We start from the raw sequence: 72,089 nt of genomic DNA, 5'->3' as shown, positions 1-72,089 counted from the left end.
CTTTTTAAACAATTTTGAATCTATTTCTTTTTTAATTTGGAGGTTTTTGCTGATCCATGAATGCAGTGCGAGCAGAACTTTTCATAAATTATTTTTTTTCCTGCAAGAGTTTGTGGTGTTTTGAGTCACGGATGGATAATTGATCAGTCGATCCAATCAGAGCTGACCAGATCAGAGTGATGGGTGAGAGGAGCAGCTGCTGCAGAGGCAGACTTTTAGACCCAGCGTAATGATCAGTTATGTTTCACTTTCACTGCGCCTGATGTTCTGCTGCTCCATCTGTGGCCAGAATAGTCTCTGCACTGTGAGAGTGTGAAACAATGAATAACCAAATGATATATATGTATATATATATATATATATATATATATATATATTTCAACAGTGCTTCTTAGGAATGGACCAGCTCCAAAAATAGAAAATCAAAACATGGAGGCATATGTTTTAATCAAGGCAGGCTGCCACAAATAAATGGATGTATGGGTAACCCTGATTATGTTTAATCAGAAACAGCCCTGAGATTATTATAGCCAAAGCCACGAGACTCTATTTAAATAAAAAGTTACTTTATCATTGTAAAACACACTTTAATTAAAGTTAGCAAAAACTGAATCGTCTTGGTTCGTCTTTTCACTGTTCCAATAATCACCAACTCTGGTTTGGTTAAAATAAACCCTGAAGTCACCCAGTTAGATATGAAAATATGTTGGCTCTATATGCTACAGTTACTGTTTTCTGGAGTCCGGTGACTTACGTAGGTGATAGGCTAATTTTGGTTAAACAAAAAAAGAATTTTTCTCTTTAACAAAAAGTTCTGTCTCTATAGGGGTCCTAAGAGGAAACGTGATTGTGTTCATCCCTGTGTGTTTGTGTGTGTCTGTGTGTTTGTAGGCATGTAGGCATGTAGGTGGGGCAAAGGGATGGAAGCAAGGAGATGATACAGCGCAATGACTGACTGCCTATTTGACAAACAGGTGGGATGCTGAGTGCTGTTCAACTGCTCCCAATGTGGAGTGACCTAGTGCCCTCGAAAAGATTCTCACGACTCCAAGCCCACTCAGAACCCTGGATTAAAAACATAAACAAAGCACTTAGAGGTATAGACTGCACACAAATCTCCTTGAACCTGCCTACACAATACATGTACACTACCGGCTTTATACAACCACAATCCCTACACCCTCTGCTGATTCAGTCAGTGTGATGATCTGTTGTGTTAATCCAAAGAATATCTGGAGGATTGCTGTGATGGAAAAGTCAGTATCTTTGGCTCTGGTGGAAATCAAAACCCTCACTAGAGTACAATTCTCTCCAGAGGCAGCAGGATTAATGATGTGGCTGTATATTATGCAGCAGACAGAGAAGTAATGTATTTTAAGCTAATTTTAAAATAGCATTAAAGCAGAAAATGGAGGCTAGTTTCAAACTTACCCACTGAACTCAAAAAGCAAATGCATGTAGATATGCATTTTCAGAATTATCAGCTGTTGTGCAGGTCCCCACAGCCACATTGTGCATGGAAAACACACTTTTGTCACGAGCAGAAACACACAGATGCACACATGCAGGTGAGTGGAATTATTAACACTTCAACTACAGTATGGTGATGGAAAGTCACTGATTAATTTCTGTTGATTGCAGTCATTTATAACATGATTGCCAACAAATGTCCCAGAGCTCCTTCAGCTAAAAAGGCATATGTGTGTTACAGATAAAGCAGTAAAGAAATCAGTTTAAGTTTGTTCTGCATACTAAAAAGCCTATGTGATTTAATACAGCATGCAGGAGGAAGAGACAAAATGAGCAGGGCAGGCATGCAGAGGGAAAAAAGGACTTTCACTCAGATAAGGAACACAGCATGAGCACATTTTAATGCTAATGTCCCTTATTACCACACATCCACCACACTTTCTCCACTGAGATGGGAACCACTGATTTCGCACAAAAGCAGAGATCGTTGGACAAACAAACTCATCACAGGTCTTTTGTATGCTGGTGCAATTATCCGCACGACTGATAATGTAAAATCACAGGTTTGTAGCTTTATATACGAGCCCTGGTTATAATGAAAGCATCAGTATTGAAGGTTAAAGCTGTATATCACACAAAAACTCAAAGGACCTAAAGTAAATACCAGGACCCAGGTGAGAACACTCCGCTCCATACATGTTTGATGATACAGTTTTCCCCAGTGCTATCTTTAGTATATGATGAAACTGTATGTAAGCCCTCGCATCTGACAGCTGTTACAAAGGAAGTTGGATGCTGGGAGACATATCAGCCAGGTCTCACTCAGAGGTTGTCAAATACTGGCAATTTGTCACACCCCTCAGGGTCTGATACTGACACACAGGGCTCCCTTTAGCATCTCTATAGCTGCGTTTCCACCCACCACTAAACCCATACGGACATGTACCTACACAGTGGATCTGTTTCATGTTTCCACCACAGGCACTACTCTTAAGTGTAGGCAGGGTTGTTACCAGATAGTAATAGCTCCATCTAGCTCACCTCTAAGATCTCTTTACCAAACATGTCTGCACCTCACTGATCTTCCACGGAAAGGGGATGCACGACATTTTCATAATGAAAAGAGCAGGCTGGAGTGTTTAGAGCAGGGGTGTAGTGCTGCCAGACCCCTGCCACTTTTTTCCAAGTGAGGAAATAGAATATTCACAGTTTGTGTTACCTGGTTGAAATTCATATTCGTTTTTTTAAAGCAGTAGAGTGTATGTCATGCAAGAGTGGTAAAAATAAATGGAATGGTTAGAGTTACCATATTAAGATTTATTGATTGATTCACGAGGTCAACTCATGCATTTAGTAACATGCAAAAAAACATTCCACCTTAAAAGTTGCCAGTAGCGATGGTAGCCTTTGAACACCACAGTGTATTTAAGTATGTTTTTCTCAGTCTATAGCTAGCTAACTGTTAACTAGTAAAGATGAAGAGGCGGCATTTTATACTTATAGTGGACTAATTTATGTGAACTTGCCAGCATAGTCACAGTAGTCACAGTCCACTGCCATCCTTGCCAAGCAAGAGTGTTGTTTCTCTATTGACCAATCAACGTACTGCAGTGTTTCTAGCTCCACCCTTTAGCATCGGATCACTGTGCTCGCTATCTCAACAGATGGGCGAAGAAAAGCAGGATGGAATAAAATTATTCTATTGGTACCATCCACAACTTTAACAATGTAAATGCACAAATAACTGTTTTGATGTGTAAGGAACTCTACTAAACTAGACTGCTTTGTGGACACAAGGGTTATGAGACACATGAGACAGGATTTCAGCTAACTCCAATGTAAACCAATCTGCGGCACTATAAGACAATAACATAGTATGAAGAGAAGACCATGTAGGGAGGTGATCAGGGTGGTGAACAGGTTAAACAAACACAGGATTTTCAACCGGGAGACTGTTGTTTGTGTCCTGTGTGAAACTAAAAGTCAGTGTTGACTTATTTTAATGTAACATTCCATATGTCACATGCATACATCACATACTTATGTCACATTACATCTTAGCATAATCCTGTAACAAATGTCTGTATCTTAAGCCAAACCATGATCTTTTTTGTAAACCAAAAAAAGTAGTTTATATTACTTTTCACAACAGAATTTCTCTGATATTTTTCCAAACTAATGAGTGCAGAACAGCAGACTTGTGTGTCTATTCTCATTTCTGTCATCTTTGTATGTTAATAGAGTGTGTAGGAGTGTGAAAGTGTGTTTGTTCTGCATATTGACAGTAAGTCCTGGGCAGTAATCAATGCCACCATGCTTGTTTTTTGTCCTCTTTCACCTCTCTCACTCTCTTTCAGTCTCGCTTTGGCTGATACCTGTTACAGTCACCATAGAAACCCTGTGCAAGCCTGTTAAACTGACAAATGGGTTAATGAAGAGAAGCACAGTGAACAGTCTGCCGTGGGTTATTGCAGTAATAGAATCAGATAACAACAACAAACATAAACAGAATGCAGAGCTGTTGCTCAGCTGAATCTCTGTGCTGCAGTTTTATATCTTGCCTCAAAACTGAGAAATAGTGAATCATTTTTCTATGGGTGCTAAGTTTAAAGCCTAGTGACTTTGGTGATCTCTTGACATTACAAACACCATCGGCAGGTTGATCATTTTGGGTTTCATTAAATTACCAGCTATAAGGAAGCAAAAACCATCTTCACAACAACACATAGCTGCAAATAAAAAGAACAGAACAAAAGAAGAAACGCATTGCAAGTGACAACAGAAACTGTCTCCATGAGACACTTAGATGTGATGCACACGACTGAAGTTAATCTGGCATTAGCCTTTTGCTTATTATTAGCCAACCAATTCTAATAATCTGACAAAATACACACAATTGTGGGTGTCTTAGGTTAATTCCAGCCATGTGTATCACTTTTTAGTGTCCTCTGGAGACAGTTTCCATTGTCATGCTACTTGCAGTCCGTTTCGGTATTTAGTTGTTTTCTGTATTTACAGCTACTGTATGTGATGTCAAATGTTTTCTTATTTTGTTGTGCATTTACAGGGCCATCATAGAACTGCTATGCATTTTTAAACCCTAAAAGCATGGTTCTCAGACTCTTTATGACTTTTGTGATCCAGTGACATTTCCTCTAGCGCCATCATCCGGTCAAAATTTCTGTCATTTTGTGAAGTTCCCATCAGCCCCAGCTGCACTTGGTGTGCTAATTAGTAAATAATTGCATGCAAACATATTAAAGAGCCCGATCTTTTCCCAGAGTGCGAGAACACTGGTGCCACTTCAAAGACTCTGGGGGCACAGTTTAGCATCTCTTTGGCATCTCTGTGAGACACACAGGGCCATCAACTGTGGGTCCAACAAATGCCAGACAGTATACCTGCGATACATCATTATGTTACCCATTGTGGTTGATGTTCCTGTAAACAAAATTCACATGGACTCACAAGTTTTAGTATTTTTCTGTATCTGTTTGTTTGTTTTGAAGTTTTTGTACCCTGCCATCCTGCCGGATTTTGGCAGACAGGGAGGTGAGGGCATCAAAGTAAATTTTTCTGTCTCCGTGGCTTCAGCTAAGCCTGATTGACTTGCCTGCCCTATCTTGCCCTAGGTCATCCTCTCCACTGCTCTGCCAGTTGAGTGCACATGAAGAATAACAGTGGCTGAATGTGAAATTCAATAAAACAGTTTGACATCAATCCATCTTGTTCTGGTATACTAGTAAAAACATCAGTTCACAAACAGATTCGACTCCATATGGCATATGAACCCCTGCTTTCTGGGTCATTTCCTGGAGTTGGGGTTGGAATCATGGGGCACTCGGATGCCACCAGTTAATACTGCAAACATTAAGTTGCAAGCCTTTATGCTTTATGGTTTTTCTCCGGTATTTCTTTAAAGTGCCTGTCAGTGACAATGTTGTTGTGTACACTGTGAGATGTTACTGCCTGTGACAAGTCGGCTCCACGGTTTATTGCCAATATATCTGTTGTGGCACTTATGAGAAGGAGCATAGAAGCCAGTGGGCTCTTTCCTTTTTCTGTAAGATTTCCATGTCCTACTGTGGTGCCTGTTTTGCCTTTTCCAGGGGGGAAACAGAACAGTACATACTGTGCCTGCATACCTGTTCCCACTCTACTTAAGAGAGGAAGGATTTACACATCTAGCCATATGTTAACTTCTCCACATGTCATTGAGGTTATGGAATCATTAACCGGAACTGTAGTAGCTTGGAAAAATACAACACAATCACATGTATCTGTCATGTTAGAGTTAATATGATCCTGTTTCTGCCCATCCCTTCTTTTGTAGCTGCTTATCAGCAACAGGAATGCCTTTAAAAATAATATACAGAAATCAGCTGTTTTAAGGACAGTGTGGCCAAAATGTGAGAAATTGAGAAATTAAAATAGGACTAAACACGAGCACACAAGCTTAAACACTCACACATCATCTTTCACTGTCAGTCTGCATGTCCTGAAACATCAATCAAGCATAAAAATCAAATGTCAGACGAACAGAATGTCTTGTGACCATGGGTTGAAAGGAAAAAAAGAAAAACACTGAGGGTTTTGGGCTTTGACAGCAGCGTCCCTTCATCGGTTGAGTGTGTATGTTTATGTGTGTCAATGCATGTGTGTGAGGTGATGACCTATAGTTCTTAGGTCTTAATCCATCTGGAAAGCTCTTCAGGGCTTCTGCAAAGAGAGGGCAGGCTTGATTGATCACGTCTCCAACATTTCTGTTCGGAGGGAGGTCAGAATAACCTCGATCAGCCTCCTAGGACCTCTTCAGCCTCATTGACCCTGCTGCTGCACAGCTTCAAGCTGGGCATGTACCTTAGGTTGTTGTGTTTGTGTTGTTCAGGAGGGTTATACTGACATTGGGGTTTCTCTTTCTGTCTGAACACCTGTTTATGCAGCCATGACATTTAACTAAAACTCCATTTTGACCTAATGTTTAATTCACCGTGATTTAATCTGCATCTAATTTAAAGTCAGAGGATATTTTGTTGTTTGTTTTGTTTCCCTACAGGCTTTGCTTACTGATATGAAGAATTGAGGAATTCTGAAATCTATTGGTCTTAAACTACTATTACAATATGAATCTTTACTATATCAGTCAGTTCAATATGTCAATGTAAACTGAGTGATGGGGTCAGAATGAACCAAGCAGTCAAGCAGCAATCTACCAAGACTGAATGGTTAACTTAATGCCTAAGTGCTTCACTGCAAGTTTCACAATGGCCATCAGATATAATGGGTTGCATTGGGACCCAACTGCAGCACACAGGAAGCCAGTAACAGTTGGCTAAGTGTTGAATGTCACAACTCAGCAGGTACAGGGCAAGGCACGGCAGGTAGACAGCACACAATACAGTTTAACACTCAAGCCAAGTCTCACCACAAAGTCTCTAACGGCCTGGCTGGTCTGGCAGGCTGAACAGGGCCAGGAAGCATGTGAGTGGGCAGTGACATTAGCCAGCACACAGTTCAGAAAAAGAGAGGGATGACTTGTAGCTCTGTATAATCAAACATAGATCAGAACCTTGTGTCGGGTGCTCATGCAGAACAGGAAACATGAGGATACACAGGAAGGCACTCCAGAAATGTAGAAAACGAGGAAGAAAATATTAAAAACCCTTTATCGTCATGACTAAATCATTAAAAGAGCCAACATATTTCGACCAATACAGATCTTCATCAGGGCTTTGAAAACATATTACAAAGGTATGGCCCCAACTATAAAGTAGCAGGAACTGATAGACATCCACACACATCTTATCACATAGACTGAGAGAAATGTTGAAGCCTATAGAGAACAGAGACAAATCACATGTGCACATCACCATGTGAAGTCTATATCCGCATTAAGATCAGGATACTTTAAAGCATGTATGATGGATCCAAAAAGCTACCCTTTGTTTGAGTTTCTGTATTCTGATGTTTTTTTTTGACGAAGTGAATCATGCTCAAATGACTGTGCTTTGTTAAAAGCCTGCTTAACCACCGTGGGTTTGTAAGCTCTGTTTAAAAACCTATTGAACATAGCCTCAGCCTGAAGATCTTTTTGCATGAAGTACTCTTCCTAAAAGGAGCGGTATGTAACTCGCCCCCTTAGAAATAGGCAGGTCCAAAAAATGAATGCTATTCTGAGAGTAATCAATAGAGTTTCATAATGTTACTAATGGAGTTTATTTATTCATGAAAATCCAAAAGTTGAGTCTCATTATAGTATAGTGACCATACAAGGTAATACAATGATGGAAAGGGGGCTTGGACAGAAACTGTATGGGTTCATGTATAGGGTCGCGTCTGATTTTTTGGGCAATCAGAGCTCTAACACACTCACTTAAAAGAGCCATGAACTTTGCACCACAATTCTCATCAGTTTTCTAGTGGAAACGTCTCCTTTCAGTCAATAAACATGGAAAGATTTCTTGATTTGTACTTCGGCTTGTTATATTCAACACATTCTCACTCCTGGCTCATCAAATAGTGACACTTAGGGCTCTAGTTTCCCGGCGCAGCGCAGGGTGGCTCAGGGTGGTGAACCCCGTGCAGAGCTAGTTTCGAGCAGCGCAACCCAAGGCGTGCTCAGTTTGGTAGTTTGGCAGACCGAGGTGCGCTGAGATGGGTGTGGTGGCGCAGCAGGGGGAGGTGTCGACAGCGCTAAAAGCTCGCCAGCTGAAACCAGGTCTACTGTCAGCGCAGGGGGAGCGCAGCCGGTGTAGCGGAAGTTTGGCTGACCAGCGGACAGTGCGCACACAAAACCTCACAGGCAGGTTTCCAGAATATCAGGCACATAAACGATGCAATAAATAGCCACAAAAACCACTATTCAATGCAACTATCTGCAATCAGCACATAAATGTATCTCTATATCGACTGTCCCGTCACATCTGATGTCAGATCAAAGGGGATTGGCACCGTTTGGCACGTTTGGCACGCGTAATGGAAACCCAACCTGATTTGATTAACACAGCTGCAAACTAATGAGTTCACATCCCTCTCAGCCAACCACAAACAGCCACAGCATCAGATAGGGAGTATATATTCAGCATCTGTCATCTTAGAAAAGTCAAAAGAAAAGAAACAGAGTGAGACTGCGAGAGAGAAAGAGAGAGCGCGCGCGCACGAGAGAAACGCAACATTGATTTACAATTGTGGTGACCTCCTCCCAGGCTACCTTTGCATCATCAGCCCGTGGAGGTCTGCTCGCAGTTCCGTATATTCGGACACTGCGAGCTTGGACCTCCCGGACCAAAACATCAGTTTCCTCCTGGGAGAAGTTTGGCCGTCTGACGCTGCTGCTCTCTTCTGCCATGGCGAATTGAGTAAACTCTCATTACGCCTTCGCGCGGCGCATTTAAGGGCGAGGAGAGGGGCTCATTTGATTGGTGTGATGTGTGTAAAACCCACTCCACGCCTTCTCTTTCCGACTTGCGCAGGTAGGAGGGACGGAGGTGGGAAAGAGGAGTAGCTGCGCCAGGCACACGGTGTGCCAAACTTGCAAAATCCGCCTGGCCACACCCAGTTGGCGAAGTGCAGGTGCGCGTCGCCCCCGCCTCGCCCGGTCTGCGAAACTAGAGCCCTTAGTCAGTGGCCCTCAGTGTCAAACTATGATGCTTTAGGTACCCCTCCCGCATCAATTTTGGATGCTCAGGGATTTGCTGGTAAATACTTACAGTCTCTTTTCAAAATAAAGGTAGAAAGGTAGAAACTTCTTTTCAGGTTTACTCCCTCAGCTTTAGTCAACAAAAGCCCATGGTAAGGTTTAGAAAAAACATCATGGTTTTGCTTAAAATAAGTACTGATGTTACCAACATAATGTAATGTCACATGACATACTAGCATAGCATGCTACACATACTAGCATGCTACTCAACTGACTTGTGCTTTCATTCGGGACACAGACAGGGCTTTCTGGGTGAAAGTCCAGACTTTAAATGCCACTGCCTGGTGCACCTCATACCCTAACCCTAACCCACTAAAGAGTGCCTCTATGCGTCAGTGTCTGACACCACAGCCACTGACCCCAGCGTCAGTATTTGACAAGTTGGAAGTGACACTGGACTGTTATATTAGCTGTCAATTAAACACTGCAGTGATTGATAAGCAGGTTAGTAGTTTGACCAGAAGGTCAAGTTCAAGGTTTTATTTGTCAAATGCACAAGAATTACAGACAGTCAGTATTGGCACTGAAATGTTTGGGCTTCAAGGGCTCTCAATATGTGGAGATGTGGGTGAGCTCTCAGTATGGCAGCCATCCACAGTGCCGTCTTCCATCTGCCATAGATGTTGGCTATCAAGTGTGTGCATATTTTTCTAAAATGTATTCATTTAATTTTTGGTTAAATTACTTATTGTTGTGTTGTGTCACATATGGGCTCCCACTCTCATTTCTGTCTTCTGGACAATGCTGCCAAAACCACAAGAAAAACAGACAAATATGTAAAAAATCTGATATGGTGTGATTATTTTTCTTATCCAAATACAGTTTGGCTGAAAAGATGTTGTGTGTGTCTTGTTCTCTCTGTGGGTGTTGAATGTGACTCATGAACTGTCACAGGATGTGAATGAAATCCAAATGCATCACTCTGCTCAATGACCTATTTAGCTACATGTACAGATTTATTACAAAAAAACAACATGGGGTGAATATATCTGGTGTCATGATCTGAACAGGTCACTGGCCAGACGATGTTGTGTAAGTATATGTGGTGGCAGATTTGCTGAATGCAATGGCCGACTGCCACAAATCAATACATGGTCTAGTAGACAGACGTGTGTATATGTGTGCAGGTGTGCATTAGCATTCTGTGTGTGTGTGTGGTATCTATGCATAAATAAAAGGCCTATTGTTTGTTTGAATCATGTATGTGTCTGTTGTTGTGTGTGTGCGTCTGTTTCTGTGGAACATAGAACATGGCAAACATTTGTCCAAAAATAGTGCGTATGAATGAAATCAGACTGTTTGCTAATCATGAAAACACTTCACAGACACACATCTTCCTCCTGCTGAAGCAATGTCAACAGAAACAAGATGTCCGGTTGAGGTGTGAAGTATGTGTGTGTGTGTGTTTTTTGCGCGTGTGTGTGGGTGTGTGTGTGTGTGTGTGTGTGTGTGTGTGTGCACTTGAATGTGTGTCTGCGTTTCTGTGTATCTGCACGTGCCATGTGCAAGTGCATGCATGCGCTGCGTGTGTTTGCCTTGTGTTTGTGTTCGCAAGGAACATTTTGTCTGGCATGCTGTCTTTGTTCTCTTCCCAGTGTCTCTTGCATCAGACGGTTTTCTGTTTGTCCAGAATACCAAATGTGTGCGAGCATCAAATGTGTTTTTTATTTCACAAGGACTGGAAAATGGCTTTTCGGAGTGCATGGTGTGTGTGATGTTAATAATAACCTGCACTATCACTGTTTATGATTAACATTTTATTAACACATTTGCTGGTTTCCTGCTGTGTAGTGTGACGTGAGAAAATTGTAGAAATGAGGAAGAAATTCAGTTGAATGTTCAGAAGGAAATTGCATTTATTGGCACTTTAAAAACATATTTTTGTGGGGTGTTTCATCATATACATGTATGTGTGTATCACATATTAAATAACCTTACAAGCTGATCAACTAGATAAAGGTCACATATCAGGAGTCAAAAATCCATCCTGAAATCAACTTTTGTTTTTTTAAACAGATTAGAAATCATCAATCCCTAATAACATATTACTGCAAATGAATAATTCTACTTTCTTCCTTAATGACTCAAATGCCACTTGTCGCCCTGATAACTAAAAGTAATATAATGGCAGAAGTGCAGTCACCTGTGTAAGTCTTGCTACAGTTTTTATGCCTCCACACTGATGACAGCTGTGGACAGAGGCACTATGTCTTTTGGTTGTCCGTCTGCCATCCTGTTCTCGTGAACGCGATATTTCAAGAATGCCCGGAGGGAATTTCTTTAAATTAGGCACAAACGTCCATCTTGACTCAATGATGAACTGATTCTATTTAGGTGGTCAAAGTTCACTTTGACCTAAAAAAAAATGTTTTAGCTGTAACTCAGGAATTCACCAATCTCACACAAATATCTAGGTGATGACATTTTATATCAACAAGGTCAAAGGTCAGTTTCACTGTGACATCACAATGCTCTGCAAAAACACTTTTTTGGTCACTACTCAATGTCATAACTCAGGTACAGAAGGGTGACATTTGGTGGGATGCTCAATTAGTGACACTAATTTTGGGTGTCCACCTTGATACTGTGGTGATTATACAGATCTTCTGTGCTGCTGAGTTTAAGATGAGTGTGAAGCATTAACTATTTAGAATCTGTAGCTTATTTGCAGCATCATCCATATTTGAAGCGTTGTCAACTGCCAAGGCTACATGCGAGTCTGAACAGACTTGTTTGTAAACTGTAATTGCAACTTAACAGGTTTGCAGAGCCATACAGCCCCGAGGCAGTAATTCTATTATTATATTCAGTTATCTTTTATGTGATGGCTGTGTTTATTTACCGGTTGTGGAGAATAAACAGTTTAAACCTTTGACTAAGGACAATTTAGTACATTAATAAGAACCATTTTATTACAGGTGTTAAGATTGAAATCAAATGCCATCTCTGAAAAACCCAGATGGGATTTGTTTTCTGCTGTTTCATAACCTCCATCCTTCTCTAATTAGTTGCTTTTCATTTGCAGAAATTAGATGATCCGATCAGAACGCGCCACAAGAACTAATTACCACATACAGATATACTTCATTGTGCATAAAATACATCAAAACAAGAGGTGATTATGTGGGAAATGAATGCTGAGATGGGATGAGAAAAGTCGCACTGCCTGCTACTGACTTATAAATGTCTTTTACCATACAAGCCTTTCCGATGGTACACCAAGAGTGAGTCATCTAGATGGAAAGAGGAAATGAAAGTTTGATCACAGAAAGTCTCTGAAGTTTTTTTTTTTTCCTTTTACTGTGAATATCGAATCATTTCAGAACGGCCTTTAAATTGGCTCTGTCATCTTAGGAGGAAGATCCCCTTTGAAGAATAGGCCACCTCCATTTAAGGTTCCTTTCTCTTCAAATGGGACCATATGATTGTCCTTTTTTACCCTTATCAGAAACCACATTAGCTCCACTCGCCAAACGACTCCACCTCTACTTCCTCCTTCACCCCCTGTTGTGCTTGGAAGCACTAAGATCTAATAAACATGGTAATCTCTTAATCAATACAAAAGAGCCAGATATGCTCCCATAGCTTTCAAGCAATTACTAGAATAAGTGAAGATGCAGAGCGGGCCGGTGTTTTGGTGGTCAGGGTTGCCAGGTGTTGCATAAATCCCTAGGTTACATAATTTCACACACACACACACACACACACATACAGTGGCAAGAAACTGAAGCAGTGGAACATATTATAAAAGCTGCTGGGGTCTCAGAGTAACAAGGACCATCTGGGCGTTTTTCACTGAACCATGTCAATCAGACACTAGTTTTGCCTCTAGTGCTTTGACCCCTCCGTTCATGCAGAGAATGGATGGTGGGTGGTGAGACCTGATGAGTGAAGAGAAATGCTGAGAATGAGCACAAATTACCAAGAATTTTTCCCTTTCTTCTTTGAGCTGCAAAGTGAGATAAATGGGAGGGTGATATAAATGGAGAACAGACGAGGTGACTTTTTGACACGAGCTAATCAGCAGCCCATCGATGCGAGACCTGGAGGTGACTGCAATCCTTTAGAGATGCTGTGTTATGTAACACATATGATAGATTAAGCTTTTCGATTCAAAAAGGCTCGATATAAGTCTGGCTCAGCATGCCATCTCATCAACCTGGTACTACTACTGATATATGGTAAAACAGTGACCATTTGTTAGCTCTGTTTAATGTGTTTGTATGCGGTTACACAGAAAGATAGATATTGATTACAGATTTCTCAGAATGATTCAATAAACTCTGCATATTTTATAGATGGAATGCAGAAAATGGCAAGACCTTCAAAACAGCAAAGGACACAGTCAATTTTTAGACTAATAATTGGTTTGCATGCACTAATGAAAAACTGCGGGTGCAACCATTTTTAGACAGTCTCTCTATGTTACCACTTTATTTGGGCTTTGATCTAAAAAATGAACCAGTTTTCTTTGATGATATGAATAAGAGCACCAGTGGAACAGTGAATCACTGAGTCCATGCTAACAGATGCCAGTGGGGTTCCTGTAACAGCTTTGGAGTCAATTTTGTACTCTAACTGAACATTGCAACTGGAGTTTTTATTTAAGGAATAACAGATAATGTACATGATTACCTAACTGCCCATCCACCGCCTACATGTCTATCTCCCAGAAGATGAAAGCAGTCCAGTATTTAATCAAACACTTGTTTTCTTTACCCTCAATCCTTGTCCTTGTACCATTCTTTTGCTTGTTTTCTTTCAGGGTTTAGTTATATAAGCAGGTATTCAGCAACAATCAATACTTTCCAAACAAACTCTCTCAAAGATTGACTGAACAGCAGTTAGTGCTCTTGACAATGGGGCTTGATTGAAACAAGTACTCACCCGCTGCCAACCTCAATCTTTGAAAATACTTCAAATAGAGATAATGAGAGGGTTTCAGTTTACACTCATATTTCGGTCCTGTTATTCTGACACAAACACTGCAATATCAAGGGTCTTAACAAGCTATTGATTTCTACTAGTTTCTACTAGTGGCGCAGCCAGTAGGCAATTTGAGGGGAATGAGATCCCCTCGTTAACAAAACAATTAAAATACATCCCTGTTAACGTTCTTATTCATAGGTCATCAAATTCTGATGCTTGTCAAGCACCTGGGTGTGTGATACTAGCATTCTATGATTTAATGTAACATCTTAATCGCCCATTACCACAGCAGCTACAGCCCACACATTTAATGGTGTGATGAAGTCAAGTGCGGTGTATTTGACGGAGCTGGCAGTTCAGTGTGCTGAGATGCCACCAAAACATTGAAAGTATAGCCATACTACATGCCTGTGGCGTCTGGTGGCATTTTACGCAACTGAATGCTTCCATTCCAAGTCACCACATATTGACACTTTGTCAGTGGCCTTTCACATCCTCCTGTATCTGCTGTTGATGTGCTGCAACCAATGCCTGGACATCAGCAAAAGCACATGGTTAGGTTCAGAAAAAAACATCATGGTTTGGTTCTACATTCATACGGGAAGGGAACACTGGGCTCCTGGGTGAAAGTCTGGGGTTGGTTGCACCCATCCAACACCCCTCCAACTTACCCCATAGGGGTTTTCCAGCTTCTTATATTATGCCGTTTCCCACAGCGTTTCAACCTGTCGCCATCCAGCGGTGTATCATACGGCCGCAACAGGTGCCGTTGAACTGACACTGCCCATCTGCATATCATACTGCTGCAACAGATGCTATCCAGCTGACCGGCAGCATATCACAACACTGTGGAAGGTTACGTCCAACTGCGTTACAAATTGATGCTGATCAGCGGTGCATAGTACCGCTGTGAAAGGTGGCTTTTGGCATCAGGTGTCTGACACTGAAATCGCTGATGAAGTGGAAGTTTTTGACAACTTCGGAATGAGAAAGGGCTGTCCATTCACATGATGAATGTCAAATGGTTCTTAGTCAGATCCATCCCTTGCTCCTCCACAGCTTCACCTTTTCGTCCACATATGGTCACTTCTGGCTCCAAAATAAAAAAAAGACTGTGACGTCCAAAATGCCAAACTTGAGGCAAACCAACTGGTGATGTCACGATGGTTATTTCCACTTCTTTTCATACAGTCAATGGTTTGCGATATCTGTTGCTTTAGTTGCTGTGATTCCTGTTTGTACATGCTCATACAAAGGTTTATGGTGATCACAAAGACACACAAATGTAAAAATAGCCTCAAGTGTCAAACTCTGCAAATACATCATTCTGCACAGTGAAGGTCAAACATCCAGGAATATATCTGTATGTGGTGGATGCAGTTAAACGAAATACTCCCTTCCACACACACACACACACACACACACACACACACACACACACACACACACACACACACACACACACACACACAGAACTAAACAAACATGCCTGGCTGTTATCTGTGAGCTGTATGAATGCACCAGCGTTGAATGTCCTTGAATGAAGAAAGTCAAAAGGGTTACATGTGCAATGTAGAGAAATACACATACGCCTTACAGTGTCAGCTATCTGTAGCATCACGTTAGTGCTGTTGGGAAATTCTCGTCCTTTTATTCAAGGTTTCAGTCAATGGTTTTGTTTCACCATATAGCTTTCTACACAGCTTATTGGAAGGAACATGGACAAGAATGTGTACTGTCACATATGGGCTCAAGGCCTTGGGCATCAAATGACTTAGGTGCCATATGCCATCCTTATTTGTATCTACATTGATGCAATCAGAAATGATGTAGATGGGGAGGGAAAAAAATGGAAATTATGGAAAGATCAAAGGAAGACACACTCATAAAGCTTTCAAGATTAGTCCGTCAAAGAAATGGAAAAAACTGACAGCCCATATTTCATCTTTGCTGTCACACCTAGAAGTAAGACTTAATAAACAGAGTGTGTTTTCAAGCTTCTCAGCATTAGCCGTGATATTTTGGTATCTTATTATGGCACTCAGAAGACTTCACACTGTGTTTGTTGTGATGCTCTATACAGACGGCATCTTCAGACAAACTTCTTTCCTTCTTTCCTGTGACCTGTCAACACATCTGTGTAAAATGTAAAATATATAAATATACACTCAAAACTGGACTTAGATACAAATACTGTGATATATACTGTAAATACTGTAGTTGTTATTGTGTTACATTTATTTACAGCTAACTGCAAAGACCATTAGGGCATGATGAAATACCTCATCCCCACCTCATTCACACTGAGGACACTTAACACTTACAGACTGTTTTTCTGTGTTTAACTACCTCACTCTCTCTCACTCTCCTGGACTACCTTGTCTCTGTCATACAGAGTTTTTTCCCTGTTCATTATTTTGTGCAATAATATTATGGTGAAATAATTAACTGTGCAATAATACATAATGTGTATTTTTCTATAATTCATAGTGTGTATATTCTGTATTTTTTGAAGCTGACTCTGAGGGATGCGCACAAGAATTCCAATGTACCTGTAGTGTCCCGTTGTACCTGTGCAAATGGCAAAGGGTTTTTTTTGGGGAGTTTTTCCTTATCCGCTGCGAGGGTCTTAAGGACAGAGGGATGTCGTATGCTGTAAAGCCCTGGGAGGCAAATTGTGATTTGTGATATGGGGCTTTAGAAATAAAATTGATTGATTGAATTGAAATTAATCTAATCTAATCTAATCCAATCTAATTTTATGTAATCTAATCTAATCTAATCTAATCTAATCTAATCTAATCTAATCTAATCTATTCTATTCTAATCTAATCTAATCTAATCTATTCTGATCTGATCTGATCTGATCTGATCTGATCTGATCTGATCTGATCTAAACTGATCTAATCTATATTATAATGATATATTATAAAATACGATGCTTTGTCGCAGATAAAAGAATCTTCTAACAGTATATAAACCAGTTAAAATTTGAAACATTAAAGTACTGCTTACATATTAATGCATCAATAATAATAATAGTAATAATAATAGCTAGACTCAGGTGATAATTTAGATTCTTTTTTGTAATTTTGTAGATTCTTTTCATATTGTAATTGTATACATTGCTATTATAAATATAGATTATAGTAATGTAATACTGACAGGGGCTATTCTGCAACATATTTATGTGTGTGTATGTATATATATATATATATATATATATATATAGTTTAAATTTTTAATTTAGTTGCTAGAGATTTTGTTTGTTGTTTTTTCTAGCATGTGATATTGCTGCTTTTACTTAAAGAAATGATGTGATGTTGATCTTATGCTGAACTAAACGAAAGACACAATACTGCAGGCTGTGAACAAATGTCTCATCTGTGTGTCTCATGGTTGTAAAATACATTGGTTCACTTTATACTATACATAAAGTGTGTGTGAGCAGGCGAATCTTCCTATGGGCAATACAGGCAGCCATCTAGGAAGGCAAAAGCCATCCAGAGCAAAGCACCAAAACAAGATGACAATGAAATTTGCAAATTTGCTAATGCCATATTCTCTTATTGTTTGTTATTAATTATTTTATTTTAATTTGGGAGCTAATTTGTATATTTGTGTTGATTTCTTATTGGGTGAATAGGCTAAAGGGGGCGTGCCAAGGGTGCACAGTGTGCTAGGTTCGGCACTGTCTGCATGATCTAAAAATGATTAAAAGAGTTGCATAGTAAATGTCAATGTGTATACAGACAGAAAGAAAACAGACAGAGGTCTGTGCCATGACTTTCACCAGCAACGCTGATCCTTGTGTACATCAGCTCTTAAGGCAATTAATCCCAAGCCATCTCCCATTTACCGTAATGTTAGGTAACAGGCTATCAGTGCCTCACATAAATCTCCTCTGTTTGTTGACAGAATCTGGCTTTTATCTCCTCTTTCCATTCCTCCACCCCTCTGTCTTCTCCATCCCTCCCTCCTCCCCGTCCCATCTATCCATCCTGGCTCGCTGCCTGTCGGTCACTCAGTTTCTTATCTTGTTTCTTTTGATCTTCGCGCCCCTCCGTCTGCTCTTGTGTATGATACAACCATCTGCGGCCACTCACCTGACCAACGGCCACCAGGCTGTCAGGGTGATAATGTAAACCTCTCGGAGAGGAGATAACAGCCAACTGGGATAATTGGCCAGGCGCGCACACACACACACACACACACACACACACATACACACACAAATGAAGCCAGGGGCACACAGTGAGATACCTCTCAGTTACCATGGGAACTTGACCTGAAGCCCCTGTATACACACACACACGCACACACACACGCACACACACACATCTCAGTGAATAGACAACACCCCCCACTGTGTACTTTGCCCAGATGAGGTGCTCGCTGGAGAAGCAAACTTCAAACAATGACAGATGATGTAACAAGGCAGCGAGGCCACTTGCAGAAACAAGATGTTTCCTTAATGTAGGTAACAGAGAGGATCCTACTGGTCTGCTAAACACCAACATAAACATGTAAAGAGATTACAAGTAATCTACACATAAAAAAATTTGGCACTGAAAAATACAGTTACAGATAAATATGTTAATTCAATTTGTGAATTTTAGGAGAAATTAGTCCGGCAGTATTCTTTATTGTAACATACTGAACAGTTTTAACACCAGTGTTTGTTGCACAAGGTTTTCTGAGTTCACTCATCAGTAACTTGATCCCTTTAAACCCTGCAACCCCCCATCAACATGACAAGCAATGTGGAATCATTATTTGTCTGACTGTTAAGTGTGTAGCTTGTTCCCTCTTGTGGTAAGAAGTGCATGCTACAGGCACAGAGAGAGAGACACTGATGCAGTTTGTTGTTTCATTAATGACTGAAAACCAAGAAGCTCTGATGTGCAGAAGAAAATGTTTATTTAATACAATAGCTGACACAACAGTCTCACCTGAAGGTCCATTCGGTGGCTGTTGTGGAGCTTTTGATCATATCACATGATCTTCATCAGCACAGGGAGTTTGTGCACTTGTAAAGCTGATAAAGTTGATAATCTGCAGTTCAGTGACAACTAAGTGAACACAATCTACATGAGGACCAGATAATATCACCAAAAGCTCAAGAAAAGCTACTGAATGGAACTTGAGGTAAAAAATTGTTTTTATTACCCGTTGTTTGTAAAGTCAACAATGAACTTAAATGAGGCTCAGCTAGATAAGTATAGTTTCATTTTGACTTTATAGAACAACTTAAAGCTTCCTAAATTACATTCATGCTGCATATATGATCAAACAAAGAGATCTGGAAAATAGCACAGAAAGTGCAAATCATGGATACATTACATACAAGTTATTATGAAGCAGTTATGGTAAAACTTTACATTCCAACAATGCTGTGGTTAACGTTGGTTAAGTTTAGGCACAAAAACCACTTATGATTTGGAAAGCATCATGCTTCGGCTTAAAGTATTTGGACTTAGTGACACTATCCCTGTTGGAAAAATAGCAACAGGTCGCACAAAACACCCACATTTGGTACCTAAAAATCTGCTGGAAACACAGCAATGACTCACTAGGTCACAACTGGTTTTATTGTTTGTTTGTCAGTGTTTTGCAGTGGTCTGCAGCTTGACAGGTGTCTCGTCTAGGTGATAGGCCATCTACCTCCTAATGATTAAGTCTACTAAGTCACTTTAGAAGCCTTTATCTGACACATAAGAAATATGCAAATGCAACATATTCATGGTCTGCAGAAACATTTGTGTCAACATTTTCATCAGGCAACTGAGTTGAGGTGTGATAGTCTACCTACTCATAGTACCCACCAGTGGTCTAAGGGTAGTCATGAGGGGCCTAAGTGCATGTCACTATGACGTTACTATGATGTTGTGTCTAAACTAGCTACCATATATCCCAGCATCTTGTTACATGATCAAATAAAGACTTTACACTGGACAACATCAACGTATACATTACCCAGCAGTCATCTTTCTATCAACTGTATATGACAAAAATACCAAAAGAAAATAAGAAAGGATTTATTTAATTGAGTAGTGTTTAATATATATGTAGTCTATTTTTAGTTTTTATGGTTTATGTAGAATAAGCACATTTTGCTATAGATTGATTCTTGGCCTTTTTGAGGGCATAAATAGCAAATGGCACTACTTTTAGTTTAACATGACCCCACCCCTTGGGCCCCAATGCAAAGGCATTGCTTGCACTGTCTATAGTTACACCCCTGGGACCTTCAGTGGAGGTACTGGCTCGTAGACAGACACACAAGAAAGATGGGAAAGCCGCACATTCCCAATTCAGTCTTTTACTACAAGTTCTAAAGATTGCCTTTTTTCATCTTAGGATGCAAAGTTAGTCATTTACATACATTCATTGGCAGGCACATTTGTCCAAAGCATTGTATAAATGAGGTACAATCTAAGCCACAGTAAATCAAGGAGAATCCATCATCACATTATGACATAAATAAAAGAAATGATCTCGTGTCTGTTATTGTGAGAGAGAAAACAACCACAAATCATTTCATGTATAAATGTTTTTTTCTAATTTCTTTTTAAAGACTCCTTTTTCAAAGGCTACAGCAGTTATTAATTACTAGGATTTTTTTGTTTGAACACGTAAATCACAAATATAAAACCATTCAGTAAAAACAACACAAAAGCAGGTTCCTAACAGCGTTTATCTTGACAGGCTTCAAAAGTCGGAATTACATTGTCATTCAGTCTGTTAAAACATGTTTTGTGATCATTTATGTAAATTGATTTTAAATTGGAGTGCCAAATATTTGGTAGGCTTAAGTTTAATTTATCTCCTTTAGTCATTCGTCAGTGGTAAAATTTCACAAAAACATCAGCATCAACATTTCTCAGAGACAACAACATTTACTATTTGAAGTTCTCAGCGTATCTGGACTGGTGTTCGTGTGTTTGTGAATGTGTGTATCCATTTGCGCAGTACTAGTCAAGGTGACCTCATTGTAGTCATTCACCCAGTGGGCTCTCAGCTGCAGCAACGTTTGCTAAAAGTTCAGCCTGCCCCTGCGTGGCTCCGATTTAGTGACACCATTAGCAGAGAGTCATTCTGACTTGAAAAGGCTCTCAAATGTCCTGTCTGAAGAGGGTGCACTGAGGCGTTTAAAAGCCAGAGTTTCAGCCTTGGAGCTGGGTTTGTCCTCCAGCTTTGAGCTATAGCTGCAAAGACAGACGGCTAGTCGAAGATGGGAAACGGGACAAATGATCTCTATCTGTCTTATTACTCATTTGCCACACCCAGACTCTGACTCCTGGTAAGATTTAAAATAAAAAGAAACAAAATATACAATCTTATCAAATTTTGTGTGGAAGCTAGACATGATGTGTTGGTTTGAGATATCCATCTCTGAGACTTCATATTGAGTAGCATGGAATATCACATGTGGTGGTGCTCAGAGCATTCATTCATTTCCTTAGCCACTTATCCTGTGGCAGTGGTGCTGGTCGCAGGGGTGCTGGAGCCTATCCTAGCTGACATTTGGCGAGAGGCAGGGAACACCCTGGACAGAATGCCAGACTATCCAATGGTTAACACAGAGACAGACAACCATTCACACTCACATTCACACCTACGGGCAATTTAGAGTCACCAGTTAACCGAACGTGCGTGTCTTTGGACTGTGGGAGGAAACCGGAGTACCATGTGAGGAACTCCCTACCCCGAACCAGGAACCCTCTAGCTGGCAGGCAACAACGCTAACCACTGAACCACCATGCCACTTAGAACATTGAACACTGATATTTAAATGAAACTGTGTCCCCATGACTCTGGATCATCCACAGACCTCACTATGGACAATTTGCATTAGAACACTACAAACCTTTTACCTCCATTGCAAAGGCTTATCAGAAATCTGACATTACGTCAGTCAAGTCAGTTTAAAGCAACCCTTGCCCTCCCTTAACTGTTAGTTGTGCAGCAGCCATCATACTGACCACAGCCAGTACACCAGAGGGCAGCATCTATCCACGAACCACAGACAGAGATGTTGCATGACTGAGAGTTCCTGTGTCCAGCTATTTGATATTTCGCACATAAAGGCTTCTGTGTGTCTGAGGGGAATTCATCTTTTGAGGTCTGCATTCTGCTCAAGATGGACAGTTTTTTTCTTTTCATGGGCGCTCTTGCGTAAAGCGTACATTCGCACAGCAGTCACACACATAAACAACCGTCCTGTAGTGGACACACCTGTCAAAACACAGTTTCATCTCACTCTCTCAGGAGTAAATACATACGCCTGAAAATAATCTGTGGCTATAAGGTGTACATCTTAAAGCTAAACTGAACCAGTAGCCGAAAGGACTCCTCGAACATTTGCAGTTATATGAGAGTGTGAGTGTGTGTGTGTGTGTGTGTGTGTGTGTGTGTGTATATATATATATATATATATATATATATGTGTGTGTGTATTTGAAGATAATGAAACCAATACCCTCTGCTTCCTCATCCGTGACTCCCTATCGAAACAAAACAACAAAGGTATTTTTTTTTTTTACAGTGTAATGATTATTGGTCTCTCAGCAGGCTGTCATTTCTTTGTTCACTTCATTCAAAAGCTAAAAAGAAGAAGAATAAACCTCTGGACTGTGCATGATGACTCACTTAACTGAGAGTGCCGTTACCCTGGATTAAAAAACACACAAACCTCAGTACCTCATTGTTTCTAATCAGCGTTAATCACTGCCTCCTCCTGATTTCTTATCACACTCTGTTATTTCAGTGTGACAGTCAGCAAGATTGGAATAAACAAAAATGTCCACATAGGTCCCTGTGACCCAGCTCCATTCTTGCCCTGCCGTGTGTATCCTGGTGCTCTGGCTCTGGATTCTCGTTTCTGAACCAAAGTGCTCGCAATGTATCTACCAGATTCGGTGCTCTTCAAGGAACAGTTGTAGGGCACATTTGAACTTTTCTGCTCCAGGTAACTATGGATAGTCAGCCAGCCCCCTTCTTCCACTTGTTTAGTAGTGTAGTGCTTCACATGTGAGAGACTGTGGGAGTCGTGAAACCAGAGCACATCACCGTCTGGGTGAACATTTCTGAAAGTACAGGCGGGGCCGTCATCAGTGAAGGAGCCCTCAACGTTCCCATAGCACTCTGAGGGGAAGACCACAAGAAAAGTTGGGAAATTAACTTCAGTAATGCACTTCATGCCCATAACATTAGAGACACTTAATGTTCCCATTTAGCATGTGAAACCATCATAAAACCAACCTTACCTCACTGATTTCCATTATCAAATCTATAACAATCACAAGGGAGCAGTAGTGGAAACTACATTTACTCAAATACTGCGGTGCAATTGCAAATGTACATTAAGAACAATACGTTTCTACTACTACTACAGTTTTTCTTACTCCTCTACATTTTTTGGACAATTTTAGCAATTTGTCACTTTGCATTTTTTAGATTTTACACACAAAATGCATCATGAATTGATAAAACATGATGCTTATTTCAATAGATTACAATGCCCAACGGTATATAAGGTCATTCACATTAGCACATCCAACATTTTAATTAGGCACTTTAGCAATTTACAAGGATTTGATTTATTAGTTGTGAACAATGTCTTTATCGGCTAACAATTCATTCATTAATGCTCCATAGATTAGCAGTAATACATAAGAAAAGACAACTTTTGGGTTGCCAAGTTGTAAAAAATCAATTTTCCTGGTGTTCATTTTCCATCAGCATAAGTGGCTTTGTCATTATAGCTTGTGAGATATTTAATTTAATCAGGAAAGATTCTCTAATTGGCTGGTTCACCCACTTATATTTCTGCAAAAGAGCTACAGACCAAATTGAGTTATTAACAACTAATGCACACCCATTGGCTCATTCTTATAAGCCACCAGGCCTACAGTTAAAAGTTGTATGAAGTCATTAATGAACAGTTCTTCAGCAATAATCCACCAAAGTAAGTCCATAATTTGTGTAACAATTAATTTTGGTTCAGATGCTGTGCAGCTCTTCTGGGTAAAGGAATATTCCACTGGTGGCCTTCCTTATCCTGGTGGAATATAAACACCAGCCAACCCCTGACAACTCAAAGGTCGTTTTTATAGACTGGTTATTATGGTTGTATAAAACATTAATAAGTTACCTATTAACCAATGGTAAAACATATAGTTGTAAATAACCAACACCTTAAAAAGGTTTGTCTTGTTAGACAGTGGTATGGTTCTTACACCATTAACTAAAGTGGTGCATCAGAACTAATAATCTTATGCTATGTGATATTATAACACTGTGGCCGGTCTGCTTTATCAGAGCTTTTGCTTTTTATATCTAAACACATCTGGCTGTTAACAATTCTGTTATTATGTAAATGGTACATGTAAAAATGTGAACACTAATTTGAATTTAACTTGTAATGGAGTATTTTCACACACAGGTATTGCTACTTTTTATTAAAGGTAACGATGGCTACATCTTTAGCTATTAGAAAAAGTAGAGACATTTGAATTACTTCCCGTCTGCTGGGTAGCTTGTGAATTCATCAACAAAGTTTTATCTATGGAAATACATCATAATTGATTTGTTGATTATATTTTGTATTATTAATCTGAATCTGCAAAGTAACTAGTTACTATCACAATCAAATAAATGTAGTGAAGTAAAAACTACAATATTTGCCTCTGGATTTTAGTGAGGTAGAAGTATAAAGTAGCAGAAAATGGAAATACTTAAGTAAAGTGCAAGTACTTCAAAACTGGATTTAAGAAAAGTAAAGTAAATGTATTTAGTTACTTTTCACCACTAGTAGTGAAATGGATCGGATATTTATGAGTGGGCCCCCCTTTTCCTTGTGTCATGTACTCGCACATGCATGCTGGTGAGGCTACACATGTGCTTGCCGATTATTATTGTACTCATTGTCAGGTGCTGGAAATGTTTCAAGAAACGCAATAACGAGCCAACAAATAGCACATATTCAGAGCATGGCACAACACGGCTTTACTCAACTTGACCAACTCTTTTTTGGTTTTCCATTAGCAAAATTTGTGGGTAGTATCTGGTACTTTTTTTGGTACCACCTCCATCAAGGTGCCAAGTGAGCTGAGAGGTGGAGTTTAAACACTGCAGAACACTGATTGGTCAGAGAATTGTCGCTAGAACCATTTTTAAAAACTGGCAGCCCACAAAACTACACTGTACACTGCATAGGCTACACCATACAACTAACAAAATGCAGACGTTTCTCAATTTGGTTGCTGATGAAAGGATCCAACGAATGTCACATTGGAGATGATGTTAAGGCAATGTCATGTGACATCACTGTGATGATCAGCTGAGAATCCTGCATACTCTGAGGGGGTGCTACCTTGATGTGAAAAACTATATAGAGAAAAGGACCTGGTAGCAAAAATTAGGTTTAGTCAAGTCAAGTTGAGCCAAACTGAACCATGCAGTGAAAACGTGTGTGAACAATGAAAAAGAAGACTAGTAAGTAAGCATAGATGTTAAAGTTCTAGTAAGTTGGGGGATCTATTGGCAGAAATTAAACATAATATTCATTACTCTGTTTAGATTAGTGTATTATTACCTAAAACTATGTTGCACTGCCATGTCACTACAGTAGCCCAGAATGTACAAGCCAAACACTGACTCTAGAGAAGGCTTTTGGCTTTTTTGCGTTACGTGAGGCCACCGTAGTTTCTTTACACATGGGCTTAGCAGAAGAGTATTCAGTTGGTTGCTATCTGACACCTCACCACCAGGTGCCACCAAATCTTACACACTGTTCCTTTAAGCAATACAGTATTTAAAATACCTAAGATGTCAGCTTTTCAGATGTTTTATGATGACATAAATGCACTCAGCAGGTTTGTTAGACCTCAAGGGTACACACAATGCACTCTGGTGACTAACACTGAATATAAATCCTTTTGTTTGTTTACTAGATAACTCCACAGGGCACCTTTGAGTAAAGAATCTGAATACTTATAAACTACAAAAAGAAGCTGAGCAGGTTTTACATTCATGACAGCAGTTTTACAAATAGTGTTAGGACATATCACTGTTTGTGGAAATAAGAATAGATGTGGACACTGACCTTGTAACATCACATCTGTATAGCGATGTGAAGCTCCCCCGTTGGACTGTAGTTTGCACATGTAGGGCTTTGAGCTATCCAGTGGCTGCACTCTCTTAAAGATGAGGGACAGTTGTCCATGTCTATACTCACAATGGAAGTCACTTAGATTGTGTGTGTGGGTTGAGATTATTCCTTTATCGTCCACAGAACACAAAGACATTTTATTTTGGGACCACTTCATGTGTTTGATTGATAGATCGTTTTGAGATGAGGACACGTTGCAGTGTAGGGTAACCTGTTGGTTACACTCTGCAGTTATCACAGGAGTGACGCTTAGTTTCACCAAATCTGTAGACAAATATAGACATACTAAACTGAGATTTAAGAGCTTCTTGTTGATTCAGCACAATCCCATTGTTTCACTTCACATTATTAGAACATTACACACTGATCTTCCTTATAACTTTTGAAGGAAAATGCTAGAGATTTTCAATTTTGAAGATTCAACACATTGTGACAGACTTTTACTTCAATACAGAACAAAAGAGTTTCAAACAGCTTTACACACCTTGTGTTGTAAGAGTGAATGCAGTTAGAAGCCAGAGAAGTGTGTGCAATGCTGTGTACTCCATTGTCGTCATAATTTCACTGTAACATGAAGAACAATCAAGTTAAAACAGATCTCAATAGATACACACAAGTTGAATCTTTGATCTCAGCAGGCTAATTTTCCTAGTTCTCTATTTGAGTAGAACTGACCTTAAGATGATTGGCGCTTCTCCTCAGCTCCTCTTGAGTAGTCTGTGATTCCTTATGGTGCTTCTGTGCGTGAATGCCGTCCCTCAGACTTGTTCCTAAATAAAGAACGTTAATGATTACAGATTTATCAAAGGGAATTACCAGGAAGGCTTATCTCTGTGGAGGGTGTGTGCTGGAACCTGAATAAAAGGAGAAAGGGAAGGGAAGTGTTGTGTGTGTGTGTCTGTGTGTCTGAGTAAGAGAGAGAAAGCGTGTGAGAGCGGGAGCAAGTGAAAGAAAAAGTAACAGACGGACGGAGAGTGAAGGCCTATTCATGAAGCAGTAAAAGCTGCCACAAGTATAGACTTGTATGACGGCCTTTCATATAGATTTTTTCCCATGAGGTCAATGTGATTATCTGATATTGTTCAAACTCTGTGGCAATAGCCACAGGGGAAAACGCTTTAATCTATTATGTTCCAAAGAGTCACTCTCAGTTAAGGACTTTGGTCATTAGACATTTTATCGGAAGTGGCCATATTATCATGGAATAGTGAGCTAATTGTCGGTAATACACACACATACACACAAACACACACATGCTGGTCAAAACATCATTTGTTTCAAGACAAAGCAAGTGGCCTGGAAGTGACCCAAAGACTGTGTATTAAGAAAACACTGACCCATGCTTGTGACCTTCACACATAATGCATTATATTCATATCTCTGTTTACATCGGTTCATAACAAATAGAGGTGAAGTGTTGTTCCTGTTGTCTTTATTAATTTTCTGGACAAAGTGCAGCTGTTTTGCAGACAATTAGATGAGTCAGTGTCTGTTGGTGACATCAGAGTTTAATTTTGGAGAACAGGGAGGATGCGCAATGTGCCCTAGGTGACGGGAAAGCTGTATTTTTGCATAAAAATCTTGCTAAATGCAGCTTTAACATCCGTAAACAGATCGTCTACTTATATGTGTTTATCAAAAGATAATGCTACCTCTTTCTTTTATCTTATTATCATGAAGAAATACCAGGAAGAGACCAAAGTCAGCTCTGAATGGATCCTACTAACAACTGTTGTCAGCTGCTTATGCCTCCCTGGTGCAGAACTGCATCATTGTCCAAAAACACATAAAAGAGCCATCCCATTATATTAAGTGACAATGTATTTTATTTTGAAACTGTACTCTGCTATGTTTTCCATCTCTACAGAGTATCTCAATTTCAGCCAGACCTCACAAAGGGTGCTATAGGGACTTTGTGTTCACACTGCTTTACCAGTTTGACGAGCCGAGGGAAGACAACATTTTCTTTTCTTTTTTTTTTTTTGGGATTAGGAAATGGAGTCACAACTTGGGAAATGCAATAGTTTATTTTACTTTAATTTTTTAATTTTTATTTTTTTAAACTGTGAAGTGATGCCAGCATCATCCTTTAAAAACAGTCTCATATGCATCTGCACAACAAATTCTCAGCTTATAATAAGCATTGATTTTCAATGGCACTCATTTAGATGCTCACAGTATAAGTGTTAATTAGAGAGCTGTTTGTCCAATGTGTGACAGAGACTGAATAACTGCTAGTCATTTACTTAATTGAGCGCTGGGAGACAGGGAGCAACAGGGAGCAGAGCAGTGTCTGCCAAAGAAATCTCAAACTTACGGCAGGGGAAATTTAAGCTTTGTTCAACTGCAAAAATGAGTATCGGTGTGTATCAAGAACCCATTCAAGGGTTGATTTGTTTACCGTTTGTCCTGTGTAAACCTTTTCTAATTAGTCGGTTCCAATCTCAAAACAATGGAAGATAATTTCATTGTAGTTACTTTTCTTGGATCGTACATAGCTGTGATTATTCACAGGTACATCAGAAACAAGAATGAATGTAAAAGAAGATCACGGAAGTTGCAGGGACATCATCATTGCAAAAACTGCTGAGTATGTTCAACACATGCAAATTTGAATGCACCAAAATGCAGAAACTCTGTACTTACAGCCCAATTAGAGGGATCTGGATGCAAGTACAGAATTAAAGTTACCAAATGGGTTCTGCATCTTGGTGTCCACGTTCAGATAGGCAACAGCGTGCAAAAATACAGCATCGACATTTAATCCAATGAGGCCACTAAGCAGAGGACGTGGGCAAAAAACGCAGGGTCGTCTGGCCTCGATGGCTCGAGGCTACATTAGCTGCTACTAGTAAAGCACGCCCAAAACTCTAACTGAACTGTGGGCAATCTAGTTACGTTAAGGGTAATGTAGGCACCAGGTTTTTGACTAGGAAGAAGCATGTGTGGAATAAAAAGCAACAATATCTCTGCTTCTGCTACAAGGATTTTAAACCGTCTTTGTAAACTGTTCATCATGAGTTGGAGTAGTGTCAAGAGACAAAGTCAGATACTTCTTGTCACACTGCTCTTGTCTTCAGTTCTTGGACACCACAGTCATTATTTACAAACTCACAAAAAGGGGCTCACTCTACATACCTTGTTTTGGCAGAATACATGGAGTTGTCCGCCATAGCAGTTTTGTAGTGCTCTGAACCCCTTCACCAGCTTTCTTGCATTTTACTGAAATGGAAAAAAAATATGATCTCTTACTCAATGGTTTTGTGTGATTACATTACAGATGCATGTTTTATGCATAATGTAGTGAATTCTTACTCCTGCCACAGCTTTGGTAGTTACAACTCACATACACAACAAAAAACCTTAATGCTGACTCTTGATCATCATTTCAAAGGGACAGTTCGCCCTAAAACAAAATACATATATTGTTCCTCTCACCTGTAGTTTTATTCGTCAGTGCAGTTTGTTTCTGTGTTTGTTTTCAAGTGTTGGAGACATCAGCCGTAATGATATCTGCCTTGTCTTCAATATGATAGAACTAGATGGCACTCAGCTTGTGGTGCTCAAACTGCCAAAAAGTACATTTGAAAAACTCAACAGTAATGTTTCTTCCCAGAAATCATGACCCAGTTACTCGAGATAATCCACAGACCTTTCTTGTACAGTAGGAACTACTTTACACCCACCAACTGAACCACCATGCAGAAGGAAGTGTGCATCTGCTCATCAAAAAGAGGCTTTTCCAAGTTACAGCATGAGATGTAAACATTAATGGTGTCCTCCTCCCCTGAGCTGTAACATTAGCTAGCTCAGTGGTGCTAAGTGAGCTAGCAGTAGATGCTTCCTTTTGTGCAGTGATACAGTTGGCGGGTGTAGTTTGGTAGAAAGGAAATAGTTCCTACACGAAACTGCTCACAACAAGGTCTGTGGATTATCTTGAGTAAATGGGTCAAATGGAAATGGAAATAGACATTGCTGTTGAATCTTTCAAATGTATTTTTAGTGCTTCGACCACCACAAGTCGAGTGCCATCAGTTTCATTATATTGAGGAGAAGGCAGACATCTCTACAGCCGATATCTGCAACACTCTGCAACTCACACCAAAATAATCTACATTAATGATTAACACTACAGGTAAAAGAAAAAATATGCATTTTGTATTTTGGGGTGAACTGTCCCTTTAACAGTGATTTAAACAACTTAAGTGGCAGATTCATCTAATCAGCATGAAGCCAAGCAGACAAACTGACTACTTTAAGAAGTAGCTGACTTCTCTGTCGATGTCATTGACCTGACACTCTCCAGTGAGCCCGTGTCTGCTGCCTGCTGCAGCGTCTGTACTGAGGCACTGCCCTTTGCCCTGGCTGCAGATTTCTGTGTTTTTGTGAGGACACACCATTGTAGCTCACTCGACACTTTTTATTAGTCCTGTATATATTATCTGATGGATAATTTATGGGGCATTCTACCGATTCTGTGCAAAGTGCTGTCCCTTACCAAAAAAAACAACAAAAATTATATAATTGAGTATTCAGACATAGATATTTACAAAGATTATGTTATGACCTATTTAAACCCAGGACATTAAATGAAAAAGTGATAAGCTAAATATATCACCATTTATAGGGTACTTTCTATTGGGAAGTAGCTGTCCCCAACCCTGACCTCTAAAATTCAATTCATGTAAATAACACTTAAAAAATTTTTCATATTTTTTTCAAAAGTGTGATTTAAAACATCTTTGTGATTAAGTTTAAACACAAGTTGAAAGATTCAGATGTATTGTGGGATTAATTTTTAAATAAAGAAACTATGCAAAAAAAAATAGTGTCCCTTGTTTTCATGTCACTACCGAAACACAACTCTATTCTGTTCTACTCTGCTCTACTTTGCTCTACTTTGCTCTACTATACTATATTGTGCTCTACTATACTCTTCTCTACTCTACTATGCTCTGCTCTACTTTATACTCTGCTCTGTTCTACTTTGCTCTACTCTACTCTATTCTACTCTGCTCTACTCTACTCTGCTCTGCTCTGCTCTGCTCTCTCAAAAATTAAATTGTTTTATTGACCACACTTTGTAATATTCCCACCATAAGGCATACATTTGAGGGAATATGATGCAACCTTACAAACAGAATAATGGTCACTACCGAAACAGGACAGTCACTACCGAAACAGTGCAGTCACTACCGAAACACTGGGTGTTTTGTAAAAAAAAAAGTATATTGAGTTATCAACTAAAGTATTATGATGCTAATCGGTTACATTTATGTTCTGTTTCATCAATTATTAACTCTGAAATCAATCTGATCAGCGTTATGCATTTTACAAAGAAAGATTGCATTTAGATTTTGAAGAATTCTATAATTTGAACTTCGAAATTTGTTAAAATATTAATTTTTATAGATTTAATTGTGAAAACCTTCAGTCAAAATTTGTAAAAATTTAAATCTTTAGACAAGGGAAGGAACAAGCATAACAGGTTGATATATATTTTTTGTATAATATAATACTATATGTTTCGGTAGTGACAAATTTTGGGAGAGGAAAAACATTGAAAATACAATATAAAAATTTACAGTCATTTTACTAGATATGTGACTTTACATATGTTACAATATATACAGGGACAAAGTTTTGGAAATAAAACATACAAAATTTCAAGTGCCATAAGGAAATGTAGATCTGACCTTTCTCTGCATATCTTCTTATATGGTCATTGTAGATGTTTTGTCCCATGCAGTAATGTTCAGTACTGGACTGACGAAATAGGGAGGCTTGTGATAAAAGTAAGAAGTTGGCATCCAGTTCTCCACATTTGCTGTGCTTTTTTTTATGGACCCTGACCTATATCAACCAGTGCTTCTGACTAGAAATATTACCTGCTCCCCTGGTTTGCTGTGGTTTGCAGGTAATGGGCTCACTGAAATGAAATGCAGCCATCATTCATGGTGTTAATTCCATTAATACCCTGTCTGTAATCTGTCCTTAGCTATGTGTGCACACATACACACGTTATACTTTAATTCACCGTCTGATATTACAGGGAATAACCATGATGTCAAACTCTCGGGCCTTCCCTGCACTGCATGACAGCAGCGTCGCAGCTTAGTTACACGGCATGTCGAGTTTTATCCCGTACTTAATTGCTGTGGGGACCAGATTATCCATAACGCTGAGTCTGATCTGTTGCTTTAACGTGATTTGCAGTAGGTTTGGTACACCGCTGAAGTTGTTCAGCATCTGGTAAATAAAGTTTGACAGTAATTCTGAGCTCAAGATTGTGTTTGAGTCGCACTCTGGACGTGCTGCTATAGTGATTAATCAGGCTGATTTTTATGCAGTAATGTGAAAACTTTACATATCCAAGTCTGGGGACTGGTGAAGTTGAAGGATTACATACTTTTTTTAGGGACTGAAAAATTGTCACGCTCATAGAAACTTTTTTTCCCACAGCGCCTGGATAATGTCACAGATGCAATATCAAAACAAAGAATGATTTATGTGACCTTTTCTGGATGTCACCTCTGTTGTGGCTCCAAAAATCTTTCAGTGATTGGAAACCAATGTTCTGATTACCACCAATACAAAAGAAGAGGGATTATGCAGCTCAGTGCATACATGAGTTTTACAGAATAACTCCAAATGTGAGGTTTTCAAATGGCAGGAATGGAAACTTGTTTAAGATTACTGCATTACATGAGCTGTTGATCTTCCGTTGCATCAGAGTCTTGAAGATGCTGCTACAAGTAGCACTCATAATTCCTGTGTATCTAATTCCTGTTGAAGACTTTAGCTGTTAAAACCCCCCCAAAGCCTCACTAAAGCTCAGCCTCAATGAGATTTAAGGCATCTAAGCCATGCTGGCACTTAACTCGAAAAGTTCTACAAGAATCGCAGTTACAATATGTTGTATATTGCAGCAAGTTGCCATTTAAAATGCAACTTGCTCGAAGTTTTATGTTGGAACAAACATATTTGGTTCTGTTTTAAATCAGTTTTAAAAAGTTATGGACATTTGAAGTGTACTTTAGATTCACTTATTCAGATACATGTATCTAACACGATAATAACTTAACTTAAAGGGACAGTTCACCCCCCAATCAGACATACACAGCCTCTTACCTCTTGTGCTATTTATCAGTCTACATTGTTTTGGTGTGAGTTGCCAAGTGTTATATTGGCCTTAGAGATGTCTGCTTTCTCTCCAATATAATAAAACCAGATGCATGCTTCCTTTTGTGCAGTGATATGGTTAGCAGGTGTAGTTTGGTTGAAATAAATAGTTCCTATGTGAAACTGCTCTTAGCAAGGTCTGTGGATTATCTTGAGTAACTGGGTCATGATTTCTGTATTTTCTGGCACTTTGAGCACTACAAGACAAGTGCCATCTAGTTCCATCATATTCAAGAGAAGGCAGACATCTCTTCGACCGACATCTTCAATACTCTGGAAAAATATGTATTTCTGATTTTGCGGTAACTTTCCTTTAAAAGCTCCTGAAAGGAGAGCACATGCGGTAGCTTTCTGGGTTTTCTTGAGCAGGAGGTGAATCACCAAACCAAACAAAGAGAACAATGCTTTTATAAACATTGGGCAGCGTGGTGTGAGAGACATGACTTTGCCTCAAGCTACCATACTGCAACAGTCAGTGGTTGTTTAGGTTTGTCACAGGCTGTTTGGGCTGGGTTGGGAACCATTGCTATTGTTCTGGGCCTTAAAAAGCCCACTGATACATACTTTATGATACTGGGCAAATAAAGTTGACATTCTGTCCCAGGTTTACTTTTCAAGGGCAACAGTAAGGAGTTCAATTTATTCAAATCCCTGCTCCTATGAGATGAATCAGTGCTGAGATAACTTATTCTTCCTCTTTAGACATTCTCAGAATTCTTATCTGGGTCAGCCGTACAGTATTCTTTCTCTTTGTTTACTAATGAGCAGCGCTTTTTTTAAGCTTGCCAAAAACAGTCACAAATCTAAAACTATTTTGGTTGCTAGTACGGCAAACTAAGATTTATGAGCGGTTTATGAAGCAATAACATCTCACCATAAGTGTATGGTATGAGATATACAGTATTCATGGGGAATTTGGACCACATGACAGGACGCTGAATCACAAGCGATATCACTTTGAAAAGATACAGTATTATTTGGGTCAAGATGATAGCCAGTTACCTTTGTTTTTCCACACTCTTTCTGCCACACCTTCAGCTCACTTGAGCTTTTGCTTTTCATTCCTTTCCTCATTGTTTGTGCAACAATTTGAAATGTATTACTCCGTCTATCCAGTCAAACCTCGGAGAGCAGTTCCAATGTGTGTAGCGAGAGGAAAGCTTGCCGAGCAGGTCTATTAAACACTTTCTCAACTAAGCATTAATCCACATTACACCCTCACCCCCTCAGTCTGTCTACGTGCCCTCCCCTCTCAGCATCTTTGACTGCTGATTCCAGCCATCGGCAGCATGCTTGTAGTGCTTAGTACAGCCATTAGTGGTGACTGGTGACATCCAGAAAATGGCAGGGTGCAATCAATGCTACCCTCTCCTCCTGTGAGAGCCTTAAGTGAGAGGGGCGCAGGAGAACAGGAGCAAAGCTTTAAATTGTACAGAATTTGTTTTGCCAGTGAAGAAACAAAACTGTTTGAGCAAAATAGGAGTTTCTTTGTTGGAGTGGCTGCGCGCAGGTAGCAAGTAACTCGCCACTCAAATAAAATTGAGCCAATTTTACCAAACACAGGAGCAAGATCTCTGCAGGGCAATGATTGTAGGTTTTAGTTGTACTGTGTCTTTTTTACGGACAAAAGTTTGAAGGGACTGGAAACATACACCACTCTCAGTCCTGTCACACTGAGTTCATACATGCTGTGTAAAGCTGGCTTATTAATTGAAAGTGTGAGGTGTGGCTTTCATATGGGACTTTCTTTCAACGTCTGGGAGTGTTTTTCCTTTTCTTTTCCTTTTCCCTTTCTGCTTTTCATTTTTACCATGAATATGACCATTCAGTGGGTATGTGTACATGCACACTAACATTCCACTATTAATCAAAATTTGACAGTATTCAAAATTTGACACAGGTCATGTAAACGGCATAATTTGTCTGGATATTCTGAATGTAGCATTTTATGATTAAGTCATGTGGGAAATGCTGGTTTTAATAGCACTCCTCAGACATGTATACAGCACATTTAATACATGTGTCTCAATTGGGGTTTTTACCTCAGTTTGCCACACAAAGCCTCTTGCCTGTTTACAGTCAGCTCTGTGTGTTGTCATGGATTTGTTGTACACAAACCAACCGGCTGGCTATCAACAGCTTTTTGGAAATTCTCAAATATTGTATCGCCAGCCTTGTCTAGAAGGTGGTCGAAGGAATTAAAGAGGGATTCTGTGTTTGCTCGATCATACAAGTCCACCCCTTGTGGAAAACTTTGATAAAATCCTGGCAAAAGCAACAGCAGTTCCATTTGGAATAATTTGAAATAAGAGCAAAAAACAAAATATTTTATGCATGGTCAGTGTAGTGCATAATTTGGTTCAATATTGATTTTCTAATCAAGTATTAAAGACACTGTGAGGAAATGTTGGGGACTTCTAGCTGAAGGCACGGACCTGTATGCTTGAATTAGCAATGCCTTTTTTGGCTTCTTGTTATATTTTTCTCATAACAATATCAATATAAGAGCAAGATTAAAATGTTTTTTTTTTTTTTTTAAACATGACTTTTTTCCTGCCAGATTCACATTTAAATATCTGCTAATCACTCAGCCTTTTATAGCCTTGGCTTGCTATTGACTTGGTAGTAAAAGAGACATCACATTAAAAGAACTAACAAATTAGCCTAAAGAAAAAGTGCTTGCAACCAATGATTATTAAATGATAAGCCAATGTATTTAAAATGCACTACGTCGGCCCTATTCTTCAGCTAGAGAATTTCTAAAGTGCGGTACTGAGGCCATATAGTGAAAAACCTCAACTGAGATTATCCACATAACATCTCTATTCAAAAGCATTTTGCAGTTCCCTAAAATTGTTACCTTTGTGTCACCATTTTTCCCCCAAAACATGTAGTTTTACAAAGCTAGTAGAGTTTGTCCAGCATCCTGATCTGTAATGACACACTGATGCACAGCTCCACAATATATAGATATGCAAGTTGTTGAGGTTATATAGTGGAATATCAATTGGCCGTTACAGAAACAACTTCATGCTTCCAACTAGACATAACCATGGTTCTCAATAGTTCTTCCATTATAGTCCAAACTGTCATGATCTAAACACATTTCAACTCAGGCAAACATCTGTGAGATCATTAGCGAACCTTTGAAGATGCTACTTTCCACTGAAAAATGTGTAAACTGTGGCAGGAAGATACACCTGGGACTGTCAAGGTGACAGACACATCCTGACAGCAACATATGCAGATACACACGCATGCTGACAATCACTCAAAGCTTGGAACACTTAAACATAAAATCAGATACTCAAAGAAGAGAATATTATCCATTGGCACTCCCAGAAAGTCTTCATAGGGGTGATTAGATGGAGCCACTGAAAATCTTGATGTGGCACCCCAAAACCAAAAGCCTAACTTGAGGAATTCTGTTAAGCTAGTGAAGTATTTAGGATTGTTGAAAACTATGTCAATATGAGAGTTAAGGAATCACATACTGATATAGTTTAACTTCTTATTTTACACTTAATGTTACTAATTATCTGATGTGCGTAGACCTATACTGGTACAGTTAACATTTTGAGTTCCACAACAAACCTGTTTTAATGTGTTATGTATATAGATATATACATGTGTTAGGCAATTCATTGTTCTTTAAATAGGCTGGTTGTCCTTTTCCTTAAAAGAAAAATCCAATATTTTGCACCTTGAGCCCAATTTCTGGGTTGTTTATGATGAAATAGAGTGGTTAAGACCAAAATTTTGACGATTGCTCCTTTTCGGACAATTTGGCTTTCTCCTGCCTGGCTTAACAATGCTGTCTATGGCCATGTGTGAACCTGTCCTAAAACCACCCTAAACGTTTGTTTTCAAAGCCATGAAACTCACCGAGTGGTCAGTGGTGTTCGTTGATGTTCTGACATAAAAATCGTAGCAAACTGCGGTTTCCTTCTGTGTTTTCGCAATTCATCTGGATTGTGGAACTATTTTTTCAGCTGCCTCACAACCGTGTGTAAACTTCCGCTTGATCGTTCGTTTGACCCTGAAGCGTTATACACTCCAGCCCTCTTGATGGCGATAATGCTCCCCTACATGGGTGTTGCCAACCAGCAGGAAACCATTGCAATGTAATGGGACACAGAAAAGAAGCAGAAGAAGGCTGGTGGTGTGTTCAAAGGCATCGTACTGCAAGCGAGTAATCCATTGTGCAGTTGTTTAAATACTGCAAGCGAGTAATCCATTGTGCAGTTGTTTAAACTTATTACAAAACTTTTTCGTTCGTTCTCATTCTTCCTCCAGGAGCGCACACAACACTGTCGAGCCGGCACTTTTTCGCTGAGCTAAAAGACTACAATGATTACAATGAGGCTTCTATAGAAAATCAATGGATTAGACAAAATGTCAAATCATCACGGAAACCACAGTTTGCTACGATTTTTATGTCAGAAATCAGCGAACACCACTGACCACAGTGAGTTTCATGGCTTTGAAAACAAACGTTGAGGGTGGTTTTAGGGACAGGTTCACACATGGCCATAGACAGCACTGTTAAGCCAGGCAGGGGAAATCCAAGGAGCAATCGTCAAAATTTTGGTCTTAACCACTCTATTTCATCATAAACAACCCAGAAATGGGGCTCAAAGTGCAAAATACCAGACTTCTCCTTTGAAATACAAATATACAGCTTTAAATTGGATTGTAAGGAACAAAACATTTACTGGAAACAAGCCCTCTTAAGTTTAGTTTGGCCCTGGCCACCCCTTGGCGACACCACTGCCATTATCCCCTACCTTTAGGAACAGACAGATCGTGGTGTCATTAATTCCAGTTTACCCAAGAGCCTGCACTCCAGACTGCTCTCCGCTAACAACCTTGCACAGACCACACCGACACATGATACGACTCCCCCGCTGTCCCTCTCCACTTTCTCCGTCTGCGCCCTCTGTTAAGCCCTTAAAACTCTGAGGACATCTCCATCGCGCACAATCATGAATCACATTTATGAGCTGATCTGGAAGCTTCGCTGCGCTCATAAACACACCATCCAAACCAATCTCCACCCATAAAGACTGCTATCACACAGTTAATGTCTATTGGAGGATTTGTTGGAGGGTGCAGAATGAGAGTACGCAGGATGAACTGTCCTAGTGGGTTTGAGGGACGTTTTATAATCGAACGGAAATGACACTTTTGGATTCAGTGAAGTTAAGAAGTCAGGTTCAGAGGCCGCACTCAGTTTTGTATAAAACAATGAGATGAAAAGCAAAGAAAATCACTTAAATGACTGTCCTTTGAAATTTGTTTTCAGTTAAGTTCAATACAATAGAACTTTCAAATGTGGTAATTTAGCATGTGAAAAATGTTTTGCATCTGTCAGCATGTTGAGCTGGCACAGACCCTGGCAAACCCCACTGGGTCCTGTTGGGTCTTGCATCCTAAACACTTGTTTTGAGCAAAAGGGTATCAATCAATCAATCAATCAATCAATCAATCAATTTTAATTATAATACACAACGAAAAAAAGTTAAATATGTGACATTGCATGACCAAATATGAGGCTTTGTCTTTTTTTCCAGCACTCTCTAATACCTAAATGACAGAATAAGTCGATTTCCACTGATTTCCAAAACAACATACATGACCAGCCCCAAAACGACACATGTAACAATTCTAACAGTCACAGTTTTAAACACGTCCTTCATATCCTGATACGGTCACAGTTCCGCTCCGAAATTACCTGATTCAGTTTAGGCAACAAAGCTACATGGTTAGGTTTAGGAAAAACACCACAGTTTGGCATTTAATAAGTACTTTGATAAGACCTGTCTCACATATCACTACCAGAGTTGGGTAAGGGTTACTTTTAAAGTAATCAAATTACTTTATTGCATTACTTTTTTGAAAAGTAACCAGTTACTTTACTGCGTTACTCCCTGAGTAAAGTAACTCAAGTACTTTTAAAGTACTTTTGAGTATTCTACATTTCCTATTGGGCAATGGACCACAGGGCGCTAAGCCTACATTTTTTGTCTCCAAAATTAAAGTTATGGACCACTTGTCCTTCACTGAGATCCAATTCTCCCATCACAGCTGTCACTTTGACCAGTAGAAACACAGAACGATCTGCTGCCATAGACAACTGTATGACAACAACACCCCAGCGTTTTTAATATTTCCTCTAGGGATGTTACCACACAGAGTAAAAGGGGGAAATGATGGTGTGAAACAGCAGAGGCACTTTGTCAACCCTCTGAGTTAACGTTACTGTCATTAGCATCAAGCTAGCAAACAATGGTACATCCTCATAATGGAGACAGACACAAAGTAATAACATTAAAAAACAGTGGTGGGGCTTTTACTCACCACAACTGCAGAGGCTATGAGCTTCATTTGAAACAGACTACATTATAGACGGTCCGTTATTTATTAATCCCTCTGTGTTTTTATATATTTACTTTTTATCCGCTCCCGTTGCCTTGATATAGTTAATGCATCGCGCCGTCATTTCAAACTCAACACTTCCTGTATTTGTTTCAAATTAAAACATTATATAGAATCCCTCCATTTTCTAAATAGGCTTTTCTTGTGAAACATTTGTAGGAACTTGTTGTGGAGGATACAGTAGCTTGAATATTTGCCTATGGTACTTTAAGTGAAGCTCCTGCCATCCGCTGGCGCTTTTAGGTGACTACAACAACATGTCGGCTGGCACATGAACAGACACAATGACTCAAATAATAGTAAAAGGTAATAAAAATAGGACAAGAATAACGCGATGACATCACACACGCCGTGAAAGACGACCAGGAATAATTGGTGAGTACCATCGTGTGGTGTGTCATGTCTGCCGGCCAAGTCACGGCACGATTTTATGACTCCACAATCTGTTATGTGACATAGTGACTTTCAGAACGGGCAGAAAAGTCGTGTAGTGTGTACCAGGCATAATGCAAGTCCTGAGTCTGACCTGTCTGTCAGCGAGTCCTCCTCCATATTTTGAGTCGTGGGGATTTTACTGACGATCCTGCGGAATGTTTTAGACTCCACCGTAGACAACGGCAGCATTTCTCCGACCACATAGCGAGCAACAAGCTTCATGACTTCTTTCGAACTGATAGGTTTAACGTTATCTCCGTTATTAGAACCAAAAGACAGCCGTTGCTGTTTCGGAGCTGAAGGACCAACATTCTAAAAGTAACGGAAGTAACTGATGTCTTGTTTGAAAATGTACTCAAGTATTTGATTACTCAAACAGCAAACTAACGCGTTAGGTTACTCGTTACTGCAAAAAGTAATCAAAGTAACGCGTTACTTTGTAATGCGTTATACCATAGCATGCTAACATACTAGCATAATAGGCTACGTTATTATTAGAGAAAGTCAGCGCTGACTTCAGGACTCAAACACCGGTTTGTTTGACCCATCCACCACCACTCCCACCCACCATATGTATAGGGGCTTCTTCGATATTTGTACATTACGTCTACTTTGTCACTTTTTATGCTACGACACGTCACTTCCTCCACAGATTCTGTAGTAATTACTACAGCCACTAGAGGACACCATTACACAATAAAAGTAAGTATGGGTCTTTAGTATCAGTATTTAGGCCATATTCTCACATGGCTTACATGGCTTTAGAGTCATATGATAAATGCATTTTACCTGCAAACTACATGTGTGATAGAAAGTTAAGGTGATATCATGAATGATTCATTATGCCCTTACTTTTACTCCTCACATAATGACCTTTCAATGAAAAGGAAGAAAAAAACTTAAAAGTGTTGGCAAGTGACAGACCACAAAGAAAATGGAGACAGGAAAGGTTAATTGCTGATTGTTGGTAAGTTCCACAGTTCTCCACTTTTGACACATCACTTTAACATGCAACTCGTTAACATTATATCACGTCTCGGTGGGAAAAATCCACAAAGCCCGTCAGATCTATGAAAAGATTTCCTGCCGTTTTTCAGCCATGAATGCAGATAATTGGTTCACTTTCTGGGATCATATGATTTTAAAGGTCATCCCTTTTAACATATCTGAAAAGCCTCAACGCCGCCATTTAGAAATGGCCTGTCATTATATTGATTTAGATAAAGCTAAAGTGCACTGAAGCAAAAATTACCCTCGTGTGGTTAGAGAAAGCAGCAGCCACTATGTGAACATTGAGATATTAAGGAGAATTGTGCTTTGCCATCTGTGGCCTCATGATACATCAGTCTCACCGTAATCTACAGGCTGTTACAGGATCAAAAAAGATGCAACTGAATAATCTTGATTGTAGTGCAGCTGCCTGCTGCAGCTGGCAGGATCAGGACTTTGAGGGATTTGAGACTGGAGAGAAAACCATCATGACATCACTGTCACTGACAGTTTTACCCATCAAAGTCTGTTTACAGGCCTGGAAGGTACTCCTGCATGTGTGAAAATAAAGTTGCATAAAGCCTTCTAGGGCACCAGAGGAGGCTGTACAAAATCTGATAAACCTGAAGTCACGTCTCTTGAGGCAATTTTTTTGCTATCATCTTTTTAATAGCATCATTATTATCATTTTCTTTGTTGCAGTTAAGCCAGTGAGCCAAATTTTCTTCTGCTTAAACAAGTTTAGTTTAGAATCATCATTATCTAAGAGAACAACTGGGTCTGTAGGGATTTGATGCCCAGTCATGGTGGCTATTACTGAGGTCATATTAACCCAAAATTCATACACCTTTTCACATTACCAGACCATGCATAAGAAAGTTCCAATGTGTTCAGGCTGGCAGACAGAGCAGAAAGGGTTAGAAATGGCTTTGGTGATGCATTTCCTCTGAGGAGTCCAATGTGTTCTATGGCATATGTTGAATTAGATCAGCTGGTGGTTTGAGTTCTGTGAACAGTTAAAAATATTGCTTCAAACTGTACTCCAATCAATTGTATTTCCTGCAGAGGTCAAATCTTCTTCCCATTTGCTAACTATTGGGAATTCTCCCACAAGAACAACTGTTAGATTGACATAGATCCTAGACACCAGTCATCTGGAGTGGGAATCAGAGAGCCACTTTACGACTGGATGCCTCAAGACCTTTCCCCCATGGGGCTCCATAACATTTAAGGGCAGAGCATAAGCTTAGGTAAAAGAGAAAGGAGGTCTCTGGGATGTCAACTGGGGTTCTTAGATTCTCTAAGGTTAAAAGACTCTGAGTTGTTTATGCAGTTCAGAGTATCATTCTATTCTCACTCCAGTGCTTACAAAGCGCTTATCTCCAGATGGTATGTGCCTGTTATGCCATAACGAGGTTTGAAGATGGCACTTGTTAGTATTACGTAAATGCTCCTCCACTTGTCTGAGGTTAACTATTGTATTAGTGATGACAGGACCCAAAGTAAGCATCCGCTACTTTAGATTGAGCCCTTAAAAGGCGAGGTCCTGCAGTCTTCGAGCTCCAATTGGTTGTGGTTCTATTTATCTCCATGGAACCACAGATGCAGGGTCAATTCAGATTTTACTGTAGCTTAAATGATAAACCATGTGATAAATTTCAGAATTAGGTGGTGCCAGACCTCCATGGCATCTAGTACACTGCAGGGTAGAGTATTTTAACCTTGGTTGTTTGTTTGAAGACTACAAACATTGCAACTTGGTCTCACTCCCAACTAGTCAAATACCGCCACTTGATCAATGGCTCTTGGTATCAGACAGCCACACACAGAGGCACCCTTAGCAGCAGTATGAGATGCACTGGGCACTACCATGGTAAAGAGTGCAAGAAAGTCCGCATAAGGTGGGACTGGTTAAACAAACTCCGGACTTTCACCCATGAGCCTGCTGTTGCTGTCTCGTGTGTCAGTCCAGTTATTTTAATAACAATGTAGTGTACTAGTGTATGTGGCATGCTAAGCTATAAATGTATGTCACGTGACATTACATTATACAGTATTAGTAACAAGTCATACTTATTCTAAACCAAACCATGATATTTTTTTCTAAACTTAACCACATGCTTTTGTTACCTAAACCTGAGGACATAAACCTGACACCAAAGTTTGTTTTGCCCACAATGTAAGTTTATCTTAAAAAGACTGCATGCATTTAGAAACAAGAAGAAACTTTCCATTTCCTGTGAAGTTTTATTTTAAGAAGACACAATACTTGTGACGGGAGTAAATTCACACAACATCCCTGAGCGTCCAAAACTGATGCAGGAGGGGTACCTAGCATGTCATATTTTGATGTATAGGGCCACAGACCAAGGGTTGGTATTGGGAGAGTTGGGAGTGAGAATGTGTTGAACGTTGCAAGTTTTGAAATGAAAGAAATCTGAGGTGTGGAGTTAGAAAGAAGTAGGTTTACCAGACTTCTGTGGCCCACTCCTCATCTCTACTTGAAGGTACTCAACTCAACTCAACTCAACTTTATTTATAGAGCACTTTAAAAACAACCACAGCTGAAACAAAGTGCTGTACAAAAATAAAAACATAAGACAAACAATAAAAACAATAAAACAGTAAAACAAGAGCAGAGTCTCATGCTGGGTTAAAAGCCAAGGAGTAAAAATGGGTTTTAAGACTGGTTTTAAAAACGGACAGTGAGGGGGCCAGTCTAATGTGGACAGGTAAATCATTCCACAATCTGGGGGCCGCCACAGAAAAGGCTCTATCCCCTCTGAGCTTCCGCTTAGTCCTCGGTACATCCAGGAGCAGCTGATCAGCTGACCTGAGGCACCGAGCAGGAGCGTAGGGATGAAGCAGCTCAGAGAGGTAAGGTGGGGCGAGACCATTTAAAGATTTAAAAACAAATAAAAGAATCTTAAAATGAATTCTAAAGTGCACGGGCAGCCAGTGAAGGGAGGCCAGAATGGGCGTAATGTGTTCCCTCTTACGTGCTCCAGTTAGTAGCCGAGCAGTGGCGTTCTGAACCAACTGGAGACGTGCGAGGGAAGACTGGCTGACTCCAAAATAAAGTGCGTTACAGTAATCCAGCCGGGACGTGATGAAGGCATGGATTACTATTTCAAAGTGCTTTTGTGCAAGAAAAGGTTTAACCTTTGCCAGCTGCCTAAGGTGAAAGAAGCTGGACTTAACCACTGCACCAATTTGACGCTCCAATTTAAAACCACTGTCCATCTTAAAACCCAAGTTAGAAACTGTTGGCTTCACATATAGTGCCAAGGGGCCCAAATCAACAGGGGGGGTTTCACAGGAGCTATTTGGACCAAACACCATCACCTCTGTTTTCTTTTCATTGAAGTTTAAAAAGTTTAAGGCCATCCAGTCTTTGATGTCATCAAGACATGACAGAAGAGGTTGTAGGGAGAAAGCATCTCTCTTCTTCAGCGGCACATAAATCTGACTATCATCAGCATAACAATGGAAGGAGATGCCATGCTTTCTAAGAATGGAACCCAGAGGAAGCAAATACAATGAAAAAAGCAGGGGCCCTAAAATTGAGCCCTGTGGAACCCCATATGACAGAGGAGCAGAGTGGGACTCAGAACCAGCAAGGCTTACACACATAGTTCTGTCTGCCAGATAGGATCTAAACCACTCCAGAGCACTACCACAGATGCCCACATGGTGCTGCAACCGGGATACTAAAATATTGTGGTCCACAGTGTCGAAGGCAGCTGTTAGGTCCAACAAGACAAGAATTACATAATCACCAGAATCATTTGCCAGGAGGATGTCATTAAAAACCCTTAGTAGAGCTGACTCTGTGCTGTGCAGGGTTTTAAAACCAGACTGAAAGACCTCCAGGATATTATGCTCATCCAGAAAAGATTTTAACTGTGCATGAACAATTTTCTCCAAGATTTTCGAAATGAAAGGCAGCTTGGAGATGGGCCTGAAATTAGCCAATACAGTGTGGTCGAGGCCAGGTTTCTTCAGCAGGGGCTGCACTACTGCATGTTTAAAGCTTATGGGGACAACACCAGAGGACAGACTGCTGTTAATGATGGCAAGGACCAGCTGCCCTATACTAGGGAAGATTTCTTTAAAAAAGTGAGGAGGGACAGCATCACAAGGGGAACCTGATGGCTTGATATGGCCAACCACATCATCTAAAAGTGACAAGGTCACAAGCTCAAATTTATCAAACACAGCCTGGCAAGGGACAGAAACAGAGGGGTCAGAGGCAGGCGCTGAAATGAGAGCCCTTGTGTTAACAACCTTGTCTATGAAAAAGTGCAGGAAGTTATTGCATAGCTCAGGGGATGCTTCCAAGCAGACAGACTGTGGGGCATTTAAAACAGAGTCAATAGTTTTGAATAACACACGAGGGTTATGGCTATTTGACACAATGAGGTTTGACAAGTATTCTCTTTTGACTTCCTTAATAGTGTTCTGATAAAGGTGCCAACAGTCCTTTAAGATTTGGAATGAAACATGGAGCTTGTCCTTCTTCCACCTGCGTTCAGCTTTGCGGCACTCCCGTCGAACTGCACGAGTCCTGTCACTGAACCAGGGCTCGGGTTTCACTTTAGGCTGCCTTGTTTTTAATGGAGCCACAGAGTCCAGAATGGTTCGGCATGAGGAGTGGAACCAGGAGCTGAGCTCCTCCGTGTCAGCAGGCATTGAGTAAGAGGAGGCACAGAGCTGCTCGAAAGCAGCGGAGAACTGACCAGCAGTGGAAGGGTTAAAAGTCCGACGGCGCTGAGCAGGAGCGCAAGATTTAACTGCAGTACAAGAAAAAACAACTTCAAACAATACGGGCATATGGTCAGAGATGACATTTTCACAGATCTTCAAGTTAAACACAGACAAACCATGAGAAAGAACGAGATCTAATGTATGACCATGTTCGTGTGTGGGACCAGACACACACTGCACCAAATTAAAAGAGTCAATAAGGCTTAAAAAGTCCTTCACCAACGGCTTATCAGGACAGCACACATGAATATTAAAATCCCCAAGAAAAAGGACACGATCGTAGTTTGGCATGATTTCAGCCAGAAAATCCGAAAAGTCTTTCACAAAGTCCTTATTGTACTTGGGGGGCCGGTAGATGACAGCGCACATCACCGGGTCAGAGCGACCCACCTCAAATAAAGTCGCTTCGAAGCTGGAGAAATAAGATGACACAGCGCACTGCTTACATTTAAAGTCATTTTTATAAACAGTCGCCGTTCCTCCTCCACGGCCTGACGTCCGCGGGGAGTTAAAATAAGAACAACCAGCTGGTAAAAGTTCGACAAGAGCGCTGCACTCACCAGCACCGATCCAGGTCTCTGTCACACAGAGAAAATCCAGGCCACGGGAGCTGAAGAAATCCCTCAGGATAAACGTTTTGTTTGCCAGTGATCTGGCATTTACCAGCCCAATCCTGGCAGGAGCCGGGGCCTGTGTTTCGGCGGATCGGGGAGCCCGGAGTAGCGTCTTCAGGTTCCGGAGATTCACCCCGCGCTGAGAGAGCCGGGGAGAGCAGGGGCGGCGGGGCCGGAATCCCTCAACCAGACCGGCGACAGGTACCAGGCAGGCGTCGATCGGGTCCAGGAAACGCCGGGGCACAGCGAAGGGAAAGGATAATCCATGTCCTGACCGGGAAATGGACGAAGATCGTGCCAGGCAGACCTTCAGCTTCACCAGCCGACCGCCGCGTTTACCGCGGCGACGGAGACGCTTCCGCCGGGGGGGTAGAGCCGAGGCCCGGTAAAGGTGAGTCGGGATTTCCGACAGGAGCGGGGGCAGAGTTTTCTGTCCACCGTGATCAAATATACTTAGATCTCTGACATTATGTCTCAGATCTAAGAGGGATTGGCGATCATACACCAGCAGAGACTCGATCTGTACAGTGCCAAGGATTACAAACAACAAAAATGCCAGCCAAAGTGGGAGCAGCAGACGGCCAGCCATACACACCGGCGCCATCTTGACACATATAACATATAACACATATAAGGTATAGGGGCTTGAGGCTACATTAGCCACTACTGGCCTTTACTACACCTGAATTTCTGACCAAACTATCAGTGGTTGAGTTGCATTGTGGGTCATGTAAGCGCCAGGCTTTGACAAAGACACAACTGCCCAATGTGAGGCCGACAATGTTAAGGTAAGGCACTAAAATATTTAGTTGGGGTTTGAGAAAGACCTTATACAAACATCCATCACCACGACTTCCACTAACCTACTTTTTGCCCTCACTACATTAAGGACACATCCAATATGAACATTATCCCTTGGGATTTAGATTTTTACAGAACTAGAAATATTGTGGACAACAGTTTGCATATTACCACTCTGAATGGTCATTGTATTGAGAAGGTCTCAGAGTATAAAAATCTTGGTATCTGGCTGGATCAAAAAGTTACATTTCAATTTAACATTGACACACTTGTCAATAAGCTAACACAAAAATTGGATATTTCTACAGAAACAGAGCTTATTTTCCTGTGCTCAACCTGAAGCACTCAAAAGATCATGTCTTGACTTAAAATATCTGGTTTGGTTGCTACAGCACAGCTGGAAATGTCCTGAGCTCTAAATCACTTTCCAAGTAATTTGCTTCTGTCTGCTGCTTGGCAGCCATCTCACCTCAGTGTCACACCATCCTGATGAGAAACTCAGCTCACATACATGTACTCTGATCTACATCACACATATAAAAAAGTACAAATGTAACATATCAGTGGTTTGTAGAAATGTACAATGCCAAGACTTTATTCTGGCAACGGGGCTGAAGAAAACCTCATAACATTTTATGAAGTAAGCATAGACAGATCAATAGAAACTGTTTTCATTATGCTGTAATAATGAATTTAATAAAAAAAAATCATAATCACTGCATTAGCACCACTACTGGCTTCGCAATAGCACAAAATGAGAAGCTAATGTCCTTTTAAACATGAAATATGTGACCCTAAGGCATACTCCCACCATTAAAATGACTATTAATCTCTATGATTCTGTGCATTGAATTTTAACAACTAACAATGTGAAATGTTAAAAAGAATACTCTGAAGGCATATTTATGCATAACAGGTAAACCAATTTTGCATGACATGACAGGACGTGTGACTTCCTCCCCCACCAGGTATACCTAAATTCTTAAAGGGTTTACATAATTCTATTTTGACACATTTATTTTAGTGAGCAGTTTAAGGTACTGCAGTGCTGTTATTAGCCCCATCCACATTGTCACTGCTCCTGCATGTGATTCATCAAAGCAAATTCAGGCTGTTGCTCTTGACCAGAGCCATCTCAGGGATCCTTGTTTTCTTTTGTTTGGACTGTCAATGGGTGAAATACAATATTTGGACGCACATCCCCTGCCTCCTGTAAGCCTGGTGGTGTTGTCAGCAGCTTTGATGCAGGACAAATTTATGTCTGAGGGAGAGTTTATCACCCAGAAGCCAGCTCTGAGGAGATCAGAGGCATGTTTCTGCAGAATCAGGAAGCTAATCTGGCTCAGAGCATACAAGGTAGCTTGCCTACCTTCTTAGTGGATGTAGAGCCATGCTCAAACTTGATGCCAATGTTTGCTTACGCAGAGGATTAGCTTCCTCTGTTTGCTTGCACTTTGGCAGTTGCTGATGTGTTATTCCAGCATTACTGGGCCTAAACATATCCATTATTTTTGGCTCGACTCCCAGATGAGATTCTAGCTTCTAAAGGTGTTTTATGATAGGAAGATTAAATGTGGTTCAGAGTGCCTCAGTGAAAAAGATGACCCCCTGGTGTGATCAACACTTAGACAACCACTTCACACTGAAGGGATAACAGATTGGATTCTAACACTGCCAGACATTTAAGTGGATATATTCGGCTTCATTATAAAAAAGGACATGATTATGGTGATTACAGTGGAAGCACACAGAGAACTCTCTGCATTTCATCCCCTCATGAGTCATTCATGTCTGACGGACATTTTTTTTTTTTCATTTAATAATAGGACCGTACAGATGTCCACATGCTGGTGCTTACATTGCAGCTCTTTTAATTAAGCTTTAGTGCTTCACCTTGGATTGGGCAAGGTGAGTTGGCATCCCAGTTGCAACATAATCATAAACAAAGGAGGAACCAGGAGGAGGAACCACACAGTAACTACAGTCTATTACCACATTTGCAGCTCGCTGATGCTGTAAAATTGGTTTTTGATCTCAAGCAGTTATGATGAAATTGATGTAATAATTGAGCCAGAGAGTTGTGTCACAATAAAGGTATTTGACAAATTGTATCAGAGGGTTTTGTCATGTCAAAACTATTAAATGTGTGTCCAGTATTAGGCTGTATTCTTATAAGCATAGCATTAATAGAAAGGTCAACATGGTTATCACTTGTGAGATTACATTATATGTTGAGGTAGCAATCATTTTCCATGTATCCAGTCAGAAGGCAATTACTGGACAAATTAATATCTTGATTTGATGATGATGTTAGATGAAAAGTCCAGGGGTCACCAAAGTTCACAAATGTCTGCATCAAATTGCATTGTAATCCATCCAATAGTTGTCAAGACATAAACAATGGTTACAATATTGTAACCCTAGTTCTATTAGCACAAGCAGACTCCTCCACTGGATGCGAATTTGCGAATCTTAGGATGGCAAACGAATGGCCCGTCTCACTCTGTCTTACTTTGCCTCTCATTGGCTTATCCCGCCATTCTTACCCTAACCTGAACCAGTCCGACTGCTCTTGCCTAAACCTAACCAATGCAACCAACAAAGTCAATGACTATTGGCCGATCATAGAGAGAGTAGTGCTGGTCATTACTATACTATCCTAGGATTCGTAAATTTGACTCCTGGACTCGATGGGTAATACGTTCCTCCAATTACAAGCTTGCATTTGCCCACTGCAATTTGCAAAAACATTGTTGGCAAATCAGGAAGTGCCTACCCAGATATGTGCTGACCCCACAGCAATAAAAAAAACACACAGTTCCCTGTCCTAAACTCGTCTGTGCTGATAGAACTAGGGTTACAGTATTATAACTTTTGTTCTGTCTTACATAGACTGAACAGAATGGCAGACGGCATCGTAATACTGCCTAAAATACCTTCTGGCCTGCACGTGTTCTGGTAGAAATGTCCTGATTGGTCGGCTACATCTGTGCAAATTTCATTGGGTGAAGGCGTGCTCGTAATTGGGAGAGATTATTACCTACAGAGTCCAGTAGAGGGCAGAGCCTGTGTGAGATAAAACAATACCTGCACCATACAACACAGCTTTGCTACTTCAATACCTTTACAATGCTACAATAACTATAACACTGCAATAAGCCATAGGGAGGTAATACTTCATGTCCTGACTGCATTAAGGTCCCTTCTCGGAGGAAATTGCATGTTAATGCTCTTGACATAGCCATACAGACTAAATAGGTTTCTGCTCTTCAGTTCAGTGGCAGCTGCATAACACCCTTCTGATGTGCAAAGAACTTCACTGGGGAGCAAAAGAAACACATTTCTTTTAACCATGTATTGTTAAAGCTGATGGACTGAAGTGTTTATGTTTGAAAACCAGCAGGGTGCCATCCCTCTTCGTGCTCCCTCATATTGTCCCCTGGTATTACATTTTCAATGTGTGCAACCCTCCCTAGTCTCCTGGATGCAGTTACACCTCTTACCAAAACAAGACCATCACAAAGTCTACACCCTGCTTTCTTGAACAAACACATGGTCTTAAGCTGCAGGCCTGCAATGGCATAAATCAAAACCGGAAGCTTTTCACCTCTCATGGTACGAATTACAAGTGTGTGCTGTCTGCTGCATATGTTGGTCTTTACACACAACAATCTATTACACATCTGTCCGTCTTGAGAGAGATCCCTCCTTTGCTGCTCTTTGTAAGGTTTCTTCCATTTTTTTCCCCTTAGGTTTTTTTGGGAAGTATATTCTTACCAGAATCGAGGGTCTAAGGATAGAGACTGTAAAGAGACTGAAATGCCCCTTGAGGCAAATCTGTGATACTGGGCTGAATAAATAAGATTGACTTGACTACAATTATCAAAGGCTTGGCAGTCTTATAGCTGTTCTTGTCTCCCTGTGGCTGCTCAGCTTAGGCCTATCCATCTCTGAATTGACTATATTAAGACATATAGGACTGGCCTTGCTGCCGATGGTATTCATGGACAGTATGTTTTAGCCTTCTAGCCTCCTCTGGGCACTCACCCACTGTGATTTAGTGGAGCTGAGAACCATGAATTTCAGTCAAGTAGTTGAGGGGAAGCGTAAGTGATTTATGCTTTTGTTTACAGGGTGCTGTAGGGACCTTAATCTAGCAGTGATGAGAGGAGGAGAGGGTGTGTCTACAGTGAACACACATGTGTGAGAAACCTACATGCATGTGTTTCTGATTTCTGATAAAGCGTGAGGAAAGTAAGCAGGGGGTATGTGGATTTTTGCAACAGTGAGAATTCACAGAGGAGGATCAAGCCATGCTCTGTGTGGTAAGAAAGAAAGGTGCTGTGCTGAGCAGAGGGAAGTTTGTTACCAAACCCTAAAAAGAAATTACAGTATTTTTATTCCAACAAGTTCTCCATCTCATATGACCACACAGGTCAAAGGTTGTATCAAAGGGTAGGAACAACTGTTCCTACCCTTTGATACAACCCTCTGGAGCATTTCCTAAACGAGCGTCTCTACCAGGCAGGAGATCAATGCGTCCTCAAACCTAACCAATAGTATAGGCTGTATGTGGCCATTAATGGTCACAGTTTTAAACACATGGTTAAAGGAGCTATATGTAAGAAATCTAAAGCAAATAGTCGTAAAATCATCTTAATATGTCACAGAGACTAAGGAATAATGTTCATATAACATACTGATCTCACCGACAACAATAGTACAGCGAGAATATTTGCATCTAAAAAAAATTTTGGCAGACCGCAAATCATGTTTATGTTTTGAATTTGTGTTTTGGCCTGTTGCGCCACACACCGCCGTCTACCAGTCACGCAGTCAGTAGAGTCTCAGCATCAGTTACAGTTACGACTGAGCTACAGCAACACGGCAAGCAGAATTAGCAGTGTCCCAGTACATAGCATTAGCAGCCGGCTCCTCCTCAGCTGTATCCCGGCAGCAGCGTTAGCAGCAGAGAAGCCGGACTTGCTCGAATGGTCCGCTGGAAAACCGAAGATCAAGGACGCGGCGACGTGGTCCTGCCACGGCAGCCGCCCGTGGGCAAACAAATCAGTCTCCAGCGTGCCGCTGTCCAGCAACCTCGAATCTGTAGGGGAGGGGGCGCGGTAACCGTTTTGGCACCATTCTTACACAGAGCGCCTTTAAGGTTTCAATTTTAGGCAACAAAACTACTTGGTTAGGTCTAGGAAAAAGATTATGGTTCGGGATAAAATAATTATGTTTGTTACATAACTTAACTTACATATGTATGTAGTTAAAGAAGTATTTCACTGCTGAAAAGATGGTCTTGTCATAAAACTGGGCTGTCTATGCAGTAGAGAGACGCAACAAGACCAGAGAAAACTGAGAAAAAGGGTTGTGGCATTTGCTTTTGCTCAAGAGGTAGAAAACTTTCGTGAAGTCAAACTTACACCTATCAGAATGCACTGCATTGCACAGGACCAATAAATGCTCCCACTATTTTTGATACAGAAAACAATATAATATAGCTGATAACAAACAATATTGAATTACAGTTATAGAAACAGGTAATGCAGTAACAGAATCTTGGCTCATATTTGATCTGTACTGCTTAGTTTTAAAGTTTGATCTCAGTTTTTTCAGCCTCCATTTTCACAATACAAGAAACAGTTTGGTGCCCACTATCTGTCCACAAATTCTCTTGTTACAGCAACTAAAATATGTTTTATTTTTTTTAAAGATATTTTTGGGGCTTTTTAGCCTTTATTTGACAGGACAGACAAGTGTGAAAGAGGGAGAGAGAGAGAGGGAGTGACATGCAGCAAAGGGCCACAGGCTGGAGTCGAACCCGGGCCGCTGCGGCAACAGCCTTGTACATGGGGTGCCTGCTCTACCACTAAGCCACCGACACCCCACTAAAATATGTTTTTGAAAACATTTTAGGTGGGACTTAGGCAAAACAGAATCTTGGTTCATATTTGATCAGCACTGCCTAGTTTTACAGTTTGGTTGGAGTTTGGTCTTGGTCTGAGGGAGCAAGAGAGAGGGCCTCACTCTTGATCCATTTCTCTATTCATTGTGTCTGTGATGTCCATGGATGTATAAAAAGAATTGGATACAGTGTAAGAGGAAGGGCCCTGTTCACTCCTACTAAAGTTGCTTAGTGGTGCGTGAAGCCAGAAAAGTTCAACTGCAGTGTATTAAATTATCTGAAATAATCAGCACTGCTTCAGCACTGTGTGTCCATAGAGGAGGCCCACTAGAGACTTCCGCTGGCTGAGCCGACTACCTCTGGTTTAGCGCTCTGCTTACTTAAATCGGGATAAAATAATTCAATCATGTGGCTCTTCTATAGCCTTTCCAAATGTTATTGGACCAAATGGATAAAATCACATTTTGCAAGGGTTGTGACGCTCGAAAAAATGTATCCACTGACTTACAGACTTCTCATGCACCACATAAGTCAATGGGAAAAAGTCATGTGATGGTGTAATTACACTGTTTGGCCACTACGGAAATTAGCTTCAAGGCCTGGTGCAGTTCCTGGGGGCCTGATGGCGGTGGGATTTGAAAAATGTAGAAATACAATCTGTAGTTCCAGCAAGTTACATTTACACATACTACCCACATTCATGATACAAGGCTCGTTGACATTATCCCTTAATCCATGTTACATTGTTTGGTTTCAAATGGGGGCATGAAAGGCTGTCTCTTGGGTCAAAGACTTTCTCTTTCTTTATACTACACCACGACTTCCACCTTTTCTCCCATCATAACTACTACAGCCACTAGAGGTCGCCGCCCAACAATAAACGTAAATATGGGTCTCAAAGAAGCTGCTTGTACAAACGACCTATGTGGTCATATTTTGGATGAGGACAGTCTTTTATCCACCTGCAGGATATGGATCTCCATCGTAAACGATCCAGTGAAAATTGAGTTCTTGACAGTATTAAGCCTTCAACATAACTTTGATAAGCTTACCATTCATCAGTGAAAGCACCTCATAAAGGTATGAGTCTAAATACCATCCAGCAAAGGATTGCTTCTAACAGAGTGCTGGTCAGATCATTAGCCTCCACTGATGTCCCTTTTAAAGGCATTACCCTTCATAAATGATAGCCCTGTCCATTAGTGAAAGTGCACAAAATGAGCTGTATGACTGCTGCTGAAAATGGCCTCTATCAATGCTCCCACACCTCTGTGACCCGACGACTGAGGATCATTCCTCTGGTGGGAGAAGGCGCTAAGGAAAAGTCATCCATTATCTTTCCATTATAGGTCACCAACACGGAAAAACACCAACACAAATATCAATAATGTGTTCCTGCCGATTTGAAGTGTTAAATGATATTGGAGATGGTGTTGGAAATGAAAGGGGTTTCCACCTAAGGTAATGGAGAGTATGAAGGATGGAGACAGGTATAAAGGGGAAAACCTGCAGGCATAAGACAAGAAATGCTCCTTTGTAACTCCTTCATCCAACATACATACATGGGTATGCTTGTAAAATTGCCAGCTACCATATTGTTCTAGGAGACTCACAGTGGAAAGAGAGGGGTAGGATTTCCTGTCATAATTCTCACATCAAATAGTGGAGCCTCACATCCACTGAAGGAGAATTATTTTACCAACTTGACGAATGCCAGACGTATATGCACTCTTTATATTAACACTAATTTCAAACATCAAAGCATGTCTGAAAATAAATCTAGTGGTTATGCTCCCTGCTGACATTTACATTTTTCCTCTGACAGCCACAGCGGCAGGCAGCAGGGGCTGCTGCTGTCAGGGCACAGTTTGTCCTGAACGTAACTCCAATCTAGGTGATAGTCAAAATCAATAAAGGTTTGAGAAGAGAGATTGCCAAAGGCTGGCTGGTCAAATCAGTCACCTTAAATTACTAGGGCAATCCAAAGGATGGCTGCAGGGCTGTCTTAGGAAATGCCAGAAAGTAAAGCACATCATGTCAGACAAAGAAACATTAAGAGGAGCACAGGGGGAAACAAAGACAGGAAGCATTGTTAGGTGAAAGGTTACTGACTCTCATCCCTTTCCCTTTGGGAAATGGCAGAAATACAGTAGTTGGCAATTGTGCATACACATGTTGTTTCAGTATGAGGCAACACAGAATCATAATGCACCTAATAAACAGATCTTTAAAGGTCTTCTGTGTCCATCTGTTCTAATCAAACATGCAGCTTTAAAGCAGCTATAATCAATATATGTATACTAACAATGGATCATGACTGCAGAAGAGTATTAGCTGACATTTACTGTATAGCTAATTTTAAAGTCCTGTTTCAGTCTCACTGCTTTCATAACTGTCTGCCACATCAGGCAGCTCAAGGCATCCAAAACCCACTGTGCACTTTCTGCCTAGCACCATACGACAAACAGCCAAAGTAAGAGACTAGCAAGTTATCATTGGACCGACAATAATTGGGTGGCCAGAAACACAACTGACTGCTTGTAAATTCACTTTATCAGCTAAAGTGGTGATAAGAATGTCCCTTTTGTAATCACAGCTTGTTTCCTCTGCCATTAAGTAGCAAAGACATCACTTAATGAAGCTTTAAAGGTCCAGTGTGTTGGGATATCTTGGCAGAAATGGACTGTTATATAATAAGCATGTTTTCTTTAGTTAATAATCACCTGAAAATATGAGTTGTTTTGGGGTTTTTTTTTTTACCTTAGAATGAGATGTTTATGTCTACATAGGGAGTGGGTCCTCATCCACGGAGTCCACCATGTTGCACCACCATGTTTCCACAGTATGGATAAACTGAACACTGGCTCTGGATAGGGCCATTTATATTTTTCGGTTAGCCACTGTAGTGAGCAGCCCCTCCGTGATGACAGTGTCGATTTTTTTTCAAATGAAACTGTTGTATTCAGTGTTTTTACCAGTTTAAATCACCAGGGCTGTCTGTTTTAGAGAGGAAGAGACCTCTGCAAATAATTCAGTTCCTGGTAAAAACCTCCTTAATGTCTGGATCAGAAATAAGGTAAGCACAAAGTTATCAGAGAAAAAAGGTGAGCACACATTAGCAGGAACTGGTCGAGCAGCCTGTCTGGGACGTTGCCAAACAGCATAGGAGAAACATCGATTTCTAATGTGATACTGCTTTATTCAATCACCTGATCTGTGGTGGTCTCTTAGAGAGAGGAGACCTCTGTGGATAATTTGGCTCCTGGTACAAACCTCCCGAACAATTAAAACTGAAGGAATTCCAACTAGGTGAAGTTAAGCTAGTTGCAATCCATAATTGTCACCACGAGATGCCACTAAATCCCCCTGAATCTTACACACTGCTCTTTAAAAGACATTATTCTAAGGTAAATTTAATTTTTAAAACTAATTCAATTGTACAGTACATTTAGAGTTAGTTAATTGGATTATCTGAATTTAATGCACCTGTAAAGGAAAATAACTGTAACAGGAATGCCCCCAGTGATAAGGTGTATCTCATGTTATTTACTGTAGATAACCTGCCTATTGTGATCTCAGTCAAAAGGTTAAGAGCATCACTCTTATCCTAAGCCAAATATTTCATAATAGATCTACAAAAACAATCATGTAAGAATGATTACACATAACTGAAAGCTTGGTGCCCCTTTTCCAGTAACAGTCTGACTGTTTCTCTTGCAATCATGCAATTCTGTCTTTCATTTTCTGCCTGTGGAACACACCTGTTATTGTGATCTCTTATCTACCTTTGAATAAGAACAATCATGTTTACATTTGAGAGGAGGGAAGCTCATGACAAAGTTCAGGTAAATATCTCTTTCCATGTTTACAACACTGCTTCCTGTTTCCACACCAAAACACTCATGTTTGTTGTGGTACAGTCCTATTTCTTAAGAATACTGTCATTTTGCCGGAAAGGACTTCCAGCAGCTACTTTTCCTTGAACGTCTTTCCTTGATTGCCCTTTAGAGAAAATTGGACCAAGCTTGGACCAAAGACAACTTTAAAATTACACTTATATAAAGCTGGAAAGTGTGCCATGCTGAGGCAGTCAATTTAGAACAAGCCGAGTATATTACTTTGGTGTCAGGGGAGTAGCTCCATGGCCATTTGGGCCAAAACAAACTCATCAGAAATGTCATTTTAATCCAGTTGAGAACAGCGTCTCATACGGCTTCAGGGCTTGATAAAAGTTTGCCAACAAAAGTTTTGGGGAAAGCTTATCTCCTATTGTTGAAAGATTGTAACCATAGTGCTTGAAGCTAAACAACACATTTAAAAAATGTCAGTTTCACTTAGTTTTCACCAGCTGGGGGAAGTTATATGACTGTGATTACTTTCTGCTGTTTTGTGCAAATTAAGTCTTGTAATGTTGTCTTCCTAATCTGCTTACTGTCCTCCCCCTGGATTTTATGTAGGCTAAGAAAGACCACTGTTGCTGTCTGTCATGCAGATGCTGTGAAGTGGCTTTGTGGTCATATTATCGTACACTTAAAAATATAACAGCACCATCATAAAATCTGCTTTTATCAGTAAGGTTTTAACGCCAGTTTGCAAATTACAGAAAGCAATTTTCCTCTTACCTCTTGCCTTTTCTCCCTGTGATGGCTGCTGAATGATGTCTAATGTGTAATGCACAATCACACTACTACTGCTCCACCACCACTTACATCTGCAGTGTAGCATCAATAAAGTGGACTGCTGAGTCACTTCCTTTTGAAAGCTATTGTCTTTGTGATAACTTCACTTCCTGTCTTATGTATAGTAAGAAATTCAGGCTTGTCAAACACAGTGCTCTTCCTTGCACTCTTCCTCTGTGCTTGTGTCTGTAGAGTGTTGTTTTCCTCTTGATTAGTGGGATGCCTTTGTACTCAGTAAGCTTGCTCCAGTTTAGGAAATTTGTTATTTATCTATTTATTTTCTATCATGAAAGTGAAATGGTTCTCAGAATTTCTGAGATTTGGTATTTAAGCACACTCAAAAGGTTTGTTTAAAGGTGGAGTCTATCATTCTGGAGAAAGACTGTTGATAATCAAACTCAAACAAACGTGCTCCTTAAGAAGCTTTGCTGTCCAAACTCGTGGCTGTGCATTGCCAAGGCAACAACACTAACAACGAATGACCCTGCTGACCAAAATAGGCATGTGGCAGAACCATAGACTGTAAAAAAATAATGGACATAGCTACTGTGATGTCAGGAGGTTTGTGGACTCCGGTTTTGAAGCCTTGAGCTCGGCATTTTGACCGTTGCCTTCTTGGATTTTGGAACCAGAAGTGACCATATCTGGACGAGAGGCTGGTGCTGTGGGGGAGTGAGGGGTGGATCTGACAGAGAAGCTGAAGACACTCTCGGCAGAGAGTCACTCAAAGTGGCCTATCCTAAATTATGCGTAAATTTAAGCCTCAATAGAATGTAAACAAGTGAGTTATAAAAAAAAAAAAAAAAAAAAGTCACCTCTCTACAGTTTTCATGAATGGGTAAATTAGCTTGAGACCAAAACTGTTTTTTGTACCAGGCTGTAAACATGTTTATTTCTGCTATAAAGTTGGGCATTTTAATACTGGGCTGTCCGGGGATTAACTGGCTTCTGGAGCCAGCCTCAAGTGGCCATTCAAGGAACTGCAGTTTTCGGCACTTATGTGTTTGCTTCATTTTTCAGCCCCGGAGGTTGCCGCTAAGGCAAAACCATAAGCCTCCAAAAATAACATTACATCGGTGAACACGTGTAATTCCAAGGGAAAGGAGATATTTGAGGTTTGAGGTATTTTATGCCAAGTTTGCAAAGTAATGTATCTGATGTTATTTCAGTGTTTCCCACAGAATTAGTTTCTGTTTTTCTATTATTCTGGGTGTGAGGGCAGACTTTCAGTTAGCCAGTTACCCACTGTGGCAACTCAAATTCAGCCAAAGCAAACCCCAGCACTGGGGGTCTGATCCACAACCGCCTCGACTCCCCGCCGGCCGGATCAGCAACTTTCTGTTGCCGGTTAGACTGACCGCTACTACTGGCCACCAGCACACTGAGACCCCAGCACTGGGGTCTATGTTACTGCTGTCTGCTGTCCTCCCAGCAGAGTCACACAAAAATCAGTGTATTGGAAACACTGTATTTACATTTCATTATAATGGTGCGGGTCTGTTGCTTGTGGTATAAGAAAACTCACAATTGACCTACAGGCAGTTCTGTGAAACTGCAAAACTAACCCCCCTACCCACCTGTCTATCAGAAACCGAGCAACCTCTGCATCTGCTTTATGCCTTTAAACTCTCAGTCATCTCTCCACCTCACTGATGTTAAAGCGGCTCTTTACCGTGGCCTAATCATATCCCTTCTTTTTGATTTTTTATTCCTCTGACCTTCTTCTCTTTGGCTGCTTATCTGCCATCTCTCCTTTTTGATTATGCACTGTGAGTTTCAGCACCTCAGCATGTGCTGCCAGATTTACTGTTCCTTGATCTAACTGCCTTTATCTTTTCCCACAGCCTTTCCCCTGTCCTGTGCACGGGGCTGAACAACTTTGTTTGTTTTCCCATTTACCGAGCCAGGACTTTGCATGAACATCATATCTTGAACGGACAGCCAGTGGACTGTGAGGAAAATAAACAGACTCCAACTTTAGATACTTTTTAGCCCCAGTGGCTCACAAAATGACTCTTAGGGGCTGCAAAAAACGATAACCAGCATAGGAAATTATGGGGGGAAATATTAATTATTTCAACATTCATAGATTTACTAATTTTTCTCTGATCTCTGCTGCTTTTTGACGTTGTTTTGATTTAAAAAGTCACAAGCCAAAAATTATTAGGAACCCCTGCTGAAACAGACCTACTTAAAACCTTTGATTTGCCTAATTACAAGAAGCCTCACTGCCACACACAGCAATCATTTATAAAAGATGAAGTTACAGAAACAACGAGGTGAACAGTACTTTGTGCCCCCACAACAAAGAAGCATTCACTCTGCCACAATTAGCTGAAATACTGTCTGTGTACATGCAAGGGTAAAGGTGTCTTTTCAGCATTGGGGAGAAACACAGGGTTTGGGACTCTTCTGCCAGAAAACTGAAACCACTGTTGAGCATCAAACACATATCTTCCTGCATTCTGGTGAATTTTTATGCACCAATGTGTCTTTTCTGCATCAGGCTATGGTGTAAATGTCTTTTTAATTTGTCAAATTCAAAGTCCTCTGCTACTCCCATGTTTTTGTTTGGGTGGGAGGGACAAATGCACATGCTCGTAATATCGAGGGGGACATGTTCCCTGCCTATGTGCACACACTCACACATCCAAGGTTAAAATCATTGTAAAATCATTCAGACAAAGACAAAAAAAAACACCTCATAAACTGACACTATAAAATGTAATTTCCTACTGAGCTACAGCCAGTAAGTGATTTGACGGATATGAGGGGGGACACCTTCCCCCTTGTTAGCAGAATGACCTAAATGCATCCCGCTCATTAAGCTGTCATCCTTCTCCTTCGCCCCAGAGGTCACTAATTGCGGGCTTATGGTCTGGATTTGGACCCAGACGCCATCTTATCAGGACCTGGACCCATAACCGATAAATTATTGAGAATTAATCAGTTTTGACAAAGTTTTTCTATTTTAAGCACTTGTAGCCTTTTCGCACTGTCCATTTACATGTGTTGTAAATCATTTCACGGGATGTCTGTGCATTCAGAGAAGCATTGCAACTGGAGTCAGCAAGCAAGATACACATACCAGGGGATACAAGTTCTGAAATGACAGTTGGAGAAATAAGTGAGTGAGAGAAAAGTTATTTCACATAACGTGCTCCAAGAGGAGAAAAGCAGAAAGTGAAAACAGTTAATCAAAAGTAGACATACTTTTACATGTTGATTTAGTTTAAAAAGAAAAGCATAGTAACGACAAAAGTTTTTATCAACAGGAGATGGAAACTGTGATTTGAAAGCATCTCACAGCACATCAGCATACTCAACATCAGAGCAGGTAACAGTTTCCTCACTAGACACAAATTGCCAATATTCCCTTTGAGGCAAAGTATATGTGTAGCCTGAATTTCCAGCAACAGCTGAGTTAAGAAGAGAACTGTCATTAACTACAATAGCTGCACCATCGAGTCCTGCCAGCCGGGTGCCCAGAAGGCTATGTTAAAAGCAGTGCTCGTCAAATCCATTTTGTATTGAAACCATGTATTATTTACTATAGACATGCTAATCCTCATCTACCAGGGCACTCACCACCTCTTGGACTCTGTAAAGAGGGGTCCTCTCTGGGGTTATCTGCACAGTAGTGAGCCTCTGCTGCTCAGGGTTTTCCTGTATGTGACAGCTGGTCTTTGGAGCAGGCCTGTCTAGCTGTGACACATAAAACAAATACTGAGAAAGAGCTTTTTTACTTATTTATATTTCTCCGAGTAGCATGAATGAGCGTCTCACCAGACCACCCTTCTTGCTCCTGTGCAGTGACTAAGTGGTGACGGATGGCGTTGTGTCAACCCAAATTATAAAGGCAGAGTCTGCCCCCTCCGTCACACTTGCATCCTTGATTCCAGCCAATCCTGGCTGTCAGGAGTTTGAAGCATGAAGTCATGCAGGAAGTGTTCCTGATATGAGATGCTACTTTATGCTACTCAGAGGACAATGGTTAGTAATGGAAGAGTTGAATGCCCTCTTTCTAGGTCTCTCCAGATTTGGACCCAGTTTCACATAAGGCATTGTGAGAGGTTTTCATTTTCATCGGTCGTTGATGTCTTTATTTAGATCTTAACACTGGTATGCATAGTATATCAGTGTTGTACACTATACAACATGGGGGAGATCAAATCTGAGCTGAACTGATTCATTAATTACTACATCAAAAAGTGGAGTATGTTGGAGAAATGTCAACAATACAAGCTGCATATTTCCAGGCACATTACTGTGCTTTACCGTACGGGTTGAGATGAGGCTACTGTGCGCTCACCATAGTTTTAATTTCCTCTCAGGGCTGAAAGGTTTTTGAGATTTTCCATTAGGCCTGCAACCACACCAGCAAGCTTAAGCACAATTAACTTGGCCACAATGTGCTGCTGTTACTGTATGGCTGGGAACGTAATGAGGTTTTAATGGGCTTCTGTCAATAACGTTTTGCCACAGTTTGCTGTATCGTGTGTTTATGAAGAGACTTACACTAACGCAGCTGCTCTGAACTTTTAAGAACGGCGAGTGCAGCTGAACACTGTCCGATGGAGCGTTTTGCCAGCAATTTGTTATAGTTTGGCGTGCACAAAAAACTGATATCATCAAGAAGTTGGCGAGACATATGTTGACATCTTTACATCTCAGAGTTGTTTGTCTTTGGTTTATTTTCTGAGAGGGCAGATGGATTAGTACGGATGGATTTGATTTGTGTGCAGGGTGTGTGATCTGTTTTTATTTTGTTTCCTTTGACATGTAAAGGAAGATGCGACCTTTCACAATAAAGTGAAAAAAAGGCAAAAATATAGACAAACCTGAATGTATGAATAGAACATGGACAAAGTATCAAAGAGCAGGCTGTTTTTTGTGACCATGACGTTGTTACATTTCTGGAGAATATTTTGTATTGGTAATTACTGTCCACGTCACATTTTGGGGTAATGTTAGGTCACGTTTACCATTAATTGATGTTGTTACAGTATATTGTGATACAGTATATTATAATATATATATTGCCTTGTTTGTGGAAACGACCCCAACCTTACATCTGCAGAGCACCGTATGGTGACTTTTGCTCTGCTCTTGGCCAGAAACACCATCTTGCTCAAATGGAAGGGGGCTGGCCTGCCCACATCTGGCCAGTGGCCTGGAGATGTAATGTCCTGCCTAAAATTAGAGATGCTGCACTTTTCTGCTAATGGTTCAGAGAAAAAATAATTATAAGACCTGAGGGACCCTTTTCGTCTCATTTTCATAACACCTAAACAACATCAGCTCTCAGTGTGTTTTAACTCACCCTTTGACATGAAAAAAAAAAGTAAAACCTGACTACATGGATGTTGCTGCTTTGAATATTAAATTCTAGACATTGTGCCTTAGAAATATCTAAAGGTAGGAAAATGGGGATAGGAGGTGGGAAGGAAGGGCTGTTGTATCATATAAGGTACTACTGTAATCGTCTCCTTTTTGTTCTGCAACAATGTATATTATGTGTCTGCCCAACCCTGGCATTTTTTTTTCCTTCATGAAAATCTTCATAAAAATATTTTGAAATATAAATTAACACATGCTGACCAGGAAGAGACTCAAAGTGACACAAGAAGATCGCAAAGAGATGAAACAACTACAAAGAGACACAAAACAACTACAACAAAATGGTGGCGAGGTGGTGGGGCTTTTGCATATCTTTGCCCAGGGGCTCATAATCAACCCATGTATGTTAGCAGGAATAAATCTGCATTGTTATTTTGCACTTGAATTAAGTTTTCAAATTGCATACAATAATTATTACATTATTTTTCTAACTAAGACGATAATTTTATTTATGTGTGTAACACTTCGGTTGCAATTTTGTGTCCCCATAAGGGTTGTACACTGTCAGGGGACAGGTGTAAGTGTCTTAGACACAGAGTAACATGTGCAAAAATGGAGAGTCTACTGTGAGCCCAGAGATGGTGAATTTGGCCGTACACTGTCTTGGCTGAAGAATATAATTTAAAGAAATACTGTAGTCTGTGTATTACCCACAGGCTGGAGAACACAACGAATCAAGAAAGTAGGACAAAAATGACAAATGGTTACGCATTAGACACTCTCCACAGCAATAAATGTTTTTAAACATTAAAAAAGAAAGGAAGTGCTATCAGATACTTGTTTATGTGTCAAGCTACAATATATGCATTACTAGTTTCACACAGTGGTTTATGAGACTTATGAAAAAATAATGGTTTGTTAGGTGTCTGCAGAAAGTGTGAGCATTTAGCTTATGTGAATCCCTGTTACACACACACCGAGTGACACAGCTTCAGGGATGGTGGGAGGACAGAAGGAGGTCGCTTTTAGCGTCATCCTTGTTCAGTATTCCTCTCCCCTCTTTTCTCCATCTCCTCTGACTTTGCTCCGCACTCCCCCGTCACCCACAAAAGGCCTGCTGGCAAAAATGAAGGGATTTCTATGCTAGTGGAGTTTTCTGTCATCAATCCTGTTTGTCATGCTTCAGTCCCTGCCTGTCTCTCTCCCTCTATCCATCCATCCATCCATCCATCCATCCATCTATCCATCCTTCAGTCCAACCTTTTCACATCCATCTCTCCCTATTCCAGGTTGGTGAATTGATTACGTTAAGCTTGTGGAAAAAGGCAGCCTCTGGGGACATACATTGAAGCTCTGGTCTGCAAGCTGGTCTCCCTCTGTTTTAATGAAAAGCTAAATCCCAAGCAATCACACCTACACACACAAAAGCCCTCATACATACTGCCACACAACAACCTGACACACACTTTGCGTACACACACTGCAGCTAGCTTGCAGGCAGGCCTGGGTCCATAATTGCCTATGCTGTGAGGAGTCCCGCTGGCATTTAAAGACTGGAGTTAGCACCTTGTTTGCTGGCTGAATGGGAGATTATGTCAGAATTCTGCCTTATGGTGGAAATTAGGTCCCTTGTGTGCAGCAATAAGGAATTTCTATTGTGTGTTAATGGTAGGCTGGAATTTTCCGTGTCACGGTCTGATGCCTGAAGGGGACGCTCTGACACAAGCAGGTCAGAGGAACTCGGGAACTAGAGAAGATCCTAATGTCTTACAAGCTGCTGTCTAAGAGAGAATCAATGTAATGTATCGATTGCTGCTGGGGATGAAGGCTTGTGAGTCAAGATAATGTGTGTTGTCTGTTCAGTATAATGTGTCTGGTGTGTGTGTGCAGCATGTGTTTGTGTCTGTGTGTGTTCACTGTCTACTCCTGACATATTATATAATTAAAGTGCTGTTTGACTATAATAACAACAAGCAGTTAGCAGCACTATAATACCAACAGGTTGTAAACACCACCACTAACCAACAGTTTCCGCCTTAACTATTCTACAGTGTGATAGCCTGTTCATAAACATGTCGTGCTTTAGTGTATCTGGATTCTTTCCCATAAAATGAGCTGGTTTAATCTGCTGAATCCTTCCTAAAGTTCTAACAAGCATAATGTGTCTGTAGATGGAAGTGAGCAGTTTTGGAAAACAATAACTGCACTTAAACTTTGTTATGAAGAAAGCACCATACAGTATGTACTCAGTGCAAACTGCTGCTCAGGGCAGACAGTGCAGTAGCTCTGGGCTAAACTCGCAGATTAAGCAGGGCCGTGCAGAGACCTTCAGAGGGGCAGGTGCTCAAAGTTAAGAAAAGGGGCCCATTAAACAACATATTAAAACATACGTTGACAATTTACAGCATAACCTGTTGAATTATAACAACCCATATTCAAACAGAATGTAACATAGAATCTTTCAACAAGCTGCATCATACCATTGTCACTGTCCCCCACCAGATGAAATTGAAGGGGGGTTGTGATAAATAAATATAAGGGAAATTATATAATGTCATTTGAGTTGACTTTTCCTTTAAATTTCTCAAAAACTGAAAGTTAAAGGTTGACATGGACATAGTCAGGGTCATCCTGCACAGCAATCCTTTTAAAATTTCACACAACCTATTCAGGGCTTTTTAAATGACAAGGAATTTATGAACGTGTTATTATGGAATTTGAGGTGACTTAACCTTTATATATCTCTAAAATTGCTCAGTAAAACCATAAGAAGTTTTGTGTTGTCATAAGCAGGATCATCCTTTCACGTAACCCATTAAGGATAGTTTTTTTATGTAAGGTTTAAGTTGATTATGTTGTTCATATTTCAACTTTGGAGCTCCCTTGAAAAAAAAGACTGTAGAATAACTTCAACTTTTATTATAACTGGTTTTTACATAATGCGCAACATGATGTTGTTTTACTTGATATCAAATGTAAAATTTACTACTAAAAAAACAGATCTTTCTTTGTGCTTTTTGGCCTCTCCAAGCACCCATACCTTAAAGGACGAGCATCAAAATCTAGACAGTGGCTGGCTTCACCAGGTGCTCACAAACGACAGTTCACTTGATCACAATAAGAACCAGCAGCAGGATGACTATCAAACTTATGTGGCATAACTGATGCATGATTTGAAGGTGAAACTATGTGACGCTAATACTATGAATATGACATGATAATCAATCACACCAATCGATTTCGCCATCTAAACCTTGCTGCTGAATGTCTGTCTGCTGCATTCTGTCTCTCAACAAAGCAAACCTCACGGGAGATCTTACCCCTGCCGCAGGCTAAAGGTCATCATGTGACTTAAACTGACAACAAGCGGGTCATTTTATCTGGTCATTTTGATAAAAGGGCACTTTGGACATCAAGGGGCAAAGGGGCGGGTGCTCGAGCACCCTTAACCCTCCCCTTCTGCTTGTGCACGAGACTGAGTGTAGTTGTTCAAATGCCACACACAGCAAATTAAATCAGGTGTTCAGATTTTGATGGGTATGAAATGTTTTCCAAATGTATTCCTCTTTGTAGTCACACTGATTGAACTGCATTTATAGACGAACATTTAACTAGGCTTAGCTGCGGCCCAGAAATTTCCCTCCTCAGCGGAGCCGTTTGGATCACAACACAATCGCATAACTGCAGATGTTCCCTGCCGAAGGAAGTTGCTCAGCTGGAGTGTGTTTGTGTGCACACACTCAGCTCACCTGTGTGCCTCGTGCCTCAGCCTTGATTGGAAGCCAGACAGACAAGCTGTTTATTTTAGGAGTTGATTTTTCTCCCTTCTCTATTTTTGCGTCCCTCCCTGGCCCGTCATGCTGCTTCATCCGGCCGATCAATAATGTAATTCTTAACCAGCGGCTGCAGCGCGCTGGAGTAATTACCTCCTCCATTATCTGACCACATCTCTCATTATACTGTAAGCAGCCTTCATTAGATCCACAGGCTGAAAGGCATAGTGGGGGACAAAGAACACACACACACACACACACACACTCACACACACACACACATGCACGTATACACTAAAGCCTGATAAGATGCATAAACACACTCTCTATATAGTATTATACTCGAGTGCTCTGGAAGACAAACAGACCGACAGGCTTGTCACCCTTCTGCACTTCCCATCTTCACTTCCTCGCCTCTCTTCCTCTCTTTGCCCAGTCAATCAGATAGCCATTAGCCAGTATTGGTCCCAAGGGCTAGTCTCTCACATACTGCACATCTATGGGAGCATTTCCATTCAGCAAGATGGCTCACCTCCTCGCCTCGCTGTGATAGCAGTGCAGCCCAGGGGAAATAAAGACAGTCACAGCCAAATCAAATCCACAGCGCAGCGGGGGGAGACGATGCCACGAATCAGCATGTTACTGGCCTTCTTAGGCTCCTTCTGTGGAGCTTCTTGAGCCAAGCTGGGGGTAGTTTAATGGTTTAATATTGTTAACACCTCCAGGGCTGCACGTTTGATTTCCACTGTGGATAACTGCCAGAAGATGGTGCTGGAAGATACTTACATCATTTACCAATTATTATGCATATTACATACATTGTCTGTATGTAATACACCTTTAGAGTGCTTACAAGTCTCAATCACACAAACACTTTCTCACTCTCTTCTCTTTGAAACTCCATAACAAAGCCCATTTTCAGCAGTAGTATTCTTGTTAGTCCTTTCAGCAAAGGCAGCAGTCATGGTACATTAGCGTGGGCCACAGAGATAAAGGCCAGTGCGTGACAGAAGCTAGCAGGTCACTGCATTCAATGACCTTTGTAGATACAACTGATATGGCTTTTCCCCCTGTTTGTAGCAGAGTACTGGACCAGTGTGCGTCACAATAACTGAAAAGTGAGTGAGAAATGGGACTAGTTGGCATTGGGTAAGAAATTTAAAGAAATTTAATAGACATCAGTATGTGTAAGCCTGTGAAAAGGGACTATTAAAGGTACACTTCACTCCCAAAATGATTTTTTGTATATCAATTATTCACCCCATGTTACATTGAATCTGTCAATTTTGTGTTTCACTCAAGGATGAACAACGATTCTAAAAACAGAGAAATTCCTGATGAAATAAAGTAAATGGGGGCCGTCTTTAACAACAGCAAAACTATATCAAAACATCTGTGAACAAACGCCCACACAACACATGCAGTGTTATCAAAGTTTCATGTATCCAGTCGTATGCTCAGTACTTCCCAAACACATACATTTTCACTAAAACCTTACTATTTATATGAATAGCATGCCTGGGCAAACACGTGCGTTTGAACTCTGCTCAATGGAGTGCAGGATCAGAGTTCAAACACATGTGCTACTTGTCCATGCATGAGACTTTTATACAAAAGTGTTTTAAATCAGCTTGTTGTCATTCCCAGGGTGTCAAAAACCAACATTTTCATGCCCCTTGGTGTGTGATATTGACATCAAAGGCACCCTTTAGCATCTTTATGGGACGCATTGTGCTGTCAACTCCAATGTAACCACTATTCTTATACTAGTACCAATAGTATTGCCACAAATACTAACACTGAAGATTCAGAGAGTCCAAGTAGATTGGGAAGTAGGGGGGTGGATGGGTCAAACAAAACCAGACTTTTATCCAGGAGACCAGAGTTTATGTCCTGTATGAACCCAAAAGTAAAAGTTCTTTTAATGTAACATAATTTATGTATGATCGTAGTGCACTGATGTCACTCACATGACATATTTACATCACATTATGTAACAAACGTACCTATTTTAACCCCAGACGTGATCTTGTTCCTCAACTTAACCAAGTAGTGTTGTTGCCTAAACCTCACTGCAATTGTTTTAAAGCACTGATCGTGTGTTACAATGTGTTTTAGCCATGCATCACATAGATACGCTTAAGGGTGCCTTCTTCTATGAGAGGCTAAGGGGCGTGACAAAGCGTTGGTATTTCTTGACCTGGAAATGAGAACAGGTTATTTAGATGGTAAGATTTTAGAAAAAAATGCATGTGTTTGGAAGGTACTGAGCAAGCGACTGGATAAATGGGAGATTGTAAAGTGATGTTTCGGTATATTTTAAATCCCCATTTAAAGTATTCCTTTAAGCTATATGTGTGTGTAAATATGTGCGTATTGATGCATTCCAGTCTGTAGCTGCCCTTGTACCCACCCCCTCTCTTTCATCTTGTTAAGGGAGACTTCGCCTGACCTGTGAGAAAGAAATCAGCATGTGTGTTGTTCATCATCAGCTGTCCCTCTTCCGCGGCCCTCAGCTTCTTGTTATACGACTGGCTATCAGCCTGATGGCAGTTCGCTAATGGTGTCAGCGGACTTCAATTAGCTCTCCGCCACGCTCGATCGCGCAGTCCTTTCTGCTGGAGAGGGGCCTTAAATTGTCTGAAATACCAGAGCCATTAAGTGTGAATGGTTAATGGGAGTTTAAACAGAGAGGGAGCGAGGATCAGGCAGATGGGGGCACATGGTGACATCATGCAAGTGGACGGTTTTAGTCTTTGTTTTCCACTCTTGCCCTCTGCTAACTGGCTGATGGTGACAAACACATTATGGTCTATAGAGGTGGGGGATGACTGATGAGTTCCAAAACTCTTTGGAGGATGGTTCATGGGTGAATAGAAAGATGAAAGCCTGTGTACTGTATAAGAGAGATATTTACAGCCATTAAAAATCCTGTTGAATCACCATTGTTTAAAAATAGAGAAAGGCATTGAAAGTGTCTGAAACTTAAAGTTCTGCCACAAATGTTGCCAGGTGCAATATTGACACATTCAAGCGGCAAAATTTTCCCTCATACTTGTTATTTTGTAGAAGCGTTTAGCATCAGTTATTGTAGACATTCCCTACCTCTCAGGATGGCATTCACAATTGGTCTCAGTTGACTTTGTTAGTAATGACAGCACTATCGATCAGTGTGTCTGAAATTGTTACACACTGACAAAGCCTCCAGGATTGCGGAGTATTTTGGGCAGAATAATGTGTCAGTATGAATGTCAATGGGCTTTTTTTTTTTTTTTTTTAACCAATAAAACAATTCAGACCCAGTCCTCCCCTGAGCTGCAAGAGAAACTTTTAGCCAGAAAGAGGATAACTGAGGGCCAAGAGAGACATGCATACACTTTATGAGGTGGCAGGTGGTATTTTCCACACTTTTAAATTGTCACACAAAAAGGCAAAGCCTATTGTGTAAGTGTGGGCATATAGCCATGGTGTGTGGATATTGAGCATTTCTGGACAAGAACTCGGAGCAGAAGGGGAAACTTTGTGTGACAACACCCCCTTTACGCCCACATAGAGTGGGCTCTTCTCTCCCTAAGCATGTGGGACTGTGAGAAGAGAATTTCTTTTCATCTCATCAAACAACCCAGGGGCATGAAACATCTACCTCTGTGCTCAAGTACAATCTTCCTTGGCCAGGAGAAATATTTAGGCATAAAGGCTGCCAGTGACAGTGTGCCAGATCAAATATTGGCATATCTAGGTTGTCTAGACACAGCAGGTGTCTGGAAATAGAATCCATTTATTTCTGTCTCCCAGCTCCTCCAATGTTACTGCTTTACAGCCAACCAACACTGGCTGCCAAACAATACTGAATGGCAAAAGCAGGGTGCTGTCTCCCACAAACAAAATCTACTGGGTGAAAAATAGAGATCGATGGAGTAATATTTATAGTTTGCTTAAACCGAACTGACACTTTAAAGTTAATATGATCAAACAAAATCATGTTGATTCAAACCCTCCTATTATTAAAATATCACACATTTAATTGCCAGTCTATAACAGAATCATGAACAAGATAATTAAAATTAATGCAAGTGAAATGACTTTCCTCACTGATTATAGGACACTGACTACATGGCAGTCAACTGTGAAGATTATGGCTGACTGTCAATACACTCAAACTCTGTTCATCTCATTGTAAAAAAAAGAAAAAGAAAAAGCTGTTTCAACTTGTCAATGTCACCTTTTGATGGGTGGCCCCCCAGTGATCGATCACTGTTGACAGGGACCCTCCCTAAAGAGTGAGCATCAGAGGCGGTGTTTCAGCTGCAAACTAGATGACTGAATACATTTTGTGAAATGCAGAGTTGCTTTCACACAGTACCTACGGTGCATTGTCAGGAATCTTGAATATTTACATTGCCTCTAGAGAGTATAGAAAAATATGTTTAAAAAGGATGCTTGCACACTGTGTACATTATTTAGGTGGACGTACAGTATCAGCTCATATATGATATTTCAATATCTAAGCCTATTAATTTACTGCTAAAAAGCTCATCGCTCACATTGTTCTGGTCTTAGCAGCAGGGAATACTGTCTTTTAAACTGACAGAAAATAATGGACCCTGAAGTGGCCTGTCAGTTAAATACAGAAACGTACTAAATACACAGTGACTTCAAATTATGACAGAGTAATAGCAAATAAAAGAGGAATTTTAAATTATCTTCATACACAGGATATCACACTGGATATACTAATTGCTTTGTGAAGCTACTCTATAATTAAAGTCAATGAGATGGATAAAATGACAAACTTCTTCTGGAGGAACTGAAGAGTTTAAAATATATGATTTAACATTTGATGTATCCTCTGAATGACAAAAGATTGATTTGCAAAGTGACTGTGC

The 72,089-nt window shown here is 40.6% G+C and overlaps 1 long non-coding RNA gene across 1 annotated transcript; it reads right to left on the bottom strand.

The window, feature by feature from the left end:
* Positions 1 to 19,014: 19,014 nt before the first annotated feature.
* LOC126390577 (uncharacterized) lies at positions 19,015 to 58,116 on the bottom strand. The gene is made up of 6 exons (XR_007569981.1): positions 58,034 to 58,116; positions 29,412 to 29,495; positions 26,949 to 27,043; positions 26,758 to 26,837; positions 26,208 to 26,537; positions 19,015 to 23,245 (listed from the first exon to the last, which is right to left on the bottom strand). It is a non-coding gene; the product is annotated as an uncharacterized LOC126390577 (long non-coding RNA).
* Positions 58,117 to 72,089: the final 13,973 nt, after the last annotated feature.

Source organism: Epinephelus moara, chromosome 5 (genome assembly GCF_006386435.1).
Source record: "Epinephelus moara isolate mb chromosome 5, YSFRI_EMoa_1.0, whole genome shotgun sequence".
Taxonomy (NCBI): domain Eukaryota; kingdom Metazoa; phylum Chordata; class Actinopteri; order Perciformes; family Serranidae; genus Epinephelus; species Epinephelus moara.
The sequence above is the reverse complement of the archived record's forward strand: the minus strand, read 5'-3'. Positions and strand labels throughout refer to the sequence as shown.